At 37.2% G+C, this 72,089-nt stretch overlaps 2 protein-coding genes across 5 annotated transcripts; one reads left to right on the forward strand and one right to left on the reverse strand.

The window, feature by feature from the left end:
• The first annotated feature begins 27,836 nt into the window (after positions 1 to 27,836).
• On the forward strand, positions 27,837 to 30,720 carry LOC131152201 (L-gulonolactone oxidase 3). The gene is made up of 3 exons (XM_058103922.1): positions 27,837 to 28,893; positions 29,303 to 29,558; positions 29,653 to 30,720. The coding sequence occupies exons 1-3, from the start codon at positions 28,000 to 28,002 to the stop codon at positions 30,465 to 30,467; spliced, it is 1,965 nt and encodes a 654-aa protein (XP_057959905.1). The 5' UTR covers positions 27,837 to 27,999; the 3' UTR covers positions 30,468 to 30,720.
• A 6,278-nt stretch (positions 30,721 to 36,998) lies between these two features.
• LOC131152159 (protein EMBRYONIC FLOWER 1) lies at positions 36,999 to 45,164 on the reverse strand. 4 transcript variants are annotated; one of them, XM_058103858.1, is made up of 7 exons: positions 44,659 to 45,102; positions 43,303 to 43,480; positions 42,280 to 42,668; positions 42,045 to 42,155; positions 40,277 to 41,775; positions 38,069 to 39,254; positions 36,999 to 37,981 (listed from the first exon to the last, which is right to left on the reverse strand). In XM_058103858.1, exons 1-7 carry the CDS (start codon positions 44,675 to 44,677, stop codon positions 37,494 to 37,496), a joined length of 3,870 nt encoding a protein of 1,289 aa, XP_057959841.1. In that variant the 5' UTR covers positions 44,678 to 45,102; the 3' UTR covers positions 36,999 to 37,493. The 4 variants fall into 4 exon arrangements, with proteins under 4 accessions (XP_057959841.1, XP_057959839.1, XP_057959837.1 ...); XM_058103856.1 differs by having other exon boundaries at positions 42,247 to 42,668; positions 44,659 to 44,921; XM_058103854.1 differs by having other exon boundaries at positions 36,999 to 39,254; positions 42,247 to 42,668; positions 44,659 to 45,164.
• Positions 45,165 to 72,089: the final 26,925 nt, after the last annotated feature.

The raw sequence follows: 72,089 nt of genomic DNA on the forward strand, positions 1-72,089 counted from the left end.
CTGTGTGGTTTGAGAATATAGATATAGTATAGAAACATGCTTTACAATATTTTTCAGAGATGTGTTTTACATAATATACAGACAGTAAATGTATTTTATAGAAATTACATAAATACCATGATTATACAGTTTTACAGTACCATGACATACAGATTTACAGTTAATTACAGGAACACCGTTGATATAGATACAGTTTTTTACAGCGTCATGGTTTACACAGTTATTACAGAATCATGGTAAAACATATAGTTGTATATATAGGGATGTATTATACAGTATTAGACCCTGTTGGACCATACAATTTACAAAGCACGATACCGTAGCTACATACAACATATAAAGTGCAACCACCTATTCAGATGATATGTGGTATAAAGGTTGATCGCATAGAGCCCACGAGTGGACAGGCTCCCCATCAGATATGGGTACAGGAGGGCTGATCAGACTTATGGAGTATTGTAGTGACCCGAAGAATAATAGTATTTAAATAATAATGAGGGAGAGAAATGGAAACAGAAACAGAAGGAGGCAGTAGGCTTCGTCGACGACATTGCATTTTGGAGATAATAATTTTAAGGAATTTCCAAGCTTCGTTGATGAATATAGGGTTTGTCAATGAAGGTTCTTCAGGACCTCGTCGATGAGAAAAACACCGAGAGAAGGATTTAGGCTACTCTGAATTTCATTGATGAAGGGTAAGGTTTGTTGATGAATTTACTTAAGGACTCATTGATGAGGTGACGTGTCTCGTCGATGAATTTGGCCTTATAAATAGTGCAAACTCGGATTTTTATTCAATTTCAGTGCTTCTCTCTCTTTATCCTCTCTCTCTCCTATGGTCTCTCTCCTTTCTCTCTTTGATTATGGCCCTGCTAGTCACCGGATCGACAATTTGAAGCCACCACAATGTTCCTGACGAAGTTCTCTTCAAGTTTGCTGGGACGGATTGTCGGTGGGATCAAGTTGGATTTCATCCCAAATTCAGAGTAAGACCTTTTAGTCAATTTTTGGTCTTTTGACAGTTATAGGAAATGATGTAGGCAAAGAAATATTGATATTCTATTATGAAAAATGTTGTTTTAAGGATGTTGTGTAGGAGGCCTTGTGGGTGTTAGGCCAGTATACCATAGGGGCTTTTCAGTAATCAAGTAAGGGAAATACGCTATGCTATGTAATTTTAAAATGATTTTCAGTATCAAATGTATATTTTTACAAGGTCATTATTCTCAGTAGGACTTTATACAGCTTATTAATTATAATATTATGCATTAAATTACTGTGTGGCTTGAGAATATAAAGTACAAAAACATGTTTTATAGTATTTTCAGGGTATGTTTTACAAAATATACAACCAGTGGATATGTTTATTAGTGATTAAAGAATACCATGATTATATGGATTTCAGTACTATGATTATACAATTTTCAGTACTATGACTTACAGTTTACAGTTCAGTTCAGAAATATAGTTGACACAGTTACAGTTTATTTCAGTGTCATGGTTGATACAGTTATTTCAGAATCATGGTAAATTAGATAGTTATATATATAGAGATGTATTATATAGTATCAAACCCTGTTGGACCATTTCAATTACAGAGCACGGTACCGTAGCTACAGATATTTCAGTTATGAGTGCAATTGCGTATTTAGATAATATGTGGTAGTAGGTCGATCGTGCCCAGATGTGAACAGGCTCCCCATAAGATATGGGTTGAGGAGTGGCCGATCTAACTGAGGGAGTATAGTGATTTACCCTGGTCGGCCAGCCAGTGTAGATCCCACCTACGAGCCGCACAACCCAGTCATGAGGGATTAAATCATGACACACAGTTATCCACAGGGAAAGTTTTCAGTTACTATTACGTATATACAAATTTACCGAAATAGAGAATATACTTATGTACATTAGAAGTATTTTGAATAGTAACCTACAATACTGTTATGTTAAGCAACATGGAAAGGATGGTTGATTTTATTACTTGTACTGTATTTACATATCCAGTTATACATGATTATATAGAAACAGATTTTCATAATATTGTAACTCATTTGGCACACACTAGTAATAGCATATTTCGTCTTACTGAGCATTGGCTCATCCCAATTACTTTAACATTTTTCAGGTGATCCAGGTAGGCGAGCAGACCAAGCTCGCAGATAGAGGGTCCATAGTACTGCCCTGTCAGTTGAGAGTGAGTATATTTTTGGGAGTAATTTTGTATAGCCCTATCTAGTTGAGGATATTTCTGGGAAATAGTTATATATGTATATTTTGGGAAACCTGTTAGCACTCTAGTATTGTATATAATTATATATGGATATATTTATTTGATTTCCGCTTCTTGCTGTTTAGGTCAATGATTGGGTTTACCCTAGTATGGTTGGAGCATGTTAAATGTCATAGTATATATATATATAAAAACCCAGAAATAGTAGGTCGTTACAGTTTGGTATTAGAGCCTAGGTTGCTAGGTTCTGTAAACTTTAGAGTGTAGCAGAAGCAATACCAGAGTATAGGAAAAGGATTTGGAGTTTGTTCAGTGTCTGGGTATAGGATTACCATGGTGGTTTATGTGTTTTTCCTGGGGTGACGATTTCAGGAAAACCATAGTAAACTATTGTTGGGTCGTGTGTCTAGGTGACAAAACTAGATATTGAGTTAAGGTTAGGGAAGGTAATTAATTTTGAATTGGTACATGATAGGCACGTATAGGAGATAAAGTGTTTAAGTGTGTTTCTTGTTTTCAGGATGGACCCAGGAAGTAGTGGCACGAATGTTGGAGAGGATAGGCTAGGACTTTCCAGCATAGGTGGATGAGATATAGATGCTGTACTGCATAGCGTCACTTAGCAGGTGATGGATGAGATGGCTAGGGGCTTTGGGGAGCGTGGTTGTTCGATTGAGCAGTTTATACGGATGAAGCCCCCATCCTTTGCTGGAGGAGATGACCCAATTGTAGCTGAGAATTGGGTCCAGGACATTGAAGAGACGTTGGCTGTACTTCCTTGCATAGATGAGCAGAAGGTGGTGTTTGCAGTGTTCAAACTGACAAGGGAGGCGAATCTCTGGTGGAGATCAGCGTGTTTGATAAAGGAGCAGAGGTCGGTTCCTGTTCCAGTGACGTGGGACTAATTCAAGGATTTCTTCTTCGAGCGGTAATTCCCTACTATCGTTCAGAGTGCGAAAGTGGCAGAGTTTATGCATTTGGTACAGGGGCAGATGATCGTATCCCAGTACGCAACTCAGTTTGTCGAGTTGTCACGTTTTGCTCCGCATCTAGCACCTGATGAAGAGAAAAAGGCAAGGAAGTTTGAGGAGGGACTGAGGCAGAATCTGTTTGAGTCGGTGATGGGTTTCAGGGCTCAGATATTCACAGAGGTATTAGATAGAGCTGCGATCATTGAGAGTGGTATTCAGAGGGGTGTAGTAGCTCAAAGTCAGAGGAAGAGGCTAACACCTCAGAGTTTTTAGGCTAGCTCCAGTAGGGGTCCATGGAGAGGAGGTCACGATAGAGGAGACCAGAGGCAGATGGTAGGACCTCGTGGGAACCAGGGTACACCGACTTACCCGGTGTGTTAGACGTGCGGGAGGCACCATTTGAGGGAGTGCCGGGTAGGCAGAGGTGTATGTTATCGTTGTGGGAGACCTGACCACATGGTACACGAATGCCCAGGTCAGCCAGACCAGGTCCCAGCTCCCAGGCCCTATTAGGGAGGACATCAGGAAGCTCGTGGAGGATACCAGGCACCTCGTGGTAGCCAGCAGAGGAATGTGGCCCTAGAGCGAGTATACGCTCTGACGCTGGGTGAGGTAGAGGCTGCTACAGATGTGGTGACAAGTACATTTACTATTTTATCATATCCGGTTATTATTCTTTTTGACTCGGGTGCTACTCATTCTTTCATTTCTGCATCTTATGTTAAATTATCTGAGAGTGAGACTCAGTTATTAGATATAGCGTTGTTAGTAGCCACACCATCAGGGTTATTGATCAGATGTCAAAGGGAACTTAGAAGCTATCCGATAGAAATTCAGGGGAAAGTACTACCAGTAGATCTGATTGTGTTTGGTATGTGTGGGTTCGATATAATACTGGGTATGGACTAGTTGGCTGCCAATCACGCTAGTATTGATTGTTGTCAGAAAGAAGTAATTTTCAAACCTCTTGGAGAGCAGGAATTCAGATTTGTTGGTTCACGGGTACGTGCTCGAACGCAGTTGGTGTCCGCTATACAGGCGGGCAGATTACTCTTGGATGGAGGTCAGAGGTTTATATCATTTTTGAAAGAAGTATATGAAAATGAATTGAAGATCGACAGCACCCCAGTAATACGAGAATTTCCAGATGTTTTTCTAGAGGAATTACCTGGATTGCCTCCTGTGCGCGAGGTGGATTTTCCTATAGATTTACCTCCAGGGACCACGCCAATCTCTAAGGTTCCATATCATATGGCTCCAGCCGAGTTGGGAGAATTGAAAAATCAGTTGCAAGACTTGCTGAATAGGGGATTTATACGACCCAGTGTATCGCCATGGGGAGCTCCAGTGTTGTTCGTAAAGAAGAAAGACAAGTCTATGAGGATGTGTATTGATTACAGAGCAATTAACAAGGTTTCTATTAAGAATAAATATCCTCTACCTCGTATAGACAATTTGTTTGATCAGATCCAAGGTATATGAGTATATTCCATGATTGACCTCAAATCCGGGTATCATCAAGTGAGAGTAAAAGCAGAGGACGTCGCGAAGACAGCCTTCAAGACCAGGTATGGGCACTACGAGTTCCTCGTTATGCCATTTGGTCTAATGAATGCCCCAGCTGTGTTCATGGACTTGATAAATAGAGTTTTTCACCAGTATTTAGATCAGCTTGTAGTAGTTTTTATTGATGATATACAGGTGTACTCGAGGAGTTTTAAGGAGCATGTGGTGCATTTGAGGCAGGTGTTGCAGACTCTCAGAGAGGAGAAGTTTTATGCTAAATGTAGCAAGTGTGAGTTCTGGCTTGAGAAGGTTACATTTTTAGGCCATGTGATCTCAGGAGATGGTATAGTAGTGGACCCTAGCAAGATTGACGCGGTGGTAAATTGGGCAAGGCCTAGAAATGTGCAGGAAGTCAGAAGTTTCTTGGGACTGGCAAGTTATTACCGCCGATTTGTGGAGGGATTTTCAGCTTTGTTAAGACCTCTCACGTGGTTGACTAGGAAAAACGCCAGATTCGTGTGGGATGAAGAATGCGAGCAGAGCTTCCAAGAATTAAAGCAGCGGCTTGTCACTGCACCAGTACTGATGATTCCATTGGGAGGTGATGGTTATGTTATTTATAGTGACGCATCTTTGAAAGGGCTTGATTGTGTGCTGATGCAGTATGGTAGGGTGATAGCATATGTGTCCAGGTAGTTGAAAGAATATGAAAAGAACTACCCTACTCACAATCTAGAATTGGCTGCGGTTGTATATGCACTAAAGATATGGAGACATCATTTATATGGTAAGAGGTGTGAGATATTTTCTGATCATAAGAGCCTAAAGTATTTCTTCACACAGAAAGAGTTGAATATGTGGAGAGGAGGTGGTTGGAACTCATTAAGGATTACGACTACACCATCAGTTATCACCTAGGTAAAGCAAATGTGGTAGCCGATGCAATGAGTTGTAAATCAGGAGACACAGCACAGCTAGTAGCGGTAGTTCAGCATCTGATTCATATGGACTTTGAAAGACTCGGTGTGGATTTCGTGGAGGATGATCCTCAAGCATTTATTACTAGTTTGATTGTACAACCTACGCTTTATGATAGAATTAAAGCAGCTTAGAGAGATGATCCGAAATTGGCAGAAGTAATTGCCAGAATACAGGATGATTAGGGAGAAGAATTCAGCATTTCTGATGACAGCAAATTGTGTGTGCCTGCAGATGACAACATCAGGAGGATGATTCTAGAGGAGGCACACAGATCTCTATACACTATTCATCTTGGCAGAATGAAAATGTATAGGGATCTATGAGATTATTTCTGGTGGAGTGGCATGAAGAGAGAAATAGCAGAATTTGTGCAGTAGTGTTTGACTTGCTAGCAGGTTAAGGCTGAGCACCAGAGACCGGCTGGTCAATTGCAGCCATTATTCATTCCTGAGTGGAAGTGAGACCACGTATCCATTGATTTTGTTACTAGGTTGCCACCAGCGCCGCATGGTCAAAATGCCATTTGGGTGGTGGTTGATAGGTTGACTAAGACAGTGCATTTTCTACCCATTAAAGTCAGCTACCCTATGAATTGGTTAGCTGAGATATATATATATATATATATATACATGAGATTGTTCGATCCCAAGGAGTGCCGGTATCCATAGTCTTAAACCGTGACCCACGTTTTACATCATGATTCTAGAGGAGCTTGCAGGAGGCATTGGGGACTCAGTTAGCATTCAACACTACTTTCCGTCCTCAGATAGATGGTCAGACAGAGAGAATAATCCAAGTATTAGAAGATATGCTTCATGCTTGTGTACTAGACTTTGGAGGTAGTTGGATTCAGTTTTTGCTGCTAGTTGAATTTGCTTATAATGACAGTTATCAAACTAGCATCGGCATGGCACCCCATGAGGCATTATATGGTAGGAGATGCCGATCTCCTCTTTTCTGGGATGAAGTAGGTGAAAGGCGAGTTTTGGGTCTAGAGATAATTTAACAAGCGTGTGATAAAGTCTGACTTATTCAAGATAGCATCAGTGCAGCGCAGAGTCGGCAGAAAAGCTACGCGGATACTTGCTGCTGAAAATTGGAATTTGAAGTGGGTGATTATGTATTTCTGAGAATAACTCCACTGAAGGGGATCTTGAGATTTGAGAAGAAGGATAAGTTGAGCCCTAGGTTTATTGGCCCATTTGAGAAACTTGAGAAGATTGGGTCAGTAGCCCATCGACTAGCTTTACCGCTATCTCTATTTCGAGTTCATGACGTATTTCATGTTTCTATGTTAAGGAAATACGTCCCAGATCCTTCCCATATCATCAGCCATACAGAACTGGAAGTCAGTAAGGCTTTAGCATATGAAGAAGTTCTAGTACAGATTTTAAATAGAAAAGAACAAGAATTGCGCAACAAGAAGATACCACTAGTAAAAGTTCTATCGAGAAACCACGCGATTGAAGAAGCCTCATAGAAGCTTGAAGATGAAATCAGACATAAATATCCCCATTTATTTGATGAATTATAGTATTGATGTATATGCTAAGATGATAATTTTATTTTGTTGAGTCCAATGTAATTGTAATGTAGAGCATAGGTTAGGTAGTATTTTGGTTTTAGGGGAAATTTTCTTTTATGGTTGTAATCTCCCAGAACTACCAATGTAATCACGGTATTCCTCCGCCATAAGTAAGGGCAGGTAATAAAATAAGTAGACCCTTTTCCTTTATTGAATGATGGGGAGTATAGATAAAGATACAGATAGTAAATTTTGAGGACGAAATTTTATAAGGAGGGGAGAATGTAGCGACCCGAAGAATAATAGTATTTAAATAATAATGAGGGAGAGAAATGGAAACAAAAACAGAAGGAGGCAGTAGGAAGCGTTCGTTGACGACATTGCATTTTGGAGATAATAATTTCAAGGAATTTCCAGGCTTCGTTGACGAATACAGGGTTTGTCGACAAAGGTTCTTCTGGACCTCGTTGATGAGGTCCCATCTCGTCGACGAGAAAATATTGAGAGAAGGATTTGGGCTATTTTGAATTTCGTGACGAAGGGTAAGGTTTGTCGACGAATTTACTTAAGGACTCGTCGACAAGGTGATGTGTCTTATTCGACGAATTTGGCCTTATAAATAGTGCAAACTCGGATTTTTATTCAATTTAAGTGCTTCTCTCTCTCTCTCTCTCTCTTTCCTACGGTATCTCTCCCTTATCTATTCAATTTTGGCCCCGCCAGTCTCTGGATTGACGATCTGAAGCCACCATGACGTTCCTGGTGAAGTTCTCTTCAAGTTTGCTGGGGCGGATCGTCGGTGGGATCGAGTTGGATTTCATCCCAAATTCAGGGTAAAACCTTTTAGTCAATTTTTGGTCATCTGACAATTATAGGAAATGATGTAGAAAAATAAATATTGATATTCTATTATGACAAATGTTGTTTTAGGGTGTTGTGTAGGAGGCCCTGCGGGTGTTAGGCCAATATACCATAGGGGCTTTTCAGTAATCAGGTAAGAGAAATGTACTAGGTAATTCTAAAATGATTTTCAGTATCAAATGTATATTTTTACCAAGTCATTATTCACAGTAGAACTTTATACAGCTTATTAATTTTAATATTATGTATTAAATTACTGTGTGGGTTGAGAATATAAATATGGTACAGAAACATGTTTTACAGTATTTTTAGGGTATGTTTTACAGAATATATAGCCAATAGATATGTTTATTAGTCATTACAGAATACCATGATTCTATGGATTTCAGTACTATGATTATACAGTTTTTAGTACCATGACTTTTAGTTTATAATTCAGTTCAAAAATATAGTTGACACAGTTATAGTTTATTTCAGTGTCATGGTTGATGCAGTTATTTCAGAATCATGGTAAATCAGATAGTTATATATATACAGATTTATTATATAGTATCAGACCCTATTGGACCATTTCAGTTACAGAGCACGGTACCGTACCTACAGATATTTCAATTATAAGTGTAACCATCTATTTAGACAATACGTGGTAGTAGGTTGATTGTGCCCAGACGTGGACAGGCTCCCCATCAGATATGGGTTGAGGAGTGGCCGATCTGATTGAGGGAGTATAGTGATTTACCCTGGTCGACCAGCCAGTGTAGATCCCACCTACGGGCCGCACAACCCTGTCATGAGGGGTTAAATCATGACACACAGTTATCTATAGGGAAAGTTTTTAGTTACTATTACATATATACAGATTTACAAAAACAGAGAATATACTTATGTACATTAGAAGTATTTTGAATAGTAATATACAATACTGTTATGTTAAGCAACATGGAAAGGGTGGTGGATTTTATTACTTGTACTGTATTTATATATCCAGTTATACATGATTATATAGAAACAGATTTTCATAATATTGTAGCTCATTTTCCACACACTAGTATTAGCATATTTCATCTTATTGAGCATTGGCTCATCCCAATTACTTTAACATTTTTTAGGTGATCCAGGTAGGTGAGCAGGCCAGGCTCACAGATAGAGGGGCCATAGTACTGCCCTGTCAATAGAGAGTGAGTATATTTTTGGGAGTAATTTTGTATAGCCCTATCTAGTTGAGGATATTTCTGGGAAACAGTTATATATGTATATTTTGGGAAACCTGTTAACACTCTGGTATTGTATATAATTATATATGGATATGTTTATTTGATTTTCGCTTCTTGCTGCTTAGGTTAATGATTGAGTTTACCCTAGTATGATATTAGAGCATGTTGTCATAGTATAAAAAAACCTAGAAATAGCAGGTCATTACAAGTATAGTGATCTATTCCTGGTTAGCCAGTTAGGGTAGATCCCGCCTACGAGCCGCACAATCTTGTCATGAGGGGTTAAGTTATGACACACAATTATCCACAGGGAAGATTTCAGTTATTACTATGTTTATATAGATTTAAAGAGACAGAAAATACATATATATATATATATATATATATATATATATATTATAGAAGTATTTTGAGTAGAAGCCTAAAGTATAGAAATGTTGAGCAATAGATAAAAGATGATGATTTATATTACTAGTATTGTACTTTACATATTTAGTGATACATGATTATATAGTAATAGATTTTCACAGTATTGTAACTCATTTTCCACACACTAACAATAGCATATTTCGTCTTACGTTGGCTGGCTTATCCCAATTACTTTAATATTTTTCAGGTGATTCAGGTAGGCGAGCAAATAAGGCTCACAGATAGAGGGGCCTCAGCATTGCCTTGATATTAGAGTGAGTATTTTTGTACAGCCCTAGCCAGTTGAGGATATTTCTAGGGAACATTCATATATGTATATTTTGGGAAACAATTTAGCACTATAGTATTGTATATAATTACATATGGTTATGTTTATTTGATTTCTGCTTCTCGCTGCTTAGTTTGATGATTAGGTTTAATCCAATGAGATATCAAAGCATTTTAAATGTTATAGTATATATATATAAACCTAAGTTAAATAGCAGGTCATTATAATTTGGTATCAGAGCTTAGGTTGCTAGGTTCTATAGACTTTGGAGTGCAGCATAAGCAATACCAGATAATAGGAAAAGGATTTGAGGTTTGTTTTGTGTCTGGGTACAGGATTACCGTTGTGGTTTCTGTGTTTTTCCTGGGGTGACAATTTTAGGAAAACCATAGTAAACTATTGTCAGGTCGTGTGTCTAGGTGACAAAGCTGGATATTGAGTTAAGGTTAGGGAAGGTTGTTAATTTTGAATTGGCATAGGATAGGCTAGGACCTTCTAGTATAGGTGGAGAAGATACAGATGTTGTACTATGTAGCGTCACTCAGCAAGTGATGGCTGGGATGGCCATGAGCTCTGGGAGTGTGGCTGTTCGAACGAGCAGTTTACGCGGATGAAGCCCCCATCCTTTGTTGAAGGAGATGACCTGATCATAGCTGAAAATTGGGTCCAGGATATCAAAGAGACACTGGCTGTGCTTCCTTGTACGAATGAGCAAAAGGTAGTGTTTGCAGCATTTAAGTTGATAAGAGTGGCGAAGCGTTGGTGGAGATCAGTGCGACTGATAGAGGAGCACAGGCCGGTTCCAGTACCAGTGATGTGAGATTGATTCAAGGAGTTGTTCTTCGAGCAGTATTTCCATGCTATCGTTTAGAGCGTGAAGGCAGCAGAGTTTATGCATATGGTATAGGGACAGATGACCGTATCCCAGTATGCGGCTCGGTTTATCGAGTTGTCGCGTTTTGCTCTATATCTAGCACCTGATGAAGAGAAAAGGCAAGGAAGTTTGAGGAGGGACTGAGGCAGAATTTGTTTGAGCAGGTGATTGACCTTAGAGCTCAGACATTTAAGGAGGTTGTAGATAGAGCTGCAGTTATTGAGAGTGGTATACAGAGGGGTGTAGTAGCTCAAAGCCAGAGGAAGAGACCTGCGCCTCAGGGTTTTCATGCTGGCTCCAATAGGGGTCCATGGAGAGGAGGTCACGATAGGGGAGATCAAAGGCAGATGGCAAGACCTCGGGGGAATCAGGGTGTGCCGATCGTCCCAGTATGTTAGACGTGCGGGAGATGTCATCTGGGGGAGTGCTGGGTAGGGAGTGATGTATGCTATCATTGTGGGAGACCCGACCACATGGCACGTGCATGCCCAGGTCCTCCAGACTAGGTCCTAGCTCCCAGGCCCTATCGGGGAGGATATCAGGCACCTCGTGGAGGATAGTAGAGGAATGTGGCCTTGACAAGGGTTTACGCATTGACATCGGGTGATGCTGTGGCTGCCGCGGATGTGGTGATAGGTACTTTTACTGTTTTGTCACATTCCGTTATTGTTTTATTTGATTCAGGTGCTACTCATTCCATTGTCTCTACATCGTACGTTAAATTATCTGGAAATGAGACTCAGATATTAGATAGAGAACTGTCAGTAGCTACACCGTCAGGGTTAGTGTTGAGGTGTAAAAGGGTGCTTAGAGGTTATCCTATACAAATTCATGGGGGAGTGCTACCAGTGGACCTGATTGTGTTTGAGATGTTCGGGTTTGATATAATACTGGGTATGGATTGGTTGGCTACCAATCACTCTAGCATTGATTGTCGTTAGAAAGAGGTAATTTTCAGACCCTCTGGTACGCAGGAATACACATTAGTTGGTTCACGGGTATGTGCTCCAACGCAGTTGGTGTTAGCTGTGCAGGTGAGCAGATTACTCTTGGATGGAGGTCAGGTGTTTATAGCGTTTGTGAAAGAAGTATCTGAAAATGAATTGAAGATTGACAACACCCCAGTGGTATGAGAATTTCTAGATGTTTTTCCAAAAGAGTTACCTGGGTTACCTCCTGTGCGCGAGGTGGATTTTCTTATAGATTTACCTCTAGGGACCACTCCGATTTCTAAGGTTCCTTACCATATGGCTCCAACCAAATTGGGAGAATCAAAGGAGACAGTTGCACGACTTGCTGGACAAGGGATTTATATGACCCAGTGTATCGCTGTGGGGAGCTCCGGTGTTGTTCATAAAAAAGAAAGACGGGTCTTTGAGGATGTGTATTGATTATAAAGAAATCAACAAGATTACTATTAAGAATAAATATCCTCTACCCCATATAGACAATTTATTTGATCAGCTCCAAGGTACACGAGTATATTCCAAGATCGACCTCAGATCTATCATCAAGTGAGAGTAAAAGCAGAGGACGTCGCGAAGACAGCCTTCAGGACCAGGTATGAGTACTACGAGTTCCTCGTTATGTCTTTTGGTTTAACGAATGCCCTAACTGTGTTCATGGATTTGATGAATAGAGTTTTTCACTAGTATCTAGATCAATTTGTAGTAGTTTTCATTGATGATATACTGGTGTACTCGAGGAGTTTTGAGGATTATGAGGTGCATTTGAGGCAGGTGCTGCAGACACTCAAGGAGGAAAAGCTTTACGCCAAGTTTAGTAAGTGTGAGTTTTGGTTTGAGAAGGTTGTATTTTTAGGTCATGTGATCTCAGGAGACAGTATAGCAGTGGATCCTAGCAAGATTGACGCGATGGTAAATTGGGCCAAGCCGAGGAATGTGTAGGAAGTCGGGAGTTTCTTAAGAATTGCAGATTATTACAAATGATTCATTGAGGGGTTTTCAGCTTTATCAGGACCTCTCATGCATTTAACCAGGAAGAATGCTAGATTTGTGTGGGATGAAGAGTGCGAATAGAGCTTCCAGGAATTAAAGCAGCGGCTCGTCACTGCACCAGTTCTCACGATTCCATCGGGAGGTGATGGGTATGTGATTTACAGTAACGCGTCTTTGAAAGGGCTTGGTTGTGTACTAATGCAGCATGGTAGGGTAATAGCATATGCGTCCAGGTAGTTGAAAAAATATGAAAAAACTACCCTAATCATGATCTAGAGTTGGCTGCGATTGTACATGCACTAAAGATCTAGAGACATTACTTATATGGTGGGAGGTGTGAGATATTCTCTGATCATAAGAGTCTAAAGTATTTCTTCACACAAAAAAGAGTTGAATATGTGGCAGAGGAGGTGGTTGGAACTTATCAAGAATCACGATTGTACCATCAGTTACCACCCAAGTAAAGCAAATGTGGTGACTGATACTTTGAGTCGTAAATTAGGAGACACAACATAGCTAACAGCGATAGTTTAGCATCCAATTCAAATGGACTTGGAAAGACTCGGTGTGGAATTAGTGGAAGATGATCCTCAGACGCTTATTGCCAGTTTGGTTGTACAACCTACACTTATATGAGCGAATTAAAGTTGCTCAGATGGATGATCCGGAATTGGCAGAAGTGATAGCCAAAATACAAGATGGTCAGGAGGAAGAATTCAGTATGTCTGACGATGGGGCTCTGAGATTTCGCACCAGATTATGTGTGCCTACAAATGACAGTATTAGGAGGACGATTCTAGAAGAGGCACACAGATCTCCATACACTGTCCATCCTGACAGCACGAAAATGTATAAGGATCTATGAGAGTATTTATGGTGGAGTGGTATGAAAAGGGAGATAGGAGAGTTTGTGCAGCAGTGTTTGATGTGTCAGCAAGTTAAAGCTGAGCACCAGAGGCCTGCAGGACAGTTGCAGCCACTTTTCATTCCTGAATGGAAGTGGGACCACTTATCCATGGATTTTGTTACGGGACTACCGCCGGCGTTGCATAGTCAAAATGCCATCTAGGTAGTAGTTGATAAGTTGAAGAAGACAGCGCATTTTTTTCCTATTAAGGTTAGCTACCCTATGAACAGGTTAGCAAAGATTTACATACAAGAAATTGTTTGACCCCATGGAGTGCCAGTATCCATAGTCTTGGACCAAGATCCACGTTTCACATCGCGGTTCTGGAGAAGCTTACGGGAGGCATTGGGGACTCAGCTAGCATTCAACACCACTTTCCATCCTCAGACTGATGGTCAGATAGAGTGGACCATTCAGGTACTCGAGGATATGTTGCGAGCATGTGTTTTGGATTTTGGGGGTAGCTGGACCCAGTATATGCAATTGGTAGAATTTGCTTACAACAATAGCTATCAGGCAAGCATAGGTAAGGCTCCTTATGAGGCACTTTATGGTAGGAAGTGTCATTTCCCTTTATACTGGAGTGAGCAGAGTGAGAGGCGAGTTGTGGGGCCATAAATAGTATAGCAGGCGTACGATAAAGTTTGATTTATTCGAGACAGGATCAGTGCAGCACAGAGTCGGCAAAAAAGCTACGCGGATACTCACCACCGAGAATTGAAATTTGAAGTGGGTGATCGTGTATTTCTGAGAATAACTCCACTGAAGGGGATCTTGAGATTTAGAAAGAAGGGTAAGTTGAGCCCTAGGTTTATTGGCCCATTTGAGATACTTGAGAAGATTGGGTCAGTAGCCTATCGGTTAGCTTTACCACCATCTCTATTTCGAGTTCATGACGTATTTCATGTTTCTATACTAAGGAAATACATCCCAAATCCTTCCCATTTCATCAGTTATGTGGAACTGGAAGCCAGTGAGGCTTTAGCATATGAAGAAGCTCCAGTACAGATCCTAGATAAGAAAGAATAGGAATTACGCAATAAGAAGATATAGTTGATAAATGTCATGTGGAGGAATCACGCAATAGAAGAAGTTTCGTGGGAGCTTGAAAGCGAGATTAGACAAAAATATCACCACTTGTTTAGTGGGTCATAGCAGTGATGTATAATTAAAGTAATAGTAATTTTATTTTTTTTAGCATAGTGGAATTGTAATTTAGAGTATAAAATAGGTAGTATTTCGGTTTTGGGAGAATTTTATTTTATATTTGTGATCTCCCAGAACTACCCATGTAACCACGATATTCCTCCGCCATAAGTGAGGGCAGGTAATAAAATAAGTAGACCATTTTGTCCTTAAGGGATGATGAGCTATATGAATAGGAAATTTCGAGGACGAAATTTTATAAGGAGGGGAGAATGTAGTGACCCGAAGAATAATAGTATTTAAATAATAACAAGGGAGAGAAATGGAAATAGTAATAGAAGGAGGTAACTGACTTCGTCGATGAACGTGTGTTCATCTATGACATTGCATTTTGGAGGTAAAATTTTCAAGAAAATTTTCCAGGCCTGGTCGACGAACACAGGGATTTCGTTGACGAGGGTACTTCAGGATCTCGTTGACGAGGTCCCGTCTCGTTGACTAGAAGATACTGAGAGAGGATTTTTGAGAAGTCTAAAATTCGTCGACGAAGGTGCAAGTTCGTCGACGAACTTTCTATAGGACTCATCGATGAGGTGACGTGACTCGTCGATGAATCCCGTAGTATAAATAGTGCAAAACATCGGATTAATTCATAAATACAGCACTGCTCTCTCTCCTACGGCCCCTCTTCTATCGCTCTTCGATTTCGGTCCCGTCAGTCTCCAGATCGACAATCTGAGGCGACCACAATGCTCTTGGAGGATTTCTCTTCAAGTCTGCAATAGTAGATCGTTGGTGGAACGAAGTCAGATTTCATCGCAAATCTAGGGTAAGGTCTTTTATTTGGAATTTGGGTTTCCAATAGTTGTAAGAAATGTAATAGACGTAGAAATAGTAATATTTTGTTCTGAGATTTATGATTTTCAGGGTGTTGAGTGGAGAACCCTGCGGGTGTAGGACCCGCTACAGTAGGGGGATTTAAGCAGAAATCAGGTAATGGAAATATGTTATGCTAGGTTATTCGAGTATGATTTTAGTATAAAATTATATATATTCTACTAGAGCATTATTCACAGCAGAGATTTATATAGTTTATCAAGTATGATTAATATATTTTAAAATTACTGTGTGGCTTGAGAATATAGATATAGTATAGAAACATACTTTACAGTATTTTTCAGAGATGTGTTTTATAGAATATACAGGCAGTGAATGTATTTTACAGCAATTATAGAAATACCATGATTATACAGTTTTACAGTACCATGACATACAAATTTACAGTTAATTATAGAAACACAGTTGATATAGATAAGTTTTCTACAGCGTCATGGTTTATATAGTTATTATAGAATCATGGTAAAACAGATAGTTGTATATATAGAGATGTATTATATAGTATCCGACCCTTTTGGACCATACAGTTTACAGAGCATAGTACCATAGCTACATACAGTATATAAAGTGCAACCACCTATTCAGATAATATGTGGTATAAAGGTCGATCACATAGAGCCCACGAGTGGACATGCTTCCCATCAGATATGGGTAGAGGAAAGCCGATAAGACCTATGGAGTATAACGATCTATTCCTGGTTGGCCAGCCAGGGTAGATCCCGCCTACGGGCTGCACAACTCTGTCATGAGGGGTTAAATCATGACACAAAGTTATCCATAGGGAAGATTTCAATTATTACTATGTTTATACAGATTTACAGAGACAGAATATATATATATATATATATATATACATATATATATATATATACATATATATATATTTATTTATTAGAAGTATTTTGAGTAGAAGCCTAAAGTATAGAAATGTTGAGCAATAGATAAAAGATGATGATTTATATTACTAGTATTGTACTTTACATATTTAGTGATACATGATTATATAGTAATATATTTTCACAGTATTGTAACTCATTTGCCACACACTAGTAATAACATATTTAGTCTTACTGAGCGTTGGCTCATCCCAATTACTTTAACATTTTTCAAATGATCCAGGTAGGTGAGCAAATCAGACTTGTAGATAGAGGGGCCTCAGTATTGCCCTGATATTAGAGTGAGTATTTTTGTATAACCCTAGCCAGTTGAGGATATTTCTAGGGAACAGTCATATATGTATATTTTGGGAAACAATTTAGCACTTTAGTATTGTATATAATTACACAAGGTTATGTTTATTTGATTTCTACTTCTCGCTGTTTAGGTTGATGATTGGGTTTAATCCAGTGTGATATCAGAGCATTTTAAATGTTATAGTTTATATAAAAAAAAAAAAACCTAAGTTAAATAGCATGTCATTTCAGTGATAGTTTTTAGACCTAATGGGGAGCAGGAGTACGAGTTTATAGGATCATGTGTGCGTTTGATGTCACAGGTTCTATCGGCATTACAAGCAAGCAGGTTACTCTTGAACGGATGTCAGAGGTACATAACTTGAGTGAGGGAACCACCGTGAGATGAGTTGAAGCTCGAGGATATTCGAGTGGTTAATGAGTTTTCGAATGTGTTTCCAGAAGATTTACTCAGTTTACCTTCGGATCATGAGGTGGAGTTTGCAATAGAGTTGCTGACTGGCAAGACATCGATCTCTAAAGTTCCTTAGTAGATGGCTCCAAAAGAACTTTAGGAGTTGAAGGAGTAGTTGCAAGAATTACTGGACAAGGGCTTTATCTGACCTAGTGTTTTGCCCTGGGGAGCTCCAGTTTTGTTTGTGAAGAAGAAGGACAGGATGATGCATATGTGCATTGATTACTGTGAGATCAATAAGGTGACTATGAAGAACCGTTACCCGTTGCCTCGTATCAATGATCTCTTTGACCAGCTACAGGGGACGTAGGTCTTTTCGAAGATCGACCTATGGTCAGGGTATCATCAGGTGAGGGTTAGATATGAAGATGTTGCGAAGACTACTTTCTAAACCAGATACGACCACTACGAGTTCTTAGTCATGCCATTTGGGTTAATGAATGACCCAGAAGTGTTCATGGATCTGATGAACCGAGTTTCCCGTGAGTACCTGGATCAGTTTGTAGTGGTGTTTATCGATGACATTCTAGTATACTTGAGGAGTTCGGAAGAGCATGAAAATCATCTAAGGTTGGTGCTACAGATTCTGCGGGAGAGGAAGTTGTATGCCAAGCTGAAGAAGTGTGAGTTCTGGTTGAATTAAGTCGCAGTTTTAGGTCATGTGGTGTCTAAAGGCAGTATCTCAGTTGATTCTAACAAGATTGAAGCTATGGTCGATTGAGTGAAACCGAAAAGTGTGTAGGAGGTTTAGAGTTTTCTAGGACTAGCAGGTTATTATTGTCGGTTCGTGGAGGGATTCTCTAAATTGACTGGACCTCTGACATGATTGACCAGGAAGGGGGTGAAGTTTGATTGGATTGAGGATTACGAGCGGTGTTTCCAGGAGCTGAAATAACAATTGGTTACTACTCCGGTCTTGACTATTTCTTCTAGGGATGGCAGTTTTTTGATCTATAGCGACGCATCTCTAAAGGGTTTGGGATGTGTGCTTATACAATAGGGTAACGTAATAGCATATGCTTCTCGGTAACTCAAGGAATACGAGAAGAATTACCCTATGCATGATCTGGAATTGGCTGCTGTAGTTTATGCATTGAAGATTTGGCAAAACTACCTGTATAGTGTTCAATGCGAGATTTTCACTAATTACAAAAGCCTCAGGTACTTTTTCACGTAGAAGGAGTTGAATATGAGGCAGATATGGTGGCTAGAGCTGATCAAAGACTACGATTGCACCATCTATTATCACTCGGGAAAAGCTAACGTGGTAGCCGATGCGTTGAGTCGGAAGTCAGAGCATGCGGAAGTATCTGTAGTTGTAACTCAACATCATATCAGACGAGATCTAGAAAGCCTTGGCATTGAGTTGGTGGTTGGAGATCATCAGGCTTTCATTGCTAGCTTGGTGATCCAGCCAACTTTGTTTGAGCGTATTAAAGCCGCGCAGGTTAGTGATGTGGAGTTAGTTGAGACTATGGGGAAAGTGCAGCAGGGGTTGGCTGCGGACTTTAACATCTCTGAGGAAGATGTGTTGAGGTTTGGAACCAGACTGTGTGTTCCAAACGATGACGAGATCAGAAGGACGATTCTAGAGGAAGCACATCGTTCTTTGTATGTGGTACATCCTAGTAGTACGAAGATATATCATGATTTGCATGGGACCTTCTGGTGGAGTGGTGTTAAAAGACAGATTGCTCAGTTCGTGGACTAGTGTCTGGCGTGTCAGTAGGTAAAAGCTGAACATCAGAGGCCGACAGGGCCGTTACAGCCCTTAGATATTCTGAAATGGAAATGAGAGCATATTTCCATGAACTTTGTGACCGGATTGCCTCTAGCGCTTCACGGGCAGAATGCCATTTGGGTGATCGTGGATATGTTGACGAAATTTGCTCACTTTTTACAAATAAAGGTTAGCTACTCTTTGGGTAGGCTAGTAGACTTGTATATGCATGAGATAGTTAGAATGCACGGGGTACCGATCTTCATTATGTCAGATCGAGATCCGAGGTTTAACTCTCGTTTCTGGAGGTGCTTGTAGGAAGCATTGCAGACGAAGCTTACTTCCAGTACAGCATTCCACCCCCAGACTGATGGACAGTTGAAGAGAACAATACAAATTTTGGAGGATATGTTATGGGCTTGCATGTTGGACTTCGGTGGTGGTCGGATGCAGTTCCTACCAATAGTAGAGTTTGCCTATAATAATAGCTTTCGGGCTAGTATCGGGATGGCATCGTTCGAGGCTCTGTATGGTCAAACGTGTTGGTCTTATTTGTATTGGGATTAGGTTGGTGAACGTCAAGTGTTAGGACCTGAACTCGTGCAGCAGACGTATGAGAAGATGAGTTTGATCTGGGATAGGATTAAATTTGCTCAGAGTTGGTAGAAGAATTATGCGGATGTCCACCGTTGTGAGTCTTCCCTGGATTTGACATATACCTGCCCACAACTCCTACTACTTGGCCAATATCTGGTCTGGTACCAACCATAGCATACATGAGACTTCCAAAGGCTGAGGCGTATGGTACCTTAGCCATGAAATTTTTTTCTTCATCTGTCTGGGGAGACTGATCCATAGAGAGACGGAAGTGACATGCCAATGGTTTATTTACTACCTTGGCACTACTCATGTTAAATTTCTGTAAAACACAACTAATTTACTCTGACTGAGATAACTGCAACATACCTTGTTGCTTATCTCTAGAGATCTGCATCCCAAGAATCTGCTTTGCAGGACCCAAGTTTTTCATGTCAAACTCCTCTGAAAATTGCTACTTCAATTTTCTGATCTCTTCTATATCTGATCCTATGACTAACATATCATCAACATATAACAATAGGATAATATAGTTAGTACGATACTTCTTGAAGTAGCAACAATGGTCGACATTGCATTTCTAAAAATTGTTCCTCTACATATAGCTATTAAATTTCTTGTACCACTGCCTAGGAGCTTGTTTAAGACCATACAAACTATTCTTCAATTTGCATACAAGATTCTCTCTACCTTTAACTGAGAAACCTTTTGACTGTTGCATATAAATTTTCTCATCAAGATCACCATGAAGAAATGTCGTCTTCATGTCCAATTGCTTAAGATGTAAGCCCTCTAAGGCAATAATACTCAAGACAAATCTGATGGTTGTCAGCTTCACAACTGGTGTAAAAATATTAGTATAGTCAATTCCTTCCTTCTATTCGAAACCTTTAACTACTAACTGGGCTTTATAACTCCTGGATCCATCATGTTCTTCTTTGATCCTGTACACCTATTTGTTATGAAGAGCCTTCTTACCTTTGGGTAACTTAGTTAGTTCCTATGTTTTTTTGGAGGTAAGAGACTTCATCTTGTCTTTCATTGCAAGTTCCCACTTGCTCGAATCTCTTGTCTGACATGCTTTAACATAGCGTTCAGGTTCTCCTCTATTTGTAAGAAGTAAATGATTCACATACCTCCTATTTGGTATATGCTGCTGAGAAGATCTCCTAAGCTCTGATGCTGGAGTAGGAGGTGGTGGTGCAACAATCTGCTCCACAGGTTCCTCTGCCTGAGGATTCTCAGTGTTCTACTGAGGATTCTCGGTGTTCTGCTAACTTGTCCTTACACCTTCTAGGACATCATCCACATCTACAAAGGTTGTTTCAAACTCTGTAGATTCTGTTGTGTGTCTATCTTTGTACATTACTTTTTCATCAAAAATTACATCTCTGCTTCTGATCACCTTTTTGTTTTCATCATTTCAAATGTGATACCCATATTCATCTCCACCATAATTGACAAAGGTACATTTCTGGGATTTTTGATCAAGCTTATTCCTGACATGATCATTGATATTTACATATGCAACATAACCAAAAAATATCAAATGTGAAAGTCTTAACTCTTTACCGCTCCATCCTTCTTCTAGTAGACTATAGTCCAATGGTACTGATGGACTCCTGTTAATCAAGTAAGCTGCTGCAATGACTGCTTCTGTCCAAAACATCTTTGGTAAGCTTGACTGCATACGCATGCTTCTGGCTTTTTCTATTAACGTTTTATTCATTCGCTCGACTACGCTATTGTGATGAGGCGTACCTAGCACAGTTCTTTCCATTCTGATACCATGCTCATAGTAGAATTTCTTGAACTCGGTGTCATCATACTCACCACTGTTATTGATTTTCAGATTTATATTTCAAGAAGTAAACCCATACCTTCCGAGAATGATCATCAATAAATGTCATGAAGTAATGCTTTCCACTTGTGGATGAAATGGTCATTGGTTCCCATACATTTGAATGGATTAGCTCAAGTCTCTCCTTTTTTGGGGTATTGGTGTTCGTATGAAAACTGACCCTCTTCTGTTTCCTAAATATGCACTCCTTACATGTGTCAATCTTCACCGACTGTAAATCACTCAACTTTTCCTTTGAGTGCATCACCCTAAGTCCCTTCTCACTTAGGTGTCCGAGTCGTTGATGCCATATGTTGCTATCATCATTTCCTATAGCAGCTATAATATACATGTATGCATTAGGAGTTACATAAAGAGTACCACTTTTCTTACCTCATGCAATTGTCAATGCACCCTTTGAAATCTTCCATTCATCACCAATGAAAGTTGTGTTATATCCTTCATCTACTAGTTAACCAACTGAGATCAAGTTCTTCCTCAGGTCTGGAATATATTTGACATCTCTTAGCTTCCATACTAACCCATTCATCTTGATCTTCACTATCCCCTTGCTGGCAATGTCTCAAGGTTGGTCATTGTCAAGGTATACTTTATTGAAATCACTTGGTGTATACTCCTTTAGGCAATCTTTACTGTTAGTGGCATGAAATGAAGCTCTAGAGTCTAACACCCAAGATTCCTTTTTACTTTCCAAAGAGCAGATCAACATATTATCATTTTTTGAAACAACATTTGCTTCTATCTTTGCCTTCGTCTCATATTCTTTCTTCAGACCTTTGCACTGGTTCTTGTAATGACCAATTTTTTCACAATTCTAGCACTCAAAATTTTTTGTACCCTAGGAACCTGTGTCTTGATAACCTTTAGGATTTATGGATTTAGATCGCCTGGGCCTAGATCTACTGTGGTTGTTTGATAATCCATGTCTGTTTCCTCTGCCTCGACTTTCCATGTTCAAGGATGAACTCAAAGTGGAACCATGGTTTGACTGCATTCTGATTTCTTCTATCAAAATCATGCTGATGACTTCATCGTATACTAGCTTTGATTTCTTTGCGGAGCTACTGATTGCAATAACAACACCATTCCAACTTTTGGGAAAGTGCTTAAGAATCAGTAGGGCACAAATCTCACTCTCAAATGTAATCTCGACTGAAGCGAGTTGATCCGACAACTCGTTGAAACTATTCAAATACCTGCTAAAACTTTAACCTACAGATATGAACATAGTAAATAACCTTTTCATAAGATGTACCTTATTAGCTGCTAACGACTGCTCGTACATGTTAGAAAGCGCATCAATCAGAGACTTGGTGGTTGATATGTGCTTAATATTAAATGGCACATACTTTGACAACGTCATTATGATAGCTCCAAGAGCTTCCCGGTCAAGCAACTCTTACTTGTCCTCATTCATAGATGTTGGATTACCCTCTAATGGTAAGTACAACTCCTTCCCAAACAAGTAATCTTCAATCTGCATCTTCTAGAAACTGAAATTGTTGCCGTTAAACATCTCAATCTTTGAGCTCTTTTTGTTTGACATCTCGATTTGCTAATCTAGAGATGGAATTAGTTCAAATGGATAGCACGGTTGGATTCGAAACAGTCAAAAACCTTAGAAATGGTTCAAATCATTTGAAAAACTGACCTAAAATGACTCCAAAAAGCCCAGTCAAAGATCTAATCAATCCTAGTCAAATCTGGTCAACTATAACAGAATATTCTCAAACTTAATGAAATATACCTATCGTTACTTGATGCTGTCTGCTGATGTGGCAAGGTGTGGGATCCAATGCCGGCGTGGCGCTGACATGGCATTATGGGCCCACCTACTGGTCGATTTTGTAGGTCCCACTACTGATGTGGCAGATGATATGGCTGGGTGACGTGGCGGTTGACGTGGCGCTGAAAAGACGCGGGCTGACATGTACGGCTGGTTGGGTCTGGATCAATCGGATAAGGATCTAAAACGGGTTACTAGGTAACATCGAGGCGACCAAGTGAGGAAGATGCGTGGAGCGTGTGAAGGGGCGTGGAAATATGGACGTCTTTGGCGTGGCGCATATGGTGCCGTCTGAGCTCTTTTCGAGCTCTAGTTTGCTTTGTTGGCTTCGTCTCAACGAGATGAACGTGATGGCGGCCTCAAAATTCAACTTCGAGACACTTGATAGGACTTTGTTTTCAGTGAATTTCTCTAATCTGGCGATTCTGCTCCAAACCAGTCTCTAATACCACTTGTTAGGACCCTGTGAGCAATAAACAAACACAAGAAAATTGAGAGACACCAAAAATTTACATGGTTCGGTCTAGATCGACCTACGTCCACGGAGCACACCACAATCCACTATACAACCGGAAAAGAATACAATCTCTCAGCTCTCTTCCTCACTCCTCTACACTCTCTCCTTCCTCTCTGTATATGCACCTCTCAATAGCTCTTTTCTATTTATAAATCGCTGAAATAAATTACAATAAATAAAATTGAGGAATTACAGTCATCTTCAATTAATAGCCGCGGATTACAGCTGTGGACGCGTCTCCAGCTTGCGTCTCCTGGCTCTAGCTACACAACATGTAAAAAAAGAGGACTCAATTAAAGGAATGAAAAAGGAACTAATTATATTTAGAAAAAAAAAATGCTATCAATAGAGATCTGAGTTAAAAATGAAATAAAAATGTTTTCCAAAGGACCTTTAAATTTCTTGAAACTAGAAAATAAAAATGAAAATATAAAATTGACTCTTTTTTTTAGATAAAATTACAAGGTTGTTACAAAGGGTCCCCACAGGATTTTTATAATATTAGGGAACAAATAATAAAGGCCCCACTAAGAAGGAGCCCGGTTAAAATCGGGTGTCTACATTTCCCATTATATTTTATTTCCATATCAAACACCATGCATGAAGAATGAATTTATTTCCTAATATCATTTTAAAAATTAAAAACATTTAAATGTTAATAATGAAAAAAAAATCAAAACATTCTTCATTATTACTGTATATTTAATTTTCTTTCTCATTTTCCTTAAAAAGTATACATAAAAACTAGATTTTTTCATATTTTTATTTTTAAAAAGAGTCAATTTTCATGTGTCCATAGCTTACTATCCTGTAATAAAAACTAATATGCTTTGCGTTTGTTCACTAACTTTATGAGATTTTGGGTCATTTTTGTTGTTTCCAAGAGAATTAAATTATTGAAGTTGAGTAATTGAGAGAAGATTTGAAGAGTTAAATTCCTCTTTTATTTTTTTATTTTTTGCATATTTGTTCTTTCAATTGTAATTTATTTTAACTCGTCAAACTATGAGAATATACAAATCATATCACAAATGAACTAAAATTGGAGAAATGACAAAAAAGTAAACTAAACCAGGCTTTGGAGCCAGGGGCGGTCACCCAACTCATAGGGGCAGTTGACCGATCTAGGCAAAAGCTTGAGGGCAAAGCATTCGACTAGTTTGCCCAGTTTTGACCTTAATGGTCTTATTTTTCTCTCTAACGGCTAATAAGCGATCAACTATCTTGACTTGAGACATTGCATAACGAGCAAAAAATAATTAGTTTTTTCTCTAATCTTTATATAATCCTCCTAAGTCTAAGGAACGTTAGAGAGCTTACTTGTACAGAATTTCTTAGTGCCCAAACATTCTATTCTCTCTTAATCTCTCGTGCCTCTAAATTGCTCATCTTTGAGAAAAATTCTAGAAAACTCATGGGTCATAATCTTGCACATTCCTTGAGAGCTTCTTTTGTGAGCTTCAATTTGCGAATCTTTCATTGTAAGGAAATTGTTTTATACACATTCTTGTATTTTGTTGTTTTGGTTTCCTTGTGTTCATAGAAAACAACCTCAAGTTGGTTTGCCTCGAAAAAGTAGTCTTCCAACCACTATAAAAAGGGTTTGTATCTCTTTTCCCCTCACTCTTTTGATTTCATTGCTTTTATATTTGTGTGTTTGCTGGGTGTGTTCAAATTGCTTTAAATTGTATAATCAAACTTATTAATTTTCATTAAACTCGATTCACCCCCCTTAGGTTGCCACTTGGTCCAATATATATATATATATATATATATATAAGGACATGTTATTTTATAAGTAATATTTTTAAAATATTCAGTTGAATTCATTATTGTGCTTGGACCTTAATTTATTATATAAATCAAATATATGCTTACTTAATTGAATAAAAGGATAAATAGGTAATTTTATTAATGTTATAGAGCCACTTTTTAAAGTTGACTAGTTATTGATTAATAGTCAAATGAAGAGAATGAATTCAATTACCATGTGTTTGGGAGCATGGAATTGATACATTAGATTTGAATTTGTGTTGATTAGGGCAAAATATAACCTACAATAATACTAAGTTTATTCTAAATTCATACAATCTAAACTCTACCCCAAGTCCACGCTCCCAAATCCTATCTTAGTGAAGAGAATAGGCAAGGACATCATCTAAGAGGACCTAATATTTTTCGCACATTAGCATTCTCTCCGACCATGGGAACCTCTTTTTAAGGTCTGGGGCAGGTGTTCTACCATTTACCAAGTCAGATTATATTATATAGGGAAAAGCTAGCTTTTTTAACTGGCGTGTCATCCTAGGAGTATCCGTGCACACACAAAATCAAAGTCGGTTAGATGTTGACTCTATTATGATTTTGTGGGTGCCCAAAATACTCTCGTGATAGTAATCGAGAAGGCTACAAAATTTCGTACAATTTATATAGCATTGTCAAGGTTAAATAAGTTTTTTGTCCCCCCTTAAAATTTTAGTACTTGAAAATGTTTTTTGATTAATATTAATCTTAATAAAATAAAAATATTAAAATTAAATAAAATGAATTATTGACTTTCGATGGGCAGGATGAGGGGTTGAGAAACGATATAAGCTACGACTTTGTAGGCTGAATATTTTATGTCCCGCGAACGACACACTTCAATCATTCATGATGATTTCTCCAAACATGTGCAAGCTTATCGCCAAATGTCTCTTCTATTATGAAGACCACCCGGTTGTGAAGCTTATCCAGGAGATGTTTTTCATTTGCATTCACGCCTGGACAGGGTGAGGGGTTGAGAAACGATATAAGCTAGGACTTTGTAGATGGAGAAAATATTAGGTATAACTCGAGATGTTGGCACAATCATTTTGATTAATATACCAAACATACCTAATATTTTCCACTGAATTAAAATTGGTGGTGAAGCAATGCATGGCTAATGTCATTTGTTAGGGGCTCATAACTCATAAGCATTAGGTTTCACATGATTGATAGAACAGAAACTCGATCATCTGTCTCTTGTGTTTCATGTTTTTGTTGGCTAGGTAGATCCATGAGGAGAAGCATTCTGTAATGTGAGGGCTGTGTGGTATATTAAGGAGGTCATAGAGTCAGGTGGCAAAGAGCTCAAATTTTACTGATGAACCATGTGACCTTAAACACAGATTGGTTCACCCTTGTCAGTCACCTCTAATTTTATATACTGTTCACCTTCTCTGTCTGTCAAGGCCCTTTCCATTTCAAAATTTCAAATGCAGAATGCATAGTTATCATGAGTGAGAGAAGGAGGGAGGGAGAGAGATGGCTGTCAAAAGGTTCTTTGAAAAGTTAAGTTTGATCCACAAAATAATTTTTAAAAAAAATATGATAATCATAATGTAAAACTTTGATAATTCACAAAAAAAAATATTGTTATATATTATTAAAATAAATAATATAAATTTATGAATTCAAGTCGTAAAATAGATCATAATAACTATTTTCAAATTTAACAATTGAAAAATATCTCTTTCTATCTTATTTTATGCTGATTGAATAATACAACTTTTTAAAAAATCATTATTTATATCCTTATATAATTTTTATTATATTTAATATTATTATATTATTATTCTATTCCAAGGCCCTACTATGTCATTTATTTATTTTACTTTAGTTTGAGTACAGAGAAAAAATAGGTGATAACAATTCATTTGCATACATGTTTAATTTTCTATTTTTATTAACAATTTCTAGGTACGATAACTTATTATTATTTAAAAAAAAAAAATCATAACGTTCAATGTGATTAAAAAATTAATTAAAATGTTATATTTTTGCGATCGATATCTAGAAATCACTTTTTCTAGTTAATACATTGTTATTTGTTTCAATGACGAAAGCAAACGTAGGTTGAATTAGCCTTTTAATTTGTTTTGGTTTTGTAAATACTAGTCAAACAAATGTTAGTTTTAAATTCTAGAATACGTTTTAATTTCCACATGGTCTTTGCCCCAAAACTCCTGCACCGGATGATGCCTAAAATGGAGTTTGTATAACTTTTCTTACACAATGGCATTTCGACAACAACATAAAGGCTTAACAACACAGCAACAGCCCACATAAAGGCTAACCAAGATGGGCCACCGCAGGGTTCTTTCCTGCCATCAAACATCACCTTTAATCCAAAATTCCGTAGTGTACGCAGCCAATAGCCATGTGCACGCCTTCCTCTTGTTTCCAGGCCAAGGAATTCTCCCGGACTGTCATTTCCCTTCAAAGCATTGCCTTTATATTACATCAGCCAACAATATAAGATCCCCCACCTACCCAAAATCTTCATTACCCTTCGAGGCTAGCTTCATGGAAAACGTTGGACGGCTCCTTTGCAGTATTCTCCTACTCATCCGGGGTTCAAGCTTATCCCCCAGCCATGCCATGCCCCCACCGAACCCGGTTCAATGTGATGGAACAGGCTGCACCCTTTACAACGCCTATGGTGTGTGGGGAGACCGAAATGACTGTCACGTACCCAGTGTCACGTACCCAGCAACCGAAGAAGAGCTCCGAGAGGCTGTGGCGTATGCAGTCCAAAAAAAGATCAACGTGAAAGTCGTGACCAGATTTTCACACACCATTCCAAAACTGGCCTGCCCTTCTGGGAATTCGATTCTTATAAGTACTGAGAAGTATAATTCTAACATTGAGGTTGATGCGGCCAATCTTGCGGTCACGGCTGATGCTGGAGTGGGGCTGAGGGAGCTGATCGATAAGGTGGAAGAAGCAGGGCTGAGTTTGGTGGCTTCCCCTTATTGGGAGGGAGTGAGTGTTGGGGGACTCATAAGCACTGGATCACATGGGAGCTCTTGGTGGGGAAAGGGAGGAGCTGTTCATGATCATGTCATTGGCCTCAGCCTTGTGGTTCCTGCAAGAGAATCTGAAGGATATGCTAAGATTATAAGGTTAGAAGCTCAGGATCCACTCCTTAATGCAGCAAAAGTGTCATTGGGGTTGTTGGGTGCCATCTCTAAGGTCAGTTCTACCTAACCTTTCTTTGCTTAAAATTGTAGAACTAGCAACCACATCCATCTAGTCTTGGAAGATATCAATAGGTAATGGTTGGGAGATTTACTTCCATATTTTTACGACATGACTTTCACACAGAAAATATTACTGAGAAAAGAGATCCTAGAGCCCAAACTGAACATACTTTAGGTTTATCGTAAATGATACCTCTTCCTAGCTTTGAATCGGAGAAAGACTTGCAGGGGATTGACCCTACATTTTAAGACACCTGTGGTACAGTTAATCCTGCATTTAAGAATAGAAAGACACCCCTAGCAGGTTTCCAAGCATAACATAATCAGCAGCCTCACCAATTTCACCATGTCCAATTCTTACCAGACGAGACCTTGATTTCCATTTCAAATGACAATAATAGGTGAAACTCTCACTGGAGCCAGGATTCAAAAGAAGCATAACCAATAACTTCACAGATGATGCCCACATTGAGGAGGAGTTCATGGGCCATGCCCACAAACATGAATTCGCAGACATCACATGGTACCCATCAAGACACACAGCAGTGTACAGATATGATGACAGAGTTTCCTCAACCACCCGAGGGGATGGAGTTAATGACTTCATAGGATTCCAATCCAATCCCATTCTTGCCTCTGTAGCCGTCAGAGCATCTGGTACTCTCTCTCTCTCTCTCTCTCTCTCTCTCTCTCTCTCTCTCTCTCTCTCTCTCTCTCTCAAATGTTGAACTAGAACTTGGTTTTGAAACAGAGAAAGCTATGGAGAACACAAGAAACGCGAAGGGAAAGTGCATAATGGCAGCAACAGTAGTGGGATACAAGAAATTGGTAGCAAACGGATTGAAGAACAGCCTAATCTTCACTGGTTACCCAGTAGTGGGTCGCCAGGGAAAAATGCAGACATCTGGTTCATGCTTATACTCACCTGCGGCGCGCATTGACACCAGCTGCGCCTGGGATCCCAGAATAAAAGGGCTCTTCTTCTACGAAACCACAGCAATATTTCCCTCCACAAAGTTCAGAGATTTCATCGCCGACGTGAAGAAGCTCAGAGACCAAAACCCAGAAAACTTCTGCGGCGTGGATGTGTACAATGGATTTCTGATTCGGTTCATTAAGGCATCAGGGGCTTATCTGGGTCAATCCGAGGACTCAGTGGTCGTGGATTTCAACTATTACCGCGCAGAGAATGGTTCAGATCCGAGAATGAGCGAGGATGTGTGGGAAGAGGTGGAGCAGATGGCGTTCTTCAAGCATGGGGCGCGGCCGCACTGGGGGAAGAACAGGAAGGTGGCGTTCATTGGGGTGCAGCGGAAGTATGGCGGCTTGGGTAAGTTCATTGCGGCGAAGAAGGGGTTGGATCCTGCGAATGTGTTTTCCAGTGTTTGGTCTGATGAGCTGGTGTTTGGGAAGGAAGCGGAGAGAGGGGATGGGTGTGCCTTGGAGGGGGAGTGTGTGTGTTCGGAGGACAGGCACTGCAGCCCTACCAGAGGCTACTTCTGCAAACCAGGGCTGGTTTATGAAGATGCCAGAGTTTGCAGGCACTCTCCACCACAAGATAGATGATACATCCTCTCTCTCCTTAGTGTTAAAAAATTTGCCTAATTTAATTTTAAAAATATGTAATAAAATTATATTAGATTAGGTTTAATAATTTCTCGTCTTCACATATTTTGGTAAGTAAGAACTTCTATGATGAGTCCATTCAATTTGAAATCATCCTTAAAAGAAAGCACCGTCTTAAAACTTGTATTATGTTCCAAAATTTTTATTGAACTTGTTGGATCCAATGTTGTAATGATTCATGTAGAGTACTACATCTCCATCGGCTAGAATATATAACAAGATAACTATAAATTAACATGAAAAAATCAAGATATCGTATTTGAAGAGAACGATTTGAAAGGAATGATCCCTTAATGTAAAATTTGAAATCTACTAATTACAGCATTTTATATTAACAATTGGAATTTGATCTTTAAAAGGATTTTCTTCAAATAAGACTTTACTCTTTCCACCAATAATTCACTGGTAATTTAATTTGATAAATTTTTTTATAGAATAAATGAGAATCATGTTGTTTTTTTTTTTGGGGGGGGGGGGGTGGGGGAGAAAGTTTATTAAGTTTTATTAATGGGTTATATGTATTTTAATCATGTTAATTTTTTATTTCTAAAATAAATATATTGCCTTTATAATAATAATAATAATAATAATAATAATAATAATAGAAAGATAAGGTTGGATTTTGAATAATTGGAAGCAAAATGGAAATATGAAAACAAATTTTTGTAGTGGACATTCCAATGATTAAAAAAATTGAGACTTTTATATTAAAGGCTTTAGATTTGAATTGTAAGTAGTAACAAATGTGTGGTTGTGCCTTTGTGAAAGCCTCTAATCAATAGGGGAAAAAGTGAAAACAAACAAAATTTGTCATTTGCAATGGCTCTATGTAGAGAATCACGATGTTATCTTGTTTTGAGTGTGTATTATTTATGATCTTTCAAAATAAAGTTATGGCTTAGTTTTATTCAAGTTGACAGTATGGACTTTACCTATCAAGGACATTTTTGAGACCCAACTTTGGACTAGTAGTTTGAGATCATTTGATTGAACCATGAGATTTATCACTTGTCATTTTGAAACCTCGCGAGTCTAATTTTCAATGGTGATACTTTAAAAGTTTTGTGTAGAAATTTATTGTCAATTGTGGATAAGCTGTTCGAATTAAGCATGCGTTATTTTCATAATGTTTAGGTTTTGGTCTAAACTTTAACCTTGTGAAAGAATTTTTTTACAGGGTATATGAAATCTTATTTAGTATTAAAATGGAGGTTTAAGAAAGGTCATGTTCGGGGTGTGGGATATGACAAGTAACCTTTATTTTAAAGTTACCTTTGTGTATTTTTCAAGATCAAATAATCTCTCCTTTATTAATTAAATGAAATTCTTGTTTAAAGTGCTCTCTCTCTCTCCTCCCTTAACATAGTTTATGATTCAATTAATAATCAATCTCTTTAAAAATTTTGATATCCCAAATTTTCAAAAATAGCCCTTAAAGAGGGGCTCCAACATTTTCACATCTTTTTTTTAAAAAAAAATAAGTGAAATGATAAAAATGACTTTTTTTTTAAAAAAAAAAAAAAGAAAGAAAATAGAAATACCAAACACAAAAGGACCTTAAACTTTAGGTTTTTGACTTAATTTATAAGCAGAAATCTTGAGACAAAAATAAGGACTTAATAATGTAAACTTAACCTCGAACTCATTTATTTATTTCACTCTAAAAAGGATAATTTCAATAGCATATTCATATCTTTCATATTTTCAATCAAAAAAGAAAAGATGTTAATTATTAGATTATTATGCTAATAAATTAAGGATTAAATGTTGAAAATTGTTAGTGGACGAGATCAAAAGGCTAAAAAGCAAAACAACAAAAGTAGTAGTTGGACCCAAGTGAAGCATTGGTTCTACTTGCATGTCATATACATGTATGTTGCGTATGGTTATATGTTTATAAGTTAAGACTCCTCATAACTTGCCAAGCCTCGCCTTATGTTTGTGTGGGTCTATATATATATATATATATAAATATAACGAGTCTTGAATTATCCTAAATAATTAATGTGGGACAAGGTACAAAAAAAGTAACCCCACTTTAGACACACATTTTTAACCCCACACAAACATGTATTGGATCTAAAACTTTTGGCTATAGTATATTTTTGGTAGTAGCAAAGGCTCTTTAAGGAATTTACTATTTATAACATCGCTTGCTTGCTATTCAAAGCTGTTAAAAATGACAATATGCATAAAATATCAAGACCTGCATGTGCAGCATATGCACTGCCCTCCCACCACAAACCATGTACTCTTTACTGACTATTTCTTATTTTATTTTCTCTATTTGTATGTGTTGAGTTGGTTGGTTGCTTTTATATGTGTGCATTCTCACTTTGTACTAGGTTTTTATTTATTAATAAGTTTTTCTTCAACCAAAAAATAAAAGAATAATTTTAGAAATATAGAGGATGGCTTCTACTAGATTGTCTTTTTCAAATTCAAGTGTATGGGCCAATAGCCTTGTGGAAAGATGAAACCTATAGGATGTGTACAATTAATTAAGAATTGACGTGTAAGTATGTTATAGACTCTCGTGTCAATTCTGTGGTGCGATTCATGGATGAAAAAAGAGGACATATGTGAAAGGATGACTAGCTCCTTGAATTGATGAAAGCATTGTTCTAATTCGTTAAGCACGAAGTTGTGCCTTACTGTCAACAACTTTATGAGGAAGACGAGAATTGGGGGTTACGCATTGATGAAGACTTGGGCTTTTATTTTATATTCTCATACCATTATTAATGTTCTATTCATTGAAAGGTTTTAAATTGCTATTTACTTGGTTTCTGTAAACTATACACTTGTAAATAATTACATTATTATATAGTTATGTTAGATATATAGTGTCCACTCGAAAGAATTTTAAATGAAACAAATTAATTTTTAAAAAAATTATTATTTTTTTGTTAGTGTTAATTTATGTTTAGGTCTCTTTTGGAAGTTGAAAAACATTAAAGAGAGAAAATAAAAATATTAAGGAATCTACCTGTTATGTTAGTAATCAACGAACGCGAGAAAAAATAAATAAAATAAAAACTAAATGAACAAAAAATAATTTTACACATGATTAGCATTTAATTTTTTTTATTCTTAATTATATTAGAATAAATTTTATTTTAAATATTATTCAATAGATAGGGAAGATAGAACGGAAAAATAGATTTCCTTATTTGTTTCTCTTTATTTTCTTTGCCTCAAACAAAATTGTTACGCTAAATAGAGTTGTAGTAAATTACTTTCTTTGAGTTGAAATTTGATTCTAAACTTAAAATTATTTTATGACGAAGTTGGTTGCGAAAGTTTTCTCGACATTACTTTTTATCTAGCTAAACTATTGATGCACTATATCTTAATTAAAAGTAATCTTATAATGCTCTAACCTCGTGTTTGGGAATTTGTAATTGTTTGGACCTTAGATTTATATTTGTAGTGTGAATTTAAGTAAAATATAGTACAAATCAAATAGTGATGAATTTTCTCCAATTCATATAACTCCAAACAATCTAAAGCTTAAAATTCATGTTCAATTATTTTCACTAAAACTTCCCACAAACCATTCTGAGTATATATATATATATAAAGTTTCAATCCCCCTCTATTAGTATTTTTCTGATCAAGCACATCTGACTGTTCTTTTACTGAAGATGCCTGTATGTGTGAGGTGTGAAGGGTAGTGTGTGTTTGGTATATATTCTCTCTTTGGCCATTCAATTTGGAAATGGACAAAAGCTACTTAATTAATTAATTAGCTCTCCCTGCATGCATAATCTCTGAACCAACTTTACGTGCATACACTTATTCAGTATGCACTGTGATCAATCCAATGATAAATACAGCTTGTCTAAAAGCTCTCCACCTGTGTTCATCAATATCTACTCTAAATTTCAGCTAATCTAATATGGATCAATTTTCTCTCTTTTCTTTTAATAAAAGTGAAAACTGTGTCTCTAGAATTACTCGGTCATCTAACTTTTTTCTGTCATCCATTTGACTCCAACTATAATTAAGCTATCTAGGATAGCTTAATGAACCACTCGACTCGAGGACCGGGTTCTATTATTGAGCCACAGTTTATTAAAGACGATTGACTAAAATATCCTTTTATTGTTTAGCCATTGCAAGGAGCTAGAAGTATAGAAGTACTGGCCAGCCTTATGGGTTGAGGCCTTCCTCTAACTGTTAGTCCAATCTCAGCTTATACATTAAACTCAGATTATTAAAGATGGTTAATATTCTAATCAACCTCTCCCAAAATAAACGCACGTAAGAGCAAAACTCAAAATGTTACTGCCCGCACAGACAGACATGACTGATATATGAACTGAGGATGACACGTTCATATGCCCAGACACTAAAACAAATTAAAAGTTGTTTAATTTTTAAACTATATATATGGTATATATGTACATGTATATATGATAGATATCACGTGCTTTCTGACATATGCCAGCAGAGAGGTCTAAAAAAGAAAGAAAACCAGAACACACGCATGGTTGATCTAAAAGCAATATAAAAGGGCTCGACTACTCCCATCTCAACTTTTATTAAGTCTGTCTAGAGGAATCAAAACTATACATTGCATGTTTTCTTCGCAATTATATGAAAAAGTAAAAGAGTTTGGTTTCTAAAAATGAAACTGTACGGAAGAGGAAAGGAGGAATGGACAATGGTAGTCGCAGACCCTAGGTAGGAGGAACAAAAGCTGTGAAAGGGAGGCTGCTTAAATAACGTGCCCACTACGTGGTGGGCAGAAGGACATAATTAATTAAGACTCAGCAGAAAATACCTTTGAAGCTAGTTAGGCCATCAAGGCTCGTTTGTCCCATGGGAAGCTAACCCTGTGTGTGTGTGTGTGTGTTTATATATATATATATATATATATATATATATATATATATATATTGACACACACACATGCAGTTGCTCCTATAGGGTCTGCGCGCAATGAGCGAGATAGCTATGACTGAAATTGCTTCTTCCTGTTCCCATGCACAGCTTCGCATTTTCCTTGAGAAAGAAGTCAAAGAACTGCCAGACAGTATATCTACTGAATTTGCATACTTATGCCTTATATATTGCATAAGCTAGGTAGACATATATAATACAGGGACCCCTTCTGCTACTAACAAGTCGTACTAGTACGTCAAAGCTAAAAATTAACTTGAATTGAGTTCCAGTGTCGATTCATGCATGTGATATCAATATGTCGGATGCAGATGATGGAAGAGGAGTGGCTTATATAGATCTCCACCTCAACATGAAATATTATATAGGCTGCACCCCCAAAGCTACTTGAAAGAGAGCTGTAATTTATAATGTCACCCAACACCACATTTTCTTGCTGGCATCACTCTCCCACACCTATAATATATATACATGGTTCTGCTAGCATAGCCTTTCCCAGATTCTTTACACATTCCCATATTCGTCATTCCACGTCTCTCCATTACATACTGGAAATTAACCAGCACAACTAGCACTTCTGGCTAGTATAAAAATTAAGCTAGCCCTCCTATCCATCCCTATCTGGAAGAATCAGGCCAGCAGCAACGCATCAGGCTCAACCACACACTGCAAGCCAAGAAAGGCGAGAAAGACTTGTAAGAAACCATTCCTCCACTTAAGATTTGGAAGTTGGCATTTAATCCCACACAAGTGATGGTATATATGATTTGGGGTTGGTCCCAATGATGTGGGCCCTGCAGCATTTTTGCATGCCCAAACATTAATAAACATCTTCTTATTAGTGGGTTCCACATCCTACATAGAGTAATCGTTTCTCGTAGGGCTTTCTCTAATTAAGAAGGCTTATCGTTTTTCCTAAAATCTAGCCAAATTCACCTTTTATGAGCGAATGAAACACCATGTCGAATCAGGATAATAATGGGTGTAAAAAGTATGAAGAAGTCCACATTTTTCACATATATATACTCCAAACATGTAAGCACAGTAAGAGTACTTATCAACCAAAAGCAAATTTAAAAAACACATTAGCTAACATAGTTGGCAATACTAGCTGCAGCTTTATGGAGACAAAGAATACCAGAAACTGACAATTCTTTTCTATTTCCATTCTTCAAAGTTGTCATGAATTCTCTGTTCATTATCTATGTAAATGACCCCTGCATCCCAATCTAAGCTAGCATCATTTGAGTAATTGCTTTTAGCTGTTGAAATAAGGGAAAATAAATAGCGTGCTTGGAGTAAGTTCACATATGCATCTTTTTGCAATGTTTGGAAGCATGGATTTCAGGTTTTGGATTTGAATTTGTGTAAATTTGAACAAAACTCAATTTTGTATTATATTTCTTCCAAATCCAACCAAATTCAATTCCAAGACCTCTCCCAAACACGGGAAGTTCTTCAGAACTTCCAAGGTTGGTTCTCAAAAGAACCTATGATTTTGCATCCAACAAATGATGCAGAAAATATGAATGCCCAAGACTATTGGATGAATGACCAAAGCAAGACGAAAATAAGTGCGTATGTACACCCACATGGAGGATTTTATATTTCAAATGTGTCCCACATACAAAAGTCTCTTAAACACTTTCAGAAAAAAAAGAAAAAAGAAAAAAATGAACATAAATGATTCAAATGAGACAATCACATCCATAGTGTGATATGCCAAAGTCTGAATTCCAAATATCTTTTTCAGAAGCAAATTTCTTTCCCCAAGTAAATTATGACACTAAATTACAACAAGAAGTATATTCACAAGAGCTCACTTATTGATGATTACATGCAACAAGCCCCAAATCTATCCCGTACCACCTCTACTTCCTGGTGGAATGTGCATACATAAACTTTGATCAACAGATCAAAACACTGAAAATTCATACATGCCCATTCGAAAATCAATGAGGAATTTTGAGATTTCATGAAACTCTCTGAAGCAGCAGCGTGCCAAAAGACATGCATAAAGATTTTTAATTCTGACATGCAGACAAGATCAGGGAACATTCATGAAGTTTGATGCCTTGCATGCTCTTTTATCCCTGTTAGCTTCCTAGTCTTCTGGCGCTTGAGCCCATCCAAATTGACAAAACCAGAACTATCCCCAGGAGTTTTCTTCCCAAATTTTAGGTCTTCTCCACCAATCATGTATGCATTCCCTGCTTCTGGCATGCTAAAATCAGCAGGATTTCTGTTAATACTGCAGGTTTCAGTCTCAGACATGCTTCTCATAGACCAAACAGTTCTGCTGTTACTGTTGGCTGGCAATTCTATACTCTTCATCAAATTATCAGGTGCATGATATTGCCAAGGAAACACCATAGAATCTGAATCATCAAAGAACGTTTTCTGCATTCCACAAACAGGAACAGTTCCCTGATTTGGGCCTGAACCCCAACTTGTAGACAAAGATTTTCGTGGTCTATGGCCTCTCTTCTGTGTGGGCGAACGAGAACTTAATTTCCCTTCCCTACTAGATTTCAAGAAAACTTGATCTGCATAATCAGCATCTCCTTTAAAATTTATATTAGTTTGAAATGAATCGAAGGAACAAACAGCAGGACCAGCAGGCGAACACTCACAAATTTTCTCTGGAAGGTTATTCTTACTGCAAAATTCAGATGGTGGGTATTGTGAGGTTTCACCAGTCTTATATGCTCCAGACCACCCCAGACTGGTAAACTCCTTAGAGTAATGATCATGTGAAAAGGAAGGTTTCTTGAGTAACTTCTGGTTTCCATCCATATTGAAGGTTGTATTTGACCGCACCCCTGCATCCATCAGGCTGAGTAAATGCATTGCTGGTATAGTTTCATTAGAATATAGATCTAATGATCCCATCAGCTTTGGATGATGCTCAATTCCCTTGGGTTTGCAGCTGGATGGGTATCCTGCATGTGTCCTGTTGAAAGTTTCAGAAGTCAAGTTCCTATCCAGCTTTTCAGGGTTAGCAGATTTCCAATTCAAAATATCCAGGTCATGACCCCCATTTATTTTCCCTTTTTGCATTGCACCAGTACGTTTTGAAAGCATGTCCATGTTACTTGAATGAGTAGGGTGCGTCTGAGGAATGTCAAGTCCAAAATGCAAATCCTTTGGCAGCATGTGGGACCAAACACATCCAGCTTCATCTTTCTTATGCAAAGGAGTCTGGCATGTGTTATATGCTTCTGAGCCCTGCAAAACAGTATGTGAGAACCTCTGCCCAACTGTATCCCCAATAAATCTACATTTTTGAGCACTGCAACTTCTGTTAGGACCAAGGGCAGAAAATTGGACACCACTTGATTGTTTATCCCGAAACTGTGAAAATGGGGAGAACACTGAAGAGGCATGAGTTTCTTCCAATTTGCTCATACTAAAATGGTTTCTATTGTCAGAAAAGAAATTAACTGACTTTTGTTTGTTGGGTCGCGCAGTTTCATCTGTTGTAGTTATGCCATTTCTCATAGTAGTAGACTGATTTTTTTGCAAATGGGGATTTTGCTCTGGCAACAATCTCAGTGCTCCATTCCCATTTACTTCAAAAAAATCCAATGTCTTGGCATTCCTTCTGTTACTGGTTGTCCCTAACAGATAATGATCATTTTTAGCATCATGAAGACGCCTCTCATACTGATTCTTTGCCAGAAGTTCAACAATTTCCATTGGTATGTCATCTAAAGCTCCTTGATGAAGCACCTTATTGACCCTTACACCACTCTTTGTAATATCTGAGTGTTCTTTAGCTCCAGCAAGTTTCTCATTTCTGTATGTGGCTGACAAATCCTGTGAAACAATAGCATTTTCATTAAAAGCAGTAAAATTGAAAGCAAGTTTGAGTATATCAGGCCAATAAAAAATGGAAAAACAACGTAATAGGCATATGCACACTGGTGTGAATACAGACATACATATTTGGATAAATGTAACATGAAAGTGAGCAGAGAAAAGATCATTTGGACTATCCATAACTAGAAAAGACGTTTTTTTTTTTTTTTAAAACACTTATCTTAATTAGAATTGAAACATGTTTATCCCATACAGAGGGCAGCTCGGGTCAAGCCTGCATGCATTAATAATTACAAGTCCAGCTAGAATAACAGCAGCACACCATCTAACCATGCCTCAAAACATTTAATTAATAAAAAATGCCAAGATTGAAAAATTCTACTATCCATCCCAAGCCTAATTCATAAATGAGGACATGACCAGCAGTTTGCTTCAATGTGACTTCTGAGGTCTATGCTGAATTTTCACTCATAACTTCTGATAAGCATACAGTATCTGCTCTTAGCATAAGACAAATTTAATTCCCTGCCCTTCTAAAATTCAGCAAAAGAAAAATAGCAGAAATTCCAATCGAGAATTAACTCAATTTCCCCAAACATGGAAAATATAATTTAGAACATAGTTTAGATGGATACAAATTAATAACATATGCAATCTTCTTCTACTTTTTGACATTAACAGTTATATCACATAAGCATTTGCAACCCTATACATCTCCTTCTTGGATAATTGAATGAAATAATTTATTTGCACTAGTGTCTCTTATTACAAAACAAATGAGTGATATTTTGTATTCAGATCAACACCAAGACCGGATGCATTTAGCTCAAGCTACGAAAACTGATCTGCTTGCTTTGCTACACATCTAAAATCAAATTATGATCCACAACAACATTGCAGCACCAGCTCACAGGAAGCAGTGAAAAAGGAAAATAGTACCATGATGAATTTTGGTGATGTATACATCCAAAGAAACTATACTACACTGACAGTAGCAGCAAGAAGAGAAAAGCTCATACCTTTTTCCTCATTAAAGGAAAGGCCTCGCCTTCAGTCTGAGGGGTGCAATTCCGGCTGCCGCTGAAAAAAGACATTCTCTTGCTATTGTTCTTGGCACTCAGATCATCACATCCTTGTCTCCCCAAAAATGCATCTGGTGCAGATGCAAAAGAAACACTTGAATTTCCAAAATACTCGTTATTTACATTTTTCATCATAATCTGATGTTCACTGGGAATGCTCTGTTGCTGTGGCAGTAGAAATTCTAGCCCATCTTCAATTGGGGAAATATAGTTTCTATTATTTCTTTGTGTAGCCAAGCACTTTTGAAGGGAAAGATGTAGACCCTCTGTATGTGATGCATCTTCGGCTAACTGGTGTGGAAATGTTCCAGGCCCCATTTGTATGACTTTTACATCTTTCCGAGTGGTTAGACCTTCACTGAGAATTCCACTATTACAAGGCATTAGAGAAGTGTGGCCAACTTCAACTTGAGGTATCTTTTTCTTCTTCTTACGTGAACTAGATTTTTTCTCGGTAAACTGTGCAGGCAAATTACATCCAAATGAATGATTCACCATGTCATAGGAATCATCACGTGCTGATTTGAAAAAAGCATGATGGTCATCATTGTCCTTATCTGCATATCCAATGTTGCCAAGATTTTTGTCTTTGGTTACAATGTCAGACAATGGCAATAATAAAGAACATCCATCAGCAACTTGAGCCTTCTTCAATTTCTTCTTACACGGAATAGACTTTCTATCAATTCTATTTTTGGTGCTATGACTTTTCATACCAGTTAGCAAACCTATTTCAGGAGGTGCACTCACAGCTAATTCAGAACCAACAGTTGCATTGTTAATGTCAGCAGATTCTGCGTCTCCCTTGGAGAACCGAACCCTTTTTTTCACATTTATTGGCCCACCCATCTGTTCGGATCTCCAATCTTCATTGTGAGACATCTTGCTTTTACTACTTTGGTGCCTGACGCCCCTTGCTTCATGCCCTTGTGCAACAGAATTCTCTGGTCTGGTAGATGCATCAGGCGTTGCATTGGAAGAAGAGTCTTCTGTCCCAATGTGATTACTGCGTGTATTTTTTTTTGCACCCAACAACTCGGTCAGCAAGCGCACCTTTCGAGTTTTTTTACAATGCAAACCACTTGAATTATCATTGGCATGATGTTGATTGTTTTCTTGCAAGATATCATCATCACTTTCAGATGCAGATAATGCATAACTACATTTATTGATTTCTAGGGAAGGATGTCTGCTTTCATGACCCTTGGCAGCATTACAGGCCTCATTAGCCACACCAACTACCTTAGATGTCCCAAAATCTGCCATTACATCTCCATGTTGACCACTCACAGAAATATGCTTTTCTGTTTGACAAGTTTTGGCCGAACAATTAACCATCTGCTTGAGGTTTCTGATGGCTGGCTGAGTATCAGTAACTTCATGACTTCCACAGTCTGCCTTGCAAAAAACAACTCCATTGCATTGCAATTTAATACCTACAGTTGTTAAAATCATTACTGTTATAACAGAGAAAAAACTTAGATGCCCTTGGGTTATGTGCCCCGCGGAATAGAGTGGTGCCACATAAGCTTATGTGGAGTCACATTGCTTATACATCACAATTTTATTGGATGAGGGAACATGCCCCAAGGGCATCAATGTCCTTCTTTACTACTACCACAAATACACTGAGAAACGGCTGCAGCTATAAAGGCAGACATGTTGCAATATAGTGAACACATTCTGTAATTGGCAGTAAATATACCTGGGCTATCTTTAACTATTTGCTGCATCAAGCTTGGATTAAGTCCACTTGCAGCACAAGTTGGCCTGGAAATTTCCTGGTTCATCACATCTTGAAAACCATTCTCATGAGCTGCAGGAAAAAAGTAAGAAATGAACCAAAAGTTCAGCTTTGCTCATTGAGATATTGTAATAGTCCTAAAATTTGGAGTAAGAATATGTACCGATCATGGAAGCTTCGGCACCTTCAACATTACCTTCATTTCTAATACTTTGTAATGAAAGATTATACTTATTGCTGTGAACATCAGAGAAAGTGTTAGCAGCATCTTTTCTTCCCTCAATGATGTCTGGCTTCAAAGCTTGCTGAAAATCTAACAGTGGCATTCCCACACCACTATGGGATTGCAAACGAGTGGAAGTGCTTTTGGATTTAAATCCAGTTTTACAACAACTAGCACCCATTCCATTCTCTTTTGCACTTTCATTAGCATCAATCTCCTGTAGACAGTTTTGACAACGCCACCATCTGAATTTGGGATCATGTAAAGGAGGAAGCGTGCATGTTTGCTCTTCTGTATTGTCGTCAAAAGAAAATGGCCAACAAATCTTCCTGTCTTTTTCTCTAATTTGAGCAACATATCCACTGCATTTGCAAAAATGAAAAAACCGAAACAGAAAAGGAATTTGCTCAATTAGAAACCTACCCTCCATGAAAAATTCAAAACTCTTCTTTGATTACATAGGACAGAAGAATTCTTATTCAAAAAGTGACTTTCAACATGAAATTGCTATGCTGCAAATATCTCATTTTACAAAATATTTCCCAGCTACATCCAACTTCCATTCTCCTGTATATTACTTTGCAAGCTAAGATTTCCACTTCAGCAGTCTATGATTTGAATTCCTGATGGGTTCACTAAATTAGTGCAATCACATATAAGTAAATTAAATAGACGTAATAGAAATCTCCATCCAACGAACAAAAATATACTGCAATTATGCATACCACGTACAAGATTGAAAGCACTTGCACCCTTCCAGCACTCAGTTAAGAACACTTCTTAGACAAAACAAATTCACAGATAGGCAGCCAGCCACACAAGAAGTTTCAAAGTTACAAATATAAACTAAGCCATATTATTTAATAAAGGGAAATAAAAAGGATGAGCCTCAGAACAGTTCTTCACGAACAAGACATGGACTAAAAAGAGAAATTGGTGTTTAAACATATGTTACAATAATATTGTTGTGTATAGTTGCCACAAGTGAAGGCTTACCGAATGGAAAAATGCTCACAACTTTTTGCATCAGCCTTCTCCTCAGTGTTACTAAGATCAATAAATATCGAGTCAATCTTGACGGTTGAGCTCTTGGAGTTGGATGCAAGAGCAGAATCTCTTTCTCCATGATGGATCTCCTCCGCTGACATAATTGCCTCCATGTTGAAAGTATCAACTGACAACCCAGCATATATACAGTTGCGCTTTTTAAGTAAACACAATGGGTGGTATATAGAATGGAAAATAAACCACTACTCTATTGTTGAGTTAATAATATCAATAAATGTGAGGGAAAAAAAAACAGTTAGTCATCTAAGGCAGTAATTTAACATGCGACTATGATTAAATTCACAAAAGTAGACATTGAGCTTTAATATTCTAATCAAGATAATACACTAGCACCAATACCCCGATAGTTTAAGAGTTCCTCCAAAAGATTTGAACATGGAGTGTGATTGCCAAAGTTCGGGATAGAAGGCACAGTTGGTAATGAACACTGCTATGGAAATTACAACACATATAGTCAATATCATACATTAAAGATACTGAATATGCTTATAGATACAGCTACACTTCAGTTAAAGCAATTTATATATATATTTATCCTCAGACTTATCACGGAATAAGTATACAGCAACCTCAAACATTGCCAGATGGCGCAGTCTGCATCATAAAATAATAATCTTTAGCGTTATAGGAAGTGTAAAAGATTGTGGTAGACAAAATTGGAAACCCTAGTTCCCCATATGGTAAGAAAGTAAAGGCACTTAAAGATATTATTTTTATCAACATCATACAATTAAAACAAGCATCTGGCTCGACCCACTCGTAAAAACAGAAAAATTAAATCATAAAATAGCACTGATATACAAGTTAAAGCACATATTAGCTGCCTGGCTAGGGTTTTCATTTTATGCTAATGGTTTGGCTCGCCACCTTACACAAATGTTCTCCCATTGTAGAAACATTTATGATTAATTAGTAAACCAATAAACCTTCATACACACGAAAGAAAAAGTCCAAGTCACTTGAGAAAGAACGCATATTAATCCATAAAATGACTGACTTTAGGGTTTATTGCAAATGAATTTGCAAATCCAAAACAATAAACAAAGCAAAAGAATTGAATCAAGTAGAAAGAAAAGATAAATATTCAGTATTAATCTACATATATAAGAATATCGATAAAACCTAAAGAACACATATCTAACGTACAATTCACATCTCAAAGACCAAAGCAAGAACAAATTAAGAACCAGCTCGAACTGAGCTAAACTGGGTTTCAATCTCTACAACACCAATCAAGAACGCATGAACAACACAAAGTGAAGCAATAAGAGATGAAGAACCGACCTGGGTCGGACTCGACCATCAAATTAACGAGACGATCTGCGCCCACGAGGGAAAAGAATCTTCACGGCACCTCGTAAAAGCCGCACCAGCAGAGAGAGCATCTCTCAGGGAACCCAAAGTTAGGAGCTGTTGTGGGAGAAACCCAGCTGGCTCAGCAGAATTTGAGTGCGAAATCGAGCAAAACCCTAATGGTTTTTCGCTTTTAGAGCGAGAAAGTAGAGAGAGGGAGGGGAACAGTGTGGAGAGTAGAGAGAGAGGAAGAGTGAGGAGAGAGAAGCGGAGCGGACAGAGAGATTTATGTAAAGTTTTGTTGTAATAAGCTCGTCGCTAATAGTAATAAGACGCCCGTATCCCACTTCCCGAACCATAACCCCATGACTCATGATGACTCATGCATCCATCATCATGCCATCCCAACCCCATGAGAGAGAGAGAGAGAGAGAGGGGGGGGGGGGGAAAAGTAGGAGAGAGAGATAGATGGGGTGGGGGGAGAGAGAGAGAGAGAGAGAGCAGAGGGATGGGTGGTGGTGCGGTTCTTATCACTATCCATTAAGAACGTACCCTAAGAAACCCTAGGGAGGTTCTCCTTATTCCCCACTCGCGTTCTTTCCACGCTCTCGTTGCCTTAATTATTCACTCCCCCATGTCTTGTCAACTCCTGCGCGAGATGCCTGACCACGTAAACGCTGTCCCATTGGTTCGTGCTCGCACGCGCTAGGAAGAGATTGGGGCTGAAAAACCGAGAAAACCCTAGGTTTAATGGCATGTAATTAGGAAAAGATTTAACCTTAAAAACCCGTGTTGGACAAATAAAATCCAACCCCAATATTGAATAGGAACAGTGAAGAAGGGGGAGGCGGTGGTGGTGGATGGGTGGGGATCACATGTGGGGGCGGTGTTCTGGCCCTGTATGTGCTCACCAATGCAAACATGCCACGTCATCGTACGAGGAGAATTTGGTCCATTTTAGAAATTATATATTATTGAGTGGGGTAAATTGCTAGATCAACACCTTCCATGTATCATAGACCAGCGAGAGCACAGAACAGATCCTTTGTAAAGAAGGTCCCTTTCCTACAGCCTGCACAAACCCATCACTCTCTCTCTCTCTCTCTCTCTCTCTCTCTCTCTCTCTCTCTCTCTCTCTCTCTCTCATCTTATGGATCACTGCATTTCCTTCTTGATGTTTGTGTAAAGATTACATATGTATGCATTCATAGATAGATAGAGATATTGGGAATTAAGGCGAGGGCCAACGCTCGCTCGCTCGCTCTGCATATTTATTTATAGATGCATTTTGTCATGTCGTGAAGAGATCCAACAGCACCAAATGTCAAAAAGCGAAGTGCTTCGGTACTCCATGGCCTAAGGTCTCTCTACTCTCTACTCTCCACAGTCTACCCCTTCCTTTTTGATGCATGGGTAAGCTAAGCCTTTATTTTTCACTTCAATGATTATCCAAGTGAAAAATCGCAACCCCTATTGTCCTACCTCCTTTCATTTTTAAAATATCCCAAACCCTATTCCCTATTTTTGAATAAATACAGCTGCTAATAATCAACGTACCACACCATAATGTCTTTAATTTCCATTCTTATCTTTTATTTCTCATATAATTTTTACGATAAATAAATTCTTTTAATTTTAGATCATATATATATATATATATATATATATATATATAAACGTAAAAATAATTAGTCTTCAAGGATTGACTCGAATGGAGATAAATGAACCATAAGATTTTCTTATAGTAAGAGGTATTGGTCAATTTCAGTGTTCAATTCTATATTTGTCAACCATGAGACCAATCACATTCTCACCTAATTTTTTGTAGCTCGGGAATGTAAAAGATGATTGTGCATATTGAAATTTTGATAACTAAAAAAATTTTACTACATCATATATAATTATATATCTACACAAATGTACCTATATTTTGTGTACCTATATGTAAATATATACCTATCTTGCATGCATTGTCCAAATGTCATCGGTATCAATGGATCTTATCCCTTCAAAGAATATATAAGTGCATAGTATCCCTTTAGAAAGTTAACTTTGTGATATGCTCGTGTGATAATCAATATATATATATATATATATATATATATATATATATAGTGTGCTTGGTAATATAATGTTTTGATTAAATTAGAGGATTTTATGTGAACAATATTATGATATTTAAAAATCTTTAGTTCATTAGCTGTTGGATTTGGTTATTTCTTAATTTGTTGTCAACGCTGGTCTATATCATTGTTAAGTTGCTTAATTATTAGTTAAAACAAAATATTAATATGTTATTAGTGTGGGTGGTCTAAAATAAAGACTTTTTTAAATAGAAAATAGCACGCTGTAGCTTTTTCACACACCCCTAATATTAATTGTTCAAAGATTACATACTAGAATTTAATATTAAACGATTATTAAAGAAACTCGAACTCAGGCAATTAATTTTATTTTAACAAATCTTGAGTTTATTACTTGGAATATATAAATGGAGTATAGGGAGAGAGCTGGCTAACTCATTGCATGCGACGTGGTAGGTGGTGGTACTCTCACTAATGGACAAGCTGACCTTTCCAAAAAAAAAAATAATGAAGGTAGAAGGTCGAGGAAAAATCAATTACTAAAAGGGAAGGATGAAAAATAGGTTTTTAATTATGAGAAGTAATACTCCAAAAGTCATTTAACTTGTTTCATATTGCAAATGAGAACATTTGCAAAACTAAACAAATGTCATCTGCTCACATATGCATGCAGATAACATAGTCCAAAGTGCATATGCCCCACCCCACCGACACACACCCATATATATATATATATATATGTATTCTCTATTTCCTATTCATTATTTTTATTCTACTTTTCATCCAAAATTCATTAGAGTCCAGTCAAATTGGCTTAACTGATAAGAGCGGCTTGTAACTTGGGTGACCCAAAGGTCACGGGTTCGATTCTCACTTGAGAGTTTATCTCAGGGAATTGCCATGAGTGCGTTAATGGGCGGACAGCTTTCACTTTCCTGGATTTTGTGCCGTACCATAGTATGCAAAGTGGCGCGATGGTGACTGAAGTTTTCAAATTATCAAAAAAATAAAAAATAAAAAATCATTAGACCTTAAAATTAATCGGAAGCATAAGACATGTATATTTAAAATTTTGATATCTTCAAGTCATACTTCCCTCTTTTTTAGTTTTTTTTTTTTTTTTAAACAAATAAATCAAACTAACTTTTTTTACATTATATCAAAAGATTTTAAAAGTAAAACTAAAGTCTCATAAAAGCTAGAATAGCAATGGTGAATTAATTAATACTTAAAAAAACTAATGCAGGGTTTAATTTATTTGTCCCATGCAGGCATATAATGAATGTCAATGGGGTGGCATTAATCAATGCTTCACCCTAATTATTAATGATGATGATGATGATACGTACATATATATATATATATATATATATATGGATATATGTGTCTTGCATGCTTTTTGTCCACCTATTTATTTGAAGAAAGATGTTACTGATTTTTACCATAGGTTAGCTAATGATAATGATGATTATACACATACAGTTGGAGTTGTGTGGAGTAGAAAGCTGCAAAAGAAAATTTCCGAACAGTAAATCGAAATCTGAACTTCTAAATCAGTGTTCCAGCTGTGTGTGTATATATTAGTTAGGATTTTCAGATATATACTACAGTTTCACAGTAGTGAAGACGCTGCCCCAGCAGGCACATCCTAGTAAGTGGAAAAGATAATACATGGTATGCTCAAGTCTGCTTGGTTATGGTTTATTTTAGAGTATGGTGGAGTTTAAAAGCAAAGTGGGAATTTGAAATCTTTTTAGTGTGAAAATGATTTGAAAACTCAAACTATCCTCTTAGAAATGCAAGATTAATACCTTACTAAGAATGCATTCTTTTACAGATATCCCGTCAGAATCGTAACGCTTCCTCACCTCGAGAATCTTAAGAAAAATGCTATCTCGCTATTTCTAGGTTTTGTCATTATATTAATTAATTAAAGATTTTTTTTTTTTCATTCAATTTGATTCACTCACTAGTCCCAATAAATTTGGTATCTCAACATATCACAATTGGTTTCAGGACTTTTCAAGCATAAAACTTATCACTATATTGCAACACCCAAGCACACCAAACATCTATGAGAGATGATATATTCAATAAAAACCAAAAGGCATGAATTGAGCATACATGCATACACTTCCATCAAAACAAATTGAGTCATGCAACCCACCATTATCCATGCATGGGATTAACAAGCAACCATGTTCACAAAAAATGAGGTGGATACAAAATGTGAAGCTACACTCACCCTCAAACCCCCATTCCCCCCCCCCCCCTCTTTTTAGCTATGAGCCTATTTGAAGGGCATATCGATGTCCAAAACATTCTTGCAACTCAAATAACCTACTAAAAATCAATTAGAATTTTTTTTATTTAATTTTTTTTTGAATTTTTAATCAATTAATAACAAAAAATGAATCAAATTAAATAAATGAAATAAATAAACTAATAACAAAGAAATTAAGGCACCAGTAATCCTACAGTTTAAGAGTAAAGTATTAGTGATGAGTATTATTGACAAATAAAAAATCGTCACTAGTAATGCGCTATTAGTGACGAAAAACAAATTTGTCACTAATAGGTAAGACATTAGTGATGAAACTAGTATTTGTCACTAATAATGCATTATTAGTGACGATTTTTTTTTCGTCACTAATACTTTTGTCCCTAAAAGCAGGTTTTCCCGCTCAAACTATCGCGTGAAAATATTAGTGACTATTTATCAGATATTAGTGACAAAATTTATCATCAGTAATACTCTATTATTAGTGAAGGTTGTCAACCATTAGTCATAGTCATATTTTAGTGATGGTTTATTTTAGTGACAGTTTTTGGAATCGTCACTAAAAACTTTACCCAAATATCCTTTCGGCTTCCCTTATGCAAAATATTGCGCATCCCAATCCCTTCTCTCTCTCTCTCTCTCTCTCTCTCTCTCTCTCTCTCTCTCTCTCTCTCTCTCTCTTTCTCGCGCGCGCGCGCGCTCCCTCCTGTATCCCCTCCACCACAGGGCCACTGTGTGGGATTCCCTGAAGAGTCACCACCACCGTTGAACAAGGACAACATCTGGCTAGCCGTTTGCTGCCCACGGCAGCCATAGCTGCAACCTCCTCCCCTTGCACACCACAGTAGCTTGTTTCCGGACCTCCTGCCATTGTACGCCAAGCCAGCTCATTGCCGGACGTCTTGCCACCGCGTGCCACACCAGCTCGTTGCCAGACCTCCTGACACTGCGTGCAACACCAGCTCGTTGCTAAAATTCAAGGTTTGAGTCATTTACAACTAACCCTAGTTATCCTTCCGTTTTTATAAAGGACAGTGCCTAATTCAACTTGTGTGATGTTCTTAGTTTTGTCTTTTTGTCATGAAAAAATTTGATCTCTAATTTGTGAGCTTTCCATCGTTTTTTTTTTTTTTTTTTCCTAAGAATGAATCAAGTTGCTAGATTAGAGTTTGAAATTGTGTGTTGCGCCGAAAGTGCACAAGTACAAAAGAAATCTCTAATGTTAAGTTTACTCATCAACAGTTGATACTGCCATAAATCAACTCATGTTGATACAAACCAACTGCAGACTACATTTATTTGCTTACTTACCTTTCGTATTTTTTATTTGAGTATGCCTGGATTGTTATCTATTAGGTTTGTATGTTATGCTATATGGGATCAAAAGTTAGTGTGTCGAGAGCATAGTTGTCATGTAGTAACCCAGATAACTATGGGAATTAAATAATAAAGAAATGAGAGGAAAAGGGAATTTTTAAAGAGGACGCAGTAGGGTCTCATCAACGAACGCAGAGCGTTCGTTCACAAATAGACTTCTTGGGCTCGTCGACGTGGATACGTGTCTCGTCGATGAGAGTTTACCAAGGGGCTGTTTTCAGGGCCTGAAACTCGTCGATGATTGTTAGGTGTTCATCGACGAATTCCCTTCTTGGACTCGTCGATGAGGTGACGTGGCTTGTCGATGAGGCCACATGGCAAGAGGTCTATAAATAGTAAAAAATGACGATTCAGCGAGGAAATTATTATTCCCTCAGTATTTTCTCTCTCCTCTTCGATTTCTCTCTCCTTCTCTCTAGGTTTTTAGCTCCAATTCTCCCCGGTTCGACGATCAGAAGCTACCACGATGATCCTAGGGAGATTCTTTATAACATAACCAGAGTAGAAATTTGATTTTAGAAGTTTGGGAACCATTCCAAAATCAGGGTAAGTGGATTTTTAGGTATTTCCAGTATTACCAGTTTTATTTGAGCTCGAATTTTGTGTTGTAAGGGTATATATAGGTGTTTTGTGGAATAAAATTAGGGTGTTATATTTTCAGGATTAGGGTGTTTTGGGACCCTGTAGGCATGGGTTGAGGACCCTAGAAGACATTTTTCTAGGAGCTAGGTATATTATAAAGTTTAAGAAATTATGAATAGGTAGGTTCAAGAAATATGAGTGAAATGATTTTCTCAGAAATGCAATGATTTACTGAGAAATTTGTATAAATGTGTTATTTTAGGACTTAAGGATAGTGTGCTGTGAGCGTGAAAATAGAGTTGGAGGCGAGCCTCTCAGCCAGTTAGGTAAAAGGAAATATGCTATGCTAGGAAATTCAGGAATATTATCAATAAAATATGGTATTTGTTCAACAAGGCATAGAATATTGGTTATATAGTTTTATGGATTTCAGAACATATATTTTATTAGTTGTGTGGCCTAAGTAGATATTTGTTCAGTGTAGAGTTTATACAGTTTTCTTAGAATACCATGACTTATTAGAATTTATGCATAGAAATATGTATTATCATATTTTACAGAATTATAAATTACAGTGTATATATATATAGACAATTATTTTACAAAAAGGTATTTTATAGATATTTTATAGATAGATATTTTACAGTATTTAGAGAATTCCATGATTTCCAAAACCATATCACTCAAACATTACAAGTTATTTAGTTAGATATTACAGATTTATTCAGTCAGATATTACAGTTACTTCAATAAGATATTTCAGTATTTCATATCAGATTTATAGTATTATGGTTATTTTGAAATCATGATGAAAAAGCAAGATAATACATATATACAGTCTTAGACCCTGATGAATTAGATCAGTTATCAGTAGAGCACGAAACCATTGCAATTTTAGATCAGTTTTCTAGCTACCATGCCATGGAGTTTGTGTCAGGGCTGGGCTAAGGATTGGTGATGAGCAATTTACCAGCTACCATGCCACGGAGTTTGTGTCAAGGCTGGGCTGAGGAGGGGTAATGGTTAAATCATGATGTATAGTTTCCTAGGGTATTATCATGAGTCACTTTTATGTATAAATATTCACAAAATAGTAGTAGATATTCTATTGTACTAGAATTATGATTAAATCATACTCAGAGATGTCAGTTGTATTTTAAACTATATGAGATGTTTTGCCAGCTATATTTAGTTTCAATTATTTTTCAGTATAATATGTTTGTAAGCTCAGCTGCCACACACTAGTAATAACATATTTTTTCTTACTGAGCGTTGTCTCATCACAGTGATTTAATATTTTTCAGATGATCCAGTTAGGCGAGCGGATCAGGCTCGCAAATAAAGAGGACGAGTACACTACCCTATTTGTAGGGTAAGTTTTAATAGGGGGTTGTATTTTTGAGTAAGTAACCTAGAGTTTTGGGTATATGATACTGGGATGATGTGTAACTATGTAATTATGTTTTGGGGAAAAATTGGATTTTGGTATTGTAAATATAGATGTATGTTTTTATGTTTTCTACTGCTTAGGTATGTAATATGAGCAGGGTTTCCTCAATGCTCACTTGGGGCATGGGAAGTTATAGAAAATAATTTAAGGGTATCAGAGTAAATAGGTAAGGAAAAAAAATGGTATAATTTTTGGGTCGTTATAGTTTGGTATAAGAGCCTAGGTTGTTAGGTTCTATAAACTCTAGAGTGTAGTGGAAACAATACCAGAATATAGAAAAAAGGATTTGAGGTTTTGTTCTGTGGTCTGGGTACAAGATTTTCGTGGTGATTTCTATGTTTTTTCCTGGGGTGACGATTTCAGGAAAGCCACAGTAAACTATTGTCGAGTTGTGTATCTAGGTTGCAAGAATTGAATTTTGAATTAAGATTGGGGAGGGTAGTTAATTGTGAAGATGAGATTTCAGTTAGATGAAATAAATTAGATCTGTATAGGAGATAGGGTTCCTAAATTATGTTCATTGTCTTTTTAGGATGGACTTAGGAAGTATGTGGTACCAATGCTGGGAGTGATGAAGCAGGACCCTCTAGTTTGGGGGGTAGAGATTCTGATGTGGTACTGCATAGCGTTACCCAGCAGGTGATGGCTGAGATGGCCAAAAGCTCAAGAGTGCACGATTGAGCAGTTTACGTGGATGAGACTTCCATCATTTTCTGGAGGAGAAAACCCTCTAGTGGTTAAGAACTGGATTCAGGATGTTGAGGATATAATGATGGTCCTCCCATGTACTGACAAGCAAAAGGTATTGTTCGCGACATTTAAGCTGATCGGGGAGGCAAAACTCTAGTGGAGATCAGCGAGGCTGATTGAGGAACAGAGGCCTGATCCGGTGGCAGTGATGTGGAGCTGTTTCCGGGAGTTATTTTTTGATCGATACTTCCTTGCCACCCTTAGGAGAGCAAAGGTAGCATAATTTCTACACCTGACTCAGGGACATTTAACAGTATAATAATATGCAGCCCATTTCATAGAATTGTCTCAGTTTGCCCCACATTTAGCACTGGACGAGGAGAAGAAGGCAAGGAAGTTTGAGAAAGTCTTGAAGCAGAATTTGTTTAAGCAGGTTATCGATTTTTGGGCTCAGACATTTGCAGAGGTTGTGGACAAAGTTGCAGTCATCGTGAGTGGCATGTGGAGAGGCACTGTAGCTCAGAGTCAGAGACCCACACCCCAGGGTTTCCAGGCAGGTTCCAGCCAGGGCCCATGGAGAGGAGACCGGTATGAAGGAGGTCAAGGACAGATGATAAGGCACAATGGTTTTCAGAGTGGGCATACTTTTCCTACCTGTCCTGAATGTGGCTAGAGGCATCCAAGTGAATGTAAAAGGGGAGAAAATGTTGGCTATCGTTGTCGAAAACCTGGTCATATGGCACGAGCATATCGGGGATTGCCACTCCATATGCCAGCTCATATACCACTTTGAGGTGTTTATCATACACCTTGTGGAGACCAGTAAAGGAATACAACACTAGCGAAGGTATATGCTTTGACTCCAGGAGACGATGAGGCTACTGGAGACGTTATTATAGGTATCTTTACTATTTTTTCCTATAAAGCTATTGTTTTGTTTGACACAAGTGCCACCCATTCTTTTGTCTTGTTGGAGTACGCTAAATTAACTAGGATTGAAGCACAACTATTAGATGTTGAGTTGGTTGTAGCTATGCCAACTGGATCTACCGTGAGGTGTAGAAAGGTACTTAGTAATTTTCCTGTGGACCTTCAAGAGAAAATATGACCAGCTGATCTTTTGATATTAGATATGCAGGGATTTGATGTAATATTCGGTATGGATTGGTTGACAACTAATCACGCCAGCATAGATTGCCATCAGAAAGAAGTAATTTTCAGACCCCTAGGTGAGCAAGAATATAGATTTGAGGGTTCATGTGTGTGCGCCTCGCCACAGTTGGTGTCAGCTATTCAAGCGAGGTGGTTGCTTCAGGGTGGTTGTCAGGGATATATTGCTTACATGCCAAAGGAAGAACTGAAACAAGCTAATATTCCTATGTCAGATAATTTTCAGATATTTTTTCAAAAGAATTACTTGGCCTACCACCAGACTGAGAGATAAATTTTGTAATTGATATACTTCCAGGGGTGGCACCAATATCTAAAGCGCTTTATTGAATGGATCCAGTAGAAATAAAAGAGTTAAAAGACTAGTTGCAGGAGCTGTTAGAAAAAGGTTTTATCAGGCATAGTGTATCGCCTTAGGGGGCACCGATTTTATTTGTGAAGAAGAAAGATGAGACTATGAGTATGTGCATTGATTACAGAGAAATAAACAAAGTGACGGTAAAGAATAAATATTCTCTTCCAAAAATTGATGATCTACTTGATTAGCTCCAGGGGCCTATAGTCTACTCCAAGATTGATCTCCGGTCAAGTTATCATTAGGTGAGAGTTAAAGCAGAGGACGTTTCGAAAATGGCTTTCAATACCCATTATGGGCATTACGAGTTTTGCGTTTCGTCCATTTGGTCTAACGAATGCACCGATAGCGTTTATGGACATGATGAATCGAGTGTTCTATTAGTATCTGGACCAATTTGGTGTGGTTTTTATAGATGATATATTGGTTTATTCAATGAATTTTAAGGAACACGAACATCATCTGAGGCTAGTGTTGTGGGTATTGAGGGAAAGAAAGTTTTATGTGAAATTCAAGAAATGTGAATTCTGGTTGAGACAGGTTACTTTCCTTGGGCATGTGATTTCTGGGGATGGCATATCAGTTGACACGAGTAAGATAGAGGCAATGATAAGTTGGGTGAGGCCACGAAATTTCCAGGAGGTCAGGAGTTTTCTGAGTTTATCAGGCTACTACCGACACTTTGTAAAGGGTTTTTCTAGGCTGTCAAGTCCCTTGACATGGCTCACAAGAAAGAATGTGAGGTTTGAATGGTCTGATGAATGTGAGCAGAGTTTTTAAGAATTGAAACAACGGTTGGTTACTACCCTAGTGTTGGCTATTCTATCAGGAGAAGATGAATTTTTTATTTATAGTGATGAGTCTCAAAAGGAGCTTGGGTGTGTGTTGATGCAGCATGGAAGAGTTATTGCTTATACATCCAGAAAATTTAAGGAATATGAGAAAAACTATCTTGTACATGATTTGTAATTAGCTGCAGTGGTATATGCTCTGAAGATTTGGAGGCACTATCTTTATGGTGGGAAATGCGAGATTTTCGTGGATCATAAAAGCTTAAAGTATGTCTTCAGCCAGAAAGATTTGAATATGCAACATAGAAGATGGTTGGAGCTTATCAAGGATTATGATTGTACTATTAGCTACCACCCAAGGAAAGCAAATGTGGTGGCTGATGCACTAAGCAAGAAAACAGCAAGAGCAGTGGTGTCAGCAGTTGAGATTTAACACCCTATCCAAATGGATCTAGAGAGACTTGGAGTATAGATAGTAAAGGGTGATCACAAGGTATTCATGGCCAACCTAGTGATACAAACTACATTGTAAGAAAGGATTAAAGTTGCCCAGAGAACTGATCCAAAACTAGTAGTATTGATGGAGAAAGTGCAAGATGGGCAAGAGGAAGAGTTCAGTATATCAGATGACGGAGCCCTACGATTTTGTACCAGATTATGCGTTCCTGCAGATGCTTGAATCAGGAGAGTTATCTTGGAGGAGGCTCGCAGATCCCTATACGCCGTGCATCTAGGTAGTACTAAAATGTATCGAGATCTACGAGAATCCTTCTAGTGGAGTGGTATAAAGAAGGAGATTTCTAAATTCGTAAAGTAGTGCTTGACATGCCAAAAGATAAGGACCGAGCACTAGAAACCCGTGGGGTAGTTGTAGTCACTCTACATCCCTGAGTGGAAATGGTATCATGTCTCTATCAATTTTGTAATAGGGCTATCGCCAACATGACAGGGACAAAATGCTATATGGGTGGTCATAGATCAGCTAATGAAGACTGCTCATTTTATTCCCATCAAAGTCAACTACTCTATAGATAGACTGGCAGAATCATACATTCAGGAGATAGTGCGCTCACATGGTGTGCTTGTATCTACAGTCTCATATCAAGACCCTCGATTTACGTCACGATTTTGGAAGAGTTTTTAGGAGGCTATGGGATCACAGTTAGCATTCTTTATAACCCTTTATCCTCAAACTGATGGGTAGACAGAGAGGACGATTCAGATACTTGAGGATATGTTGTGAGCTTGTGTGCTAAATTTTGGAGGTCACTGGACCCAGTATTTGCCGTTAGTTGAATTTGCATATAATAACAGCTATCAAGCCAGCATTGGGATGACATTGTACGTGGCTTTATATTGTAGGAGATGTTATTCTCCTTTATATTGAGATGAAGTGGGAGAAAGGTGAGTATTAGGACCAGAGTTAGTGCAACAAGCATGTGATAAAGTCCAGCTTATTAAAGAAAGAATCAATACAACTCAGAGTCGACAAAAAAGTTACGCAGATACACGCTACTGGGAGTTAGAGCTGGTGTGGGAGATAAAGTATTCTTGAGGGTAGCTCCACTGAGAGGAGTTATGAGGTTCAGAAAGAAGGGTAAGCTGAGCCCTAGGTACATTGTCCCATTCAAGATACTTGAAAGACTGGGGTTAGTTGCCTACAGGCTAACTTTACCACCAACTCTATCTAGAATACACGACGTGTTTCATGTTTCTATGCTGAGGAAATACGTTCCAAACCCATCCCATATGATCAGTTATGCAGAGATAGAGCTTGGAGACTCACTGACATATGAGGAAGCACTAGTGCAGATCTTAGATAGGAAGGAACATGAATTACACACCAAGAAGATTCAGTTAGTAAAAGTCCTGTGGAGAAATCGTGCCATAGAGGAAGCTTCGTGGGAGCTTGAGGAGAAGATCATACAGGAATACCCACACCTGTTTAATGGGGTACAATATTAGTCAATATTGTTCAGATAAAGACAATTTTGTTTATTCAGTACAGAGTGATAAATGTATAGCTATATTTTAGATTATAGGATAGGTAGTGTTTTGATTTTGGGAGAATTTTATTTTATGGGTATATTTGTAATCTCCTAGAACTGCTTATATAACCATGGTATTCCTCCATCATAAGTGAGGGTAATTAATAAAATAAGTAGGTCGTTTTCCTCAATGGATAATGTTCAATACAAATAGCAAATTTTGAGGACAAAATTTTATAAGGAGGGGAGAATGTAATAACTCAGATAACTATAAGAATTAAATAATAAAGAAATGAGAGGAAAATGGAATTTTTAAAGAGGACGCAGCAGGACCTCGTCGGTGAATAGATTTCTTGGGCTTGTTGACGTGGATGCTTGTCTCGTCGACGAGAGATTACCGAGGGGCTATTTTCGAGGCCTGAAACTAGTCAACGAGGGTTAGGTGTTCATCGACGAACTCCATTCTTCGACTCGCCGATGAGGTGATGTGGCTCATCGACGAGGCAGTATGGCAAGAGGTCTACAAATAGCAGGAAATGACGGTTTAGCGAGGAAACTATTTTTCCCTCAGTATTTTCTCTCTCCTTCTCGGTTTCTCTCTAGATTTTTGGCTCCAATTCTCCCCAGTTCGACGATTTGAAGTTACCATGGTGATCCTAGGGGGATTCTTTATAGCCTAGTCGGAGCATAAATTCAATTTGGGAAGTTTGGGAACCATCCTATAATCAGGGTAAGTGGATTTTAAGGTATTTTTAGTATTACCAGTCTTATTGGAGCTCGAATTTTGTGTTATGAGGGTATATACTGGTGTTTTGTGGAACAGAATTAGGGTGTTATATATTCAAGATTAGGGTGTTTTAGGACCCTACAGGCATGGGTTGAGGACCCCAGCATATATTTTTCCAGGAGTCAGGTATATTAAAGTTTAAGCAATTGTGAATAGGCAGGTTCAGGAAATATGAGTGAAATGATTTTCTAAGGAATTCAGTGATTTACTGAGAAATTTGTATAAATGTGTTATTTAAGGATTTGAGGATAGTGCGCCATGAGTGTGAAAATAAAGTTGGAGGCAAGCCTCCCAGTCAGTTAAGTAAGGGAAATATGCTATGCTAGGAAATTCAAGAATATTATCAGTAAAATATGGTATTTGTTCAACAAGGTATACAATATTGGTTATATAGCTTCATGGATTTCAGAACATATGTTTTATTAGTTGTGTGGCCTGAGTAGATATTTGTTCAGTATAGAGTTTATACAATTTTCTCAAAATACGATGACTTATCAGAATTTATGCACATAAATATGTATTATCAGATTTTACACAATTATAAATTATAGTGTGTGTGTGTGTGTATATATATATATATATATATATATATATATAGACAAATATTTTACAGATATTTTACAATATTTACAAAATTCCATGATTTCCAAAACCATAACACTCAAACATTACAGGTTATTCAGTTAGATATTACAAATTTATTCAGTCAGATATTACAGTTATTTCAGTCAGATATTTCAGTATTTCAGATTAGATTTATAGCATTATGGTTATTTTGAAATCATGATGAAACAATAAGATAATACATATATACAGTATTAGACCTTGATGAATTAGATTAGTTATCAGCAGAGCACGGTACCGTTGCTGTCACGCCCTGAACCCGCAGATGGGTCCCAGGTGGTGAATTTAGTAATCTAACCTGTCTCTGTATTAATTTAAAACATACATGATACGATCCATAACCATACACATAACCATCCATACATCCAAAATACGTAGCGGAATACCGTCTTTTATACAATAATTGTATCATACCAGATTCTATACAAACTAGGATATACGTTCCCATAACTATCCTGACAACCCGGATACCAAAACTCGTACCTAATAGGTACTAGCAATAGCTACGACACCCTTGCTTCTAGATGCTAGGATGCTAATTACGGCTACCTGAGGGACCTGAGAAATATTTGTATATATTCGAGGTGAGACACCTCTTAGTAAGATAGAAAGCAGGTTATATCAGTGTGTGGCATACCAGTGTTATATTACATACTTCATAATACTATAAAATACGATACAGTTCGAAACATTTATATACAGTTTCTTATGTATACATATAATTCCATATAGTTCCAGTATTTTCATAAAAACCATTCCAGTACATACGATAACCAAAACATACAGTCAGTGTCATCACACTACTTCGCAACTACCCAAGGTCACCTCGTCTCACAGCGATTACATTACTACATACACAACTACACTGTGACGACCGAGGCCCAATAGTGATTATATTGCTCCATACGCAACTGCACAAGGTCACCTAGTCTCATATCAATTACATTGCTACATATGCAACTACAATGTGACGACTCAGGCCCATAGTGATTACATTGCCACATATGCAACTACACAAGGTCACCTAGTCTCACAGCGATTACATTGCTACACACGTAACTACAAAGCGACGAATCAGGCCCACAGTGATTACATTGCCATATACGCAACTACACAAGGTCACCTAGTCTCACAACGATTACATTGCCGCATGCACAACTACGCTGCAATGACCTAGGCACACAGTGATTACATTGCTACATACGGTGTAGAACACACCCTTCAATGACCAGCCGGAACATACTGGTGATATTTCACACCCTGGATATAGAGCCAGCCACTCTCGCCCACAGTAGTTAACCGATACATGGCTGTTTTACAAATCCCTAGAATCATTTTGGAACTCACGTTCCTATACATTTCACCGTACGATAATTAGCCGCCACATAGCTGTTTTACAAATACCTGGAACAAATACATTCAACCATACATACCACACTTATTTGGTTACAGAAAATCATATCATTTACAAATTCAAGTATACAATTTATGCAAATATGGATTACGGTCACCTCAATAATACCGTTCTAGCAAAACCAATAGTTTTCTAAATAAGGTAGAGATGGTACCCAAAATCTCCAATTTTCCTGAAAACTGTAACTCGAAAATCCTACATTTTTACCTGATATATTTCCCCAAATAAGTTCCCAAAACATACATACGATTGTAGCCTACAAGCTTACTGATCCAGATTTCGAAAATGAACTGATATAAACAGAATCCCCTTACCTTAACCCGAATTCCAACTACGAACTCTACGGTCCTCAAAACTATGAATTGAGACTCTGAAACCTACAAACCACAGTACAGTACATGCTTACAACTCGTACTATTACACATATACTGAATCAGAAACGAAAACCGAGCCTTACCTCGATTTGAGCCCGAAACTCAAAATCCTCCGAAACTCAATTCTGATCCGTTAGAAACGTAGAGAATCCTTCACTAATCCTTGCAATATCGTTGGATTTATGAACCAGGCAACGATCGACAAACAAAGCTAGAGAGAGAGTGTAGGGAGAGTTCTAGAGGGAGAGAGAGAGAGAGAGAGAGAGAGAGAGAGAGAGAGAGAGAGAGAGAGAGAGAGAAACCATAACTTAGCCAAGAAGAAACTACAAATATCCTTATAAAGACCTTTGACCCGGGCGATTTCGTCGACGAGATGGCATCCTCGTCGACAAGGTCTTCACAAATTTCGTTGACAAGACAACGATTTCATCGACGAACCTGATATTTCCAACTTTCCAAACCTTCGTCGATGAATTATGGCCTTGTCGACGAAATCTTCCAAATTCCATTTTTACCCCTCTTTTACATAAAATCCATATATCATGGTTCGGGGTCTTACAGTTGCAATTTTAGATCAGTTTTCTAGCTACCGTGCCATGGAATTTGTGTTAGGGCCAGACTAAGGATAGGTGGTGAGCAGTTTTCTAGCTACCATGCCACAGAGTTTGTGTCAGGGCTGGGCTGAGGAGGGGTAAAGGTTAAATCATGATGTACAGTTTTCCAGGGTATTATCACAAGTTACTTTTATGTATATATATTCACAAAACAGCGGCAGATATTCTATAGTACTAGAATTATGATTAAATTGTACTCAGAGATGTAAGTTGTATTTTAAACTATATGAGATGTTTTTCCTGCTAAATTTAGTTTTAGTTATTTGTCAGTATAATATGTTTGTAAGCTCAGTTGCCACACACTAGCAATAACATATTTCTTCTTACTGAGCGTTGTCTCATCCTAGTGACTTAATATTTTTCAAGTGCTCCAATTAGGTGAGCGGATCAAGCATGTAGATAAAGAGGGCGATTACACTACCCTATTTGTAGGGTAAGTTTTAATGGGGGGTTGTATTTTTGAGTAAGTAATCAGGAGTTTTGGGTATATGAATCTAGAATGATGTGTAACTATGTAATTATGTTTTGGGAAAAAGCTGGATTCTAGTATTATAAATATGGATGTATGTTTTTATGTTTTCCACTTCTTAGGTATGTAATATGAACAGGGTTTCCTCAGTGCTCACTTGGGGCCTGGGAGGTTATAGCAAATAATTCGGGGGTGTAAGAGTAAATAGGTAAGGAAAAAAATGGTATACTTTTTGGGTCGTTACATGTCAAATCAAGATTCAAATCATGAATCAAAATTCTAATTTTGGGAATCAAGATTCAAATTGAATTTTAAGATTTGGTAAAAATTTACAAAATCAAATCTAAATTATGTGCACATATTGGTGTACAAACAAGAAGTAAAATCGAGCTCTTAGTTTAGAGTTGGAAGTGTTTGATGAAATGTGCTATTTAGAGTTTTGTTTTGGATTAATTTATGTTCAGGCTAGCACATTTTAGTGTATATATACCAACAATTTAAGAGCATATACCTTGTTGGCCTAACAAAACTTACGACTCTTATTTTGAAGATAACAAATCAAGGTAATTTGATATGTTCCAAGTTGAAATGTTTCAGGAACCAAATATTAGAAAGTTAAATGGAAATATGCAAACAAGTGGTTCAAGCAAAAAGGGTGACAAAGAGCATGAAAGCTTAAAGTCTGAGAGGTTATGAAGCTCAAAGTATGTTTAAAGCTCAAAGAAAGGATTCAAAGTAGGGACATGCATGAAGACGCCAAGAGCTGAAAGGATTTATAGTCTTAAGGAAGTCTTTATGTAAGTACTTTAAGTATAACTCAATATAAAATGGATTGAAGCTCTTTAGGAGAAATTAAAATCTTAAGAACCCATTTTTAAAAGACCTTAAAATATGTATTCTAAAGTTATAAACAATGAAGTTCTAAAATGAAAAGAGCTTTCAAAGTCAAAATATTAAAAAACATATATATTTTTGAAAGCCTAGGCGCCTGCCCAAAACTCCTAATCGACTGACCATTTTGTTTTTTGTTTTAAGAACTAGAAGATAAAAAGGTGCCAGGCGCCTGATGGGTGCCTGACAAGCACCTGCCTTGTCATCCGAGGTGCCTGCCTGTGTTTTGATAGGCGACTGCCTGTGTTCTGACTTTCAGAAATAACTGTGACAAGTGTTTGCCTTGTCGTGCCACGCGACTGCCACTCGAAGGAAATTTAAAAATACCAACAGAAAGATTTTAAATTTGGTTTCTTGGGCTCCAATTCTTTTGCAAACTTGACCAACATTCCAGGTAAACTTGGGGATCAAGAAATTAACTTTTTAAACTCTATAAGTAGGCCCCAAGACATGGATTTTAAAATACCAAGAAATATTTTCAACAATCTAATACTCCCAAGTGCTTTCAACTCTTAAAGGCTTCATTGCTTACATCTTGCTGCTTACTCAACTGAGTTCTTGTTGATCATTACACCAAAATTGTGCTTTCCGAGTCTAAATCTTTCAATCAAAGGAAGATTGATTCAGTGAAATAATTTCATTGAGCTTCAATTACTTTATAGTGAATTTACGTTGAAGTATATTTTGCTGATTGTTGTACTAACCTACTCTATCTGAGAGTGTCTCTTGTACACAAGTTCTCTTCTCTTGATTCTTGTTTTGTAGAAGAGTCAGGGCTTTTGGATCATTGTAAACAAGTGTGGAGTATCGCTTGGAGAGGAATCTCTACCTGTAAAAGAGGGAATTATTAAAGGTTTACTCCTCCTGTAAAGGAGTGCAAATAGTGGAATCCTTTGGTGGTATTGGTCAAAGGCAAGGACGCAGGCAGGGGATAAGCCAAACCTCATAAAATCTCGGCTTTCTTCTTTCCATACTTTTTAATTTCAACACCTTTATATATTGTGTTGTGTGTATGCTAAGTGCAGGCTGCAGGGAAGAAAATTTAATTAAAAAGAAGACTCTTAATAAAAAGAAAGTATGTTTTAATTAACCTTAACCCAAAAAAGGGAGTACGTTGGTTAATTGTTTGCAGAAATCTTAATTAAGAGAGCGCAAATAATTTCATTCAAATATAGGGCTTGCAATTATTCATAGGGTTTCTAACAAAGCAAAATTTGCAAAAGCTAAAATTTCACAAGTGTTGTAAATTGTGGTTAATTGAGTATTCTTGATTGGTTATTTTGAGTTATTAATTGGTTGAATGTTTGTTTAAAGTTTTTATTAACTTGTGGTGTGTTTAGTATTGGTTGTGAATTGATTGAATCATTAAAACTTTGTTGTGTGTATTAAACAAGTAATTCAAGAATCCATAAAAGGAACCCAAAATTTTTAATAACCCAATTCACCCCCCCCCTCTTGAGATAACTACTTAACTTTCAATTGATATCAGAGCCTTGTTATAGCAAATCTTAATTAGAAACTATAAATATCTAAATGGCACACATAGGATTAGCTCCCTTTGGAGAGGGTCAATCCTCTACTAGATCATCCATATTTTGTGGACTCAACTACTCCTTTTGGAAACAACGTATGAGAATCTATCTTCAAACAATGGATTGGAAGGCATGGAAGGTAGTCACACATGGTGACTTAATCCCTACTAAACTAGTGGATGGAAAATAGGTACCTAAGGAAGAAAAAGAGATGACCGAAATAGATCACAAAATGTTGCAAGTTAACTCTAGTGCAATAAACGCACTATATTGTGCACTTGATATTAATGAATTCAATAGGGTTATGACATGTAAAATAGAAAAGGAAATTTGGGATAAACTATAAGTAACTTACGAAGGCACCATAAATGTTAGAGACATTGATATGTTAACTAGTGAATACGAAGCCTTTAGGAAGAATTTTGATGAAACCATCACAAGCATGTACACTAGGTTCACACACATCATAAACTCACTAAATGCTTTAGGGAAAACATATTCCACCTATGATACGATTCGCAAAATACTTAGAGGACTTCCACCCATTTGGGAACCAAAAGCCAAAGCCATAATAGAAGGTAGAAATCTCAAAACAACCTCACTAGATGAACTCATAGGATCACTTCTAACCTATGAAATAGCTATGAAAGAAAGAAACTCTGAAAATAAAAATAAAAAATCCATAGCACTTAAAGCCTCAAAAGAATGTTCAAGTGAAGAAGATAATGAATCCAGCGAATTAGATGATGAAGAATTAGCATTTATAACTAAAAGACTTGGAAAATTATTCAAAAGAAATAAGAAATTCGCTAGAAAATTCAGAGGCTCAAAAATTGAAAAAGGTCAAACTAGCAAAAAGGAAAACAAAAGTAAGAATGAACCTCCCACTTGTTATCATTGTAAAAAAGTCAGACACATCAAGTCGGACTGCCCTCAGCTCAAGAAAGAAAAGAAGAAGAAGAAACCAGCAATGAAAGCAACATGGGATTACACAAGTTCAAGTGAATCGAAGAGCGAATCCAGTGAGCAAGAGATGGCAAACTTGTGCTTCATCGAACACAACGAAGAGGTAAACTCTTACTACTCCTCCTTGGAAGATTCTAATGATGAATCATGTAATGATTATTGTGAGAGTATGCCCTCCTACAAAGAACTCCAAGCTGAAATTTATTAAAGTATCAAAAAGGAACATAAGTTTGAAAGAACAAAATGAGAATCTTAAAAATCAGCTAGAATTCTCAAAATCTGCTAAAAAAGAAAATGACTCACAAATTGATGGGCTTAAGAAGAAAATTAATGATATGTCTCAAGAATTGAACAAATCACAAGAAAAAGATCAAAGCAAGAAAGAGCTAGAAATAAACAACCTCAAAACTCAAGTTGAAGACAAGGAAAAGATTATTTACAGCTTTACTAGAGGGAAAGAAAACTTTGAGAAAATAGTAGGACAACAAAGAATGGTTAACTATAGAGAAGGAATTGGTTACAATGATATTCCAAACAAAAGAAAGAAAAATTTATTCATGGGATACTTTGTAAAACAAGCTAAACACTATGCAAGTACTTCATCCACAAACATACATGAACATACTACTTGCTACATGTGTAAAAATAAGGGACTTATAATGTTTAATTGTCCACTTAAGAAAAAAAATGTACAAAGTAAAAAATGAACAGAAGATAAACACTGAAACTAGACAAGACTTAAAAAGAATTAAGGAAGTTTGGATTCAAAAAATAACACCATAATCTTTTCTTGTAGTTTTGCTTTAGGTCCACTCCATCAAAGGAAAAATGGTACTTAGACAGCGGATGTTCAAAACATATGACGGAAGATAGAACAAAGTTCACCACCCTCACTCAAAAAGATGGAGAATATGTAACCTTCGGTGACAATGGAAAAGGCAAAATTGTCAGATTTGGTAAGATAGGTAAGGAATCCTCACTCACCATTGATGATGTTTTGTTAGTTGATAGTCTAAAGCACAATCTCTTAAGTACAAGTCAACTTAGTGACAAAGGGTTTGACATAATTTTTAAGAAGGAAAATTGCATAATACAAAATCCTAAGAATCATGACATTCTATTCACAGCATAAAGAATGAACAATGTATATTGCATAAATCTTAATAGTTTAAAAGATTAAGGCATAACTTGCTTGGCCGTCCCAAGTGAAAATAATTGGCGTTGGCATAAAAGATTAGGGCATGCAAGCATGGACCTTCTATCTAAACTATCTAAGAAGAATTTAGTAAAAGGCTTACCTAATACAAAGTTTATTAAAGATAAAATTTGCGATGCTAGCCAACTTGGAAAACAAATCAAAACAAGCTTTAAAAAGAAGAAACACATATGAACTAGTAGGCCCTTAGAACTCATACATTTATATTTATTTGGACCAACTAGAACACAAAGCTTAGGAGGCAAACAATATACCTTTGTGATAGTTGATGACTACTCTAGATACACATGGGTATTGTTTTTAGCTAACAAAGATGAAGCTTGTGATATGTTAATAAATCTATGCAAGAAACTTCAAAATGAGAAAGGTTATACTGTTTCAAACATAAGAAGTGACCAAGGAAGAGAATTTAAAAATAAAGATGTTGAAAAATTTTGTAATGATCATGCAATAAGCCATAATTTCTTACCACGTGAACTCTGTTGACCTCATAGGTCATACCTTGTTTTGATAATGACAAATACTCAGGTATTTAATACTTATCGAGTTTGTGTGCAGATTCATATTAGCAAGATCATCCGAACACATGAAGTCTTGGAGAATAAAGACCCAAATCTTTTATTTATTGTAATTTAATTAAGTGATATTTGGGGTCTATAATAATTAAAGTTCAATGGTTTGTAATAATTAATGCATTGCATGTATTATAGGATAAATAAGCTCAAAGGCCTTTAATCGACCATAGGACCCAAAGTTTTGCATGAAAAAGTCCCCTATTGTCTTAGAATTAAGTATCATGTGATTAGGGAAAATTTCATAAAAGGAATAGGACCGAAATGCATAGTGTTGGCATGTTCAGTCGACCGAACTCCAATGCACATAGTTCTTCGATTGACTGAACCTTCCCAGGGTCAAACTATTGACCACTTGGTCGACCGTCCTTAAATATATACCAACACCCTGGTTAACCGAACGAACACGTGGGAAGTCCCAACGTCTTGGTCAATCGAACCTCTAGGTTCAAAAGGACTTGTTCGATCTAAGTATATGAAGTTCGATTAACCAAACTTAGTCTGGTCGACCAAACCTTGGAGGGTTCATAATCGCCTTTGATTGGTCGACCATCTTCCTAGTTCAAATTCATCCTAGTCGACCAACCCTCTTGAGTTGCTCGAATTTTACCAAGGTTAAAATAGGGTTAATTTTCTTAAATGGTTTTGAAATAAATTTAATAATACCCTACATATCCCCAGTGGTTATAATTTTAACCTTCTCTATATATAGGGCTTCATTTGCATGGATTAGTATAATATTAGCAAAAACGATTAACAATTTTTCTCTGAAATCCAAAAGTTTCATTTCTCATATTCAAGCTTCCTAGATTCATTCTTACTCATTCTTATTGCTAAAATCACTTAGTAAGAGTGCTCTTGTCTTCATCTTTTTAAGCTTACACTCTCATCTGCTTGTGTTGATTGAGATTCATTTTATTTTGAGAGTAAGCATTAAGTTTTTATAGGAGACTTCGTAAATAAGTCTTCCATAGGAAAACTTCTTTGAGCTTGTGAGTTTTGCATAATCATTGCAATACTCAAGAACTCTTATTGCGTTTTGTTTGTAAAATAAATATTTTTGAGATATTTGCTTGTGTTGTGAAATATCTTTGTCAGAAAATATTGTGATTGATATTATTGTCTTGACACAAAGATCCTAACACTCACACTCTCATGCACTGATTGCTATACTTGCATTATTTTTTAGAGTAGACATCAAAACTACATTGAGCTTATCATATCTTATCATTCGGTGGTGTGTTAATTATATTGGTGCAAATCTGTTTGATTGATAGTTTGTACACAAATTTTATTATAAATCTGTTGTATTCCAGGCGTGGCCTGAAGGGATGATAATCTAACCCAGAATGATTGTGTAGGTTGAGGTTAGCCCCGTTAATTGATCTGGTTGTATTAGGTGCTGCTCCACCTTTTAAGTGAGCCTATAGTGTAATCCTTCTATAGGTGTGCCAAAGCGGAGACGTAGGCAATTTGCCGAACCTCGATAACATTTCTAGTGTCGTCTCTATTTACTGCTTTATTGTACATGATTGATTAGTTCACTTGTGTAGTTTAATTTTCATTGAATATATATTGATTTATTTTATATGCACTAGATTGACCTTAGGTTTGCGTAATACTACTGCTAGTGGATTGACCTAGAAGATTAATATTTAAAATACCAATTCACCTTCCCCCCTCTCGAGATTATTGTAAAACTAACAATTGGTATTAGAGCTTAGTAGCTTAGACTTAATAGTTATTTTGAGAAAGATCTAGATGGCTCATAGCACTGTAACCCCTTTCCCTAAGGGACCCTCTTCCACACGACTTCTAGTTTTTAGTGGTGTTAATTACACTTTCTGGAAATAGAGGATGCGTATTTATCTTCAAAATAGTGAATGGAAGATTTCGAGAGTTGTCTCTAATTGAAACTATGTTCCCATGAAAACTGTAGGTGAAACTAAAGTTCCTAAAATAGAAGATGAGTATACTGATGATGATATGAAAACTGTTAGTTTAAATACTATTGCCATGAATAATCTATATTGTGGTCTTGATGTTAATGAATTTAATAGAGTTATGGCATGTTCATCTGCTAAGCAGATATGAGATAAGTTAGATGTCACATATGAGGGTACTATAGATGTAAAAGATAGTAGGATTGATATGTTGACCAGTGTGTATGAAGCATTTAAGATGAACACTGGTGAATCCATTCAGCGCATGTACACTAGATTCACATACATCATTAATTCACTACATGCATTAGGTAAGACATATCCTATATATGAGATGATTAGGAAAGTCCTTAGGGGTTTGCCTCCTATTTGGGAAGCAAAGGCTATAGCCATACATAAGGGTAGACACCTTAAGGCTATGTCACTAGATGAATTGATAGACTCACTTACCACCTATGAGTTAGCTATTAGTAAGAGACTGAATGAGCACAATAGGATGAGAAAAGTAATTGCATTAAAAGCGTCTACTAATATATCTAGTGAGTGCAGTGAACTTGAATCTGGAGATGACATGGCTATGCTTACTAGGAAATTCAACAGGTTCTTCAGGAAGAACAGTAGGCCATATAGAAAATTTAGAGACTCAGTATCTAGGAAGGGAGAGTCTAGTAAAAGAAAATAAAAATCGAATGCTCCCAGGTCCTATAATTGCAACAAAGTCAGGCATATCAAACCTGATTGCCTGTCACTGAAAAAGGAGTCTAGGAAAAAGAAGAAAGCCATGAAAGTAGGTATCTCGTGGGATAGACAAAACAACAATGATTCAAATTCATATTGCAATGACTATGAGATTGCAAACTTGTGCCTGATGGCACGGGATGATGAGGTATTGTCTTCTTGTTCCTTATGCTCGTATTATTTTGATGATGATTGTGATTCTGACAACATGCTAACTTTTAAAGAATTGCAATATGAGTATATTCGTGTATCTAAATTGTTAAACAAAATGACCAAGGAAAATGATGTTTTGAAAAAGAAATGTGAAAATTGGTCAAAACTGTTTGAAATTGCAAAGAACTTTTATGCCTCAATTCTTAAAGAAAAAGATTTGAAAATTGCCAAGCTTAAGAGAAAATTGGAGGATAGCTACAAAATTGTTTTTAAGTTTACTGAGGACCAACGAAAATTTGAAAAACTACTTGGAGCCCAAAGAAACTCTCTTAGCAAAGAGGTTCTTGGTTTTAATGGTGTTGAAAATATGAGATGACCTGATCTTTATTTAGGACATTTTACACAATAATCAAAATCCCAAATTCCACCTAAAGATCCTCGGTATCGAATGATATGTTTTAAATGTAAACAAATTGGTCATATTCAGTTTGACTGTCCACTTAGAAACAGACATGTAAAAGTTAGAAAGGTGTGGAGAGGTAAATGTCATCCAGACACTAACCCTTGTGGACCTAACAAAATTTGGGGACCAGCGTCAGTTACGTAGTCCTTCTTACAGGTGTGTTTGAGATCATCCTCCTCCAAGAACAAGTGATACATGGATAGCGGGTGCTCACGGCATATGACCAGCGACAAAGCTAAGTTCGCATCCATCAGTCCCAAGGATAGAGGATATGTAACATTCAGCGACAATGCAAAGGGGCAAATCATCGGTGTAGGTAAGGTTGGTAAGGAACCTTCCCTTGTTATTGATAATGTACTATTGGTTGATGGATTGAAACATAATTTATTGAGTATTAGCCAAGTGTGTGATAAAGGATATAAAGTATCTTTTGAAAATGATAAATGCATTGTTGAAGGTAAAACTGATAATAAAGTGCTTTTTATTGCTGAACATCATGATAACATATATACAACTAGCTTTGATAATTTAGCTTCTCAGCAAGTTGTATGTTTTTTTTGCAATAAATGAAGCTAGTTGGTTATGGTATAGACGTTTAGGACATGCTAGTATGGATTTGTTGTCTAAACTTGTGAAAAAGGATTTGGTTAAAGGCTTACCTAAAATACACTTTGTGAAGGATAAGATTTGTGATGCATGTCAAACGGGTTAGCAAACAAAATTAAATTTTAAGACAAAGAAATTCATATCTACTACTAGACCACTTGAAATACTACACTTAGATTTATTCTGTCATAATCAAGTTCAAAGTCTAGGTAGAAAATCGTATGCCTTTGTTATTGTGGATTATTATTCTAGGTTCACATGGGTGCTATTTCTTTCTCATAAAGATGAATCATGTGAACAATTCACTAAATTATGTAGAAGAATTAAGAATGAAAAAGGCTATAAAATCACACACATAAGAAGTGATAGGGGAACTGAATTAAAAAATGATGGCATAGAAAACTATTGTGACTTAAAGGGCATATCACATAATTTTTCTGCACCTAGGACCCCACAACAAAATATTGTTGTAGAAGGAAAGAATAGGTCATTGCAGGAAATAGGTAAAACTATGCTGAATGAACATAAATTACCCAAATATTTCTGGGCTGAGGTTGTATGTAATGCATGTTATGTCATGAATAGAGTGTTAATCAGGCCTTCACTTAATAGAACCCCTTATGAATTGTGGAACAACCATAGACCTAATATTTCCTATTTTAATGTTTTTGGTTGTAAATGCTTCATGCTTAGAGATAATGAATATCTAGGCAAATTTGACTCTAAATCTGGTTGAGGTATTTTCCTAGGATATTTACTTAACAGTAAGGCATATAGAGTTTTTAATAAAAGAACATTAGTCGTTATTGAATCTATTCATGTTGCATTTGATGAATCTAATTCGTTTTCTAAAAGAAATGATGAAGATGATATTGATATTAGAAAAAGTTTAGATAAGCTTTCTATTGAAAACAATATGGATATCAACTTAGAAGCAAATGATAAATCAATTGAAAATGATAAAGTTGAAAGTGAGGTTCATGAATTGCCTAGGGATTGGAAATTCATTAGAAACCATCCTTTAGGCCAAATCATAGGTGAACCTTCACGTGGTGTAGCAACCCGATTCTTCTTAAGAAACCTTGTTAGCCATTTTACCTTTTTATCTCAAGAAGAACCCAAAAACATTAAGGAAGCCATAGAAGATGAGTCTTGGGTAATGTCTATGTAGGAAGAGCTTAACCAATTTGAAAGAAGTAAAGTGTGGACCCTAGTTCCTAAGCCTAATGATCATACAAAAGGATAAGAATGGGGTAGTAACCAAAAATAAAGCTAGACTAGTTGCCTAGGGA

Source organism: Malania oleifera, chromosome 3 (genome assembly GCF_029873635.1).
Source record: "Malania oleifera isolate guangnan ecotype guangnan chromosome 3, ASM2987363v1, whole genome shotgun sequence".
Classification (NCBI taxonomy): Eukaryota; Viridiplantae; Streptophyta; class Magnoliopsida; order Santalales; family Ximeniaceae; genus Malania; species Malania oleifera.

Coding starts and splice junctions, on each gene's coding strand:
- LOC131152201 (XM_058103922.1), top strand. CDS start 28,000: ATGGGCCACCGCAGGGTTCTTTCCTGCCATCAAACATCACCTTTAATC. Junction 28,894..29,302: donor TGTTGGGTGCCATCTCTAAG/GTCAGTTCTACC, acceptor TGACAATAATAG/GTGAAACTCTCACTGGAGCC. Junction 29,559..29,652: donor TGTAGCCGTCAGAGCATCTG/GTACTCTCTCTC, acceptor GTTTTGAAACAG/AGAAAGCTATGGAGAACACA.
- LOC131152159 (XM_058103854.1), bottom strand. Junction 42,156..42,246: donor TGCCGAAGCTTCCATGATCG/GTACATATTCTT, acceptor TTTTTCCTGCAG/CTCATGAGAATGGTTTTCAA. Junction 39,255..40,276: donor TTCCTTTAATGAGGAAAAAG/GTATGAGCTTTT, acceptor ATTGTTTCACAG/GATTTGTCAGCCACATACAG.